This window comes from Polyodon spathula, chromosome 23 (assembly GCF_017654505.1).
Source record: "Polyodon spathula isolate WHYD16114869_AA chromosome 23, ASM1765450v1, whole genome shotgun sequence".
Taxonomy (NCBI): domain Eukaryota; kingdom Metazoa; phylum Chordata; class Actinopteri; order Acipenseriformes; family Polyodontidae; genus Polyodon; species Polyodon spathula.
The window spans coordinates 10728438-10800526 of record NC_054556.1 but is presented as its reverse complement, the minus strand read 5'-3'; the positions used below and the strand labels follow the sequence as shown (position 1 = coordinate 10800526).

The 72089-nt window shown below is 35.8% G+C and overlaps 1 protein-coding gene and 1 long non-coding RNA gene across 4 annotated transcripts; one reads left to right on the top strand and one right to left on the bottom strand.

Annotated features, from left to right (window-relative positions):
* Window positions 1-16634: 16634 nt before the first annotated feature.
* Window positions 16635-20559, bottom strand: LOC121297884. The gene is made up of 3 exons (XR_005947236.1): window positions 19957-20559; window positions 18395-18493; window positions 16635-17446 (listed from the first exon to the last, which is right to left on the bottom strand). It is a non-coding gene; the product is annotated as an uncharacterized LOC121297884 (long non-coding RNA).
* A 22269-nt stretch (window positions 20560-42828) lies between these two features.
* On the top strand, window positions 42829-68439 carry LOC121298002 (sodium- and chloride-dependent taurine transporter-like). Of its 3 annotated transcripts, none has more exons than XM_041224680.1 (14): window positions 42843-43055; window positions 54459-54688; window positions 55279-55413; window positions 56577-56820; window positions 57217-57349; window positions 57729-57863; window positions 59196-59299; window positions 59425-59549; window positions 61206-61318; window positions 63140-63277; window positions 64587-64689; window positions 65626-65726; window positions 66868-67038; window positions 67852-68439. In XM_041224680.1, exons 2-14 carry the CDS (start codon window positions 54460-54462, stop codon window positions 67999-68001), a joined length of 1881 nt encoding a protein of 626 aa, XP_041080614.1. In that variant the 5' UTR covers window positions 42843-43055; window position 54459; the 3' UTR covers window positions 68002-68439. The 3 variants fall into 3 exon arrangements, with proteins under 3 accessions (XP_041080616.1, XP_041080614.1, XP_041080615.1); XM_041224681.1 differs by lacking the exon at window positions 42843-43055 and adding an exon at window positions 46322-46487; XM_041224682.1 differs by lacking the exons at window positions 57217-57349; window positions 57729-57863; window positions 59196-59299; ... (5 more) ...; window positions 66868-67038; window positions 67852-68439 and having other exon boundaries at window positions 42829-43055; window positions 56577-56824.
* Window positions 68440-72089: the final 3650 nt, after the last annotated feature.

The following is a 72089-nucleotide window of genomic DNA, read 5'->3' as shown; positions in this document are numbered from 1 at the left end:
TAACTGCATAGTTTGAATAGTTACTTCTCGTCTTCACATATCCAAACTGGAGTTCTGCAGGCTGCAGTTACTCAATACTGAAGGAATGAGAAAGTCAAGTGAGACCACCCTAAATCAATATTGCTTACTTACTACTGTACCAACACAGAGATTGTGAAAGGGCTCAAGCTCGCTATTCTAAGAAGCATCGTACCAGTATCTGTCATCAAACGTTTTTTTTTGGTTTTGTTTTGTTTTGGTTTTTTCCGTCTTGCAATAACACAGTTACTGTTATGCTCCTAATACTTCAGTAAAAAACCAGCCACACATACAGGAAAGACAAAACTGAAAACAAAATGTGTAAAGAACACTACCTAGTGTTTTTGTTTACCCAACATGATTCACGCGAGAGAACATGAGACAAACTGAAACCCGCTCCTCATACCGACTCTTTCATGCCCTTAGAGTGGCTAACGACACTGCAGTTGTTTTGATGTGTGTCAAGCTTAAAATAGTTGTCCACTAAAAATCTGTATGGTATTAATGCTGACTTTATCCTTTCAAATGTATATGGAGGTTAATTGTAAAGTGATAACTATAGCGCTGGTTAAGTGTGCAAGGACAAATAACAACTATCACATGGATGCATTTGTTAATATTAGAGATATTATATTAGGCTGTTTTTTATTAAACTGAACTAGCCCTAAAGTTATAGCAACTTATTTTTGTTGTCACAAGATATGACAAGGTTGGTATCTGTCAACAGTAGAATCTCTGAATGAATTAGAAGAAAAACATTGTGTGTTTTGAGTTAAAAAAAAAAATGTAAATGAAGTGTATATCAACACAATTTTGCCACATTTGACATTTTGAAATCGAAAAAAGACAAAGCGCCAAATATTCAATCATTTTGCAAATGTATGCAACTTTTATGCGACTCTGCTTGCATTGCGAATATCTTGCATATATTTGCAAGTCTGTGAAATTCAAAACAGTTTGACATTTCACTCACAGGCACAACTTTTTGTCAAGGCAGAGTTGCTGGGAACAATCCCTGCAGCTGCCCTTGTGAAAGAGTGAAAAGCATTACAGTAAGAACTTGACATATTGCTTTTGTGGAGTGTGGTTCAGTACCAATTTTGTGTCACAAACAAGCTGCAGAGAACAGCCCTACCAGTCATCAATCTGTAGATCCAGGAGACTGCGTCTTATCCCTCCCCCCCATCCCCCCCATTGTCAAATCAAATCAATGTGGTCAGCAGTACCGTAATGGCTTTACCAGTTCTTATCAGTGTATCAGAGTTTCAGTCTTATTAAAGAGTCTAGGATGACATCAGATCCCAATTTGAACTCAAACATTACCATATAAGGGTACACTGACATAGCTGTCAGGACTCCTGGTATGCAGGAGCGTAGGTCTGATGAAACAATGTAAATGCGATGATCGCAGTTCACAAAGCAGGCTTGAGGGAGGTCATGATTTTCACATAGCTGGCGAACAGAATTTTGGAAAGCCGCTCTGACTCCTCTCATCTGAAAGCAGATATCATGAAGGCATGTGAAGCCTTCCGATCTGTGCATAAAAGTAAGGCAGCAGGACGCAATGCATTCAAAATAAAGCCCCAGAGAAAAAGAAAGACAACTAGGTACATTATATTAGTACCTTTGTCTACAATGCTTCGAATAACAAATGCTGTCAGGGCTGCTTAATGCTCCTGTACAACATAGCTTGTGTGATTCTTAACATTCAATTCATCTCACAAATCAGAATAATGACAAATACAACCTCAATGTTACATTTCTTACATAAACAATCATTTACCATATTTACTTTACTAAATGAATAACCAGGGCATGTTAATAATACATATCAAAATTGCACGTCGAAAGTAATATAATGGGAAAATGAAAAGCACTGATCAGCAAAGCACAAAGGACTGCTTTGTGTGCATCAGTAATGCTTCTTTTATTACATAACCAGAATTTCTACAGTTTTCTATCAGAAAGAAAGAAACTTTATATGTTTGTTATTTGTATTCAGTTTAGGTAACTGTGAAAACAGGTCTAATGCACTCAATTTGCACTCCTTGATTGTTTAACAACGTAATAAACACAGTAATAATAATAATGCATTACAGGTGAGACTGACTGAATAACTTGTGCCTGCAAGTGCTCATAGTACTGCTGTGGCTGACTGTAAATGCATTTGAGCTCTGTCTTCTACAGCTATCATTTAATGCTGAAGAAATTAAAATGTGTCCACAGTTATGTGATTTGATTTAAACATATGCATCCTCCAAAATCTGAATCTCAGCAAGACCCTGATGCTATTTGCATCTGTCACGAATCAAACTACAAATTCAGATTCATGCCCAACCCCCAAAGCCAAAAAGATGCCATTGTTCCTTCTACAATTTGCTTCTACCTGTAACTAATTCACATACTATCAGTAAATACAGTTGCCTCTTTCACGCTGTTACAAAGCTTTACTAAACAGCGAAACAGTTTCTGGATACCAAATGGTATTTAATTAATAAAAAGTCATATTTTATATTTTCTGTTACGCATATGTATTTGCATTATGTAATGAAATGGACTGCTTCAATAAAACCAGCAATAAACACATAAATAGTCATTTTCATTTTATCTGTATGAATTTAGTTTTTGCTTCGTCTTTAAATGAAACTATGTGTTATTTGAATTTTAAAGTGAGCGAAAACAAGGCCAGCGAAGCAAGCAAGACACTGTGGCATCGATCCACATCCATTGGAAAGACTGTCTGACAAGCAAGAGCTTGTTAAGGTGCAGTCCACTGAGGTGTCAAACTAGTATCTTTTTTAGCTGGAAAACAGGGCCATTCCTTGGCTTGTCTGAACAGCAATGGATGTCATCAGTCCAGCCCTTGATCGTTCGTAAACAGTTTTCTCAAATTTCATAGAACAAGATTCAAGTAACCCAAGAGTGTACTGCTGAATGTACTTTTCATCTCTTTAATTCAGTGGAGGACTGCAGATATGTGGGCGTAGGTGAATTTTATATTCTAGTCCAGAGACACCATTTTTATTGAAGCATTTTAATAAATTAAGTTCAATATGCTGTGGCAGCTCTTCTTGAAATGTTAACCCCAACTCTCTAAATCATTTTCAGATATCTCAATATTTTGAGATATCTGAAAATGATTTAGAGATATCTTAATATATGTCTGGAAATATTTTAAGATATCTCTAAATCATTTTCAGATATCTCAAAATATTTCTGATATCATATTATATTAGGAACTGCCGCACAAACATGGGAGGGTGAACATTTTTATTTAAAAAAAAATTGCATCTTAATAATTTTGTATTGTATTTCATCTTGTATTACTGTTAGATGGGTTGATGCTCAGTGGTTAACCTCAAGTAGGTACACTCAATCAAGTTTATGATCCTTGTTTTTTAACTTAAATTGGAGGGCGATCCCTAAATCTCTGTTCAAAAATGGCTCAAAAACAAATGTTTTTATTTTTCTACACAGAGTGTTGAATAGAAGATAAACAGCTGCTTCACATAATAAGATTGGTCTGATGAAAATTGGATAACAATTAATATTAAGTGTCTCTAGTTACTGTACACATATTAGTTACTTAGTAAATACAGATAATTACAATGTTATTATGCATAGATACAACGTACTTAATTTGTAAATCTTTTTGCATGATATATGCAAGTACACAATTGTATCAGAAAAGGGTTAGGGTCATGTCATGCAAAAAGAATGACACATTAAGTACGTTGTAATTCTGCATAATAACATTGTAATTAAGTGCAAGTATACATGCATTTACTAAGTAACTAAATACACAGTAATTAGGGGCACTTAATGTAAAGTGTTACAGAAAATTGATGACTTGTCAACAGCATTTTTACTTAACCATGCTACCTAAAAAAATATGCGATCATCATGTGTTGAAAGGGGAATGGAACGCTACACAACTAGACACCTATGGCACTATCAAATCATATTGCCTGTTGTTTAAGTCCATATTGCTTCAATAGATAAATAACCTTCTATCAAGGTTGATAAAAGATGCTGCATGCCTGTCCAGCTTTTAGCTAGCTACCCTGCAAAGGGTGCAAGTTGTTACATTTGTTTCTTTTGAAATGACCCAGCCTTGTGTTTCCTGTACTTTGTTTGTATGCTTATGTGTATTGATGAGACTTATTATCCGAAACAGTAGGCAACAGCTGCAGGATATACATGTGCTTCTCCAGGGTAATTTTCATGACGCTTGCATCTTGTGCTTAGGTTCTGTAGTGTGCTATTAAAAACAAACCATGTTCCCTGGCAAGTATACAAAGGAACTTTTGGAACCTTGCCGACTGCCAGATGTAGCTAACTAGTCTGAAGTAATTGAATGTGTGCATGGTGTGTGTTTTTCTATTCAAGACCAGCTAACGAAGAACATCACAATTGTAAATGTGTGTGTGTGTGTCTGTGTCTGCAGGGTGGGCCTTCGTCCTCCAGGGTTGGTAGCTGTTGAGTCTCTGGGTGTAAAGGAATTTAAAATGAAGTTTGATATAAAAATTACAATTGTTAAATTGATAAACAGATCAAATGTATGTATCTTATGAGTTGCTATGGATCTTGTTTAAAGTATGAAAAACTGAGACAAAGGTCATTTTTCTGAATTTCCAAAATTGTAGGGATAGAATTGTAGGGGTATAAAAGTAATTGAGCAGTCAATGTGGAATCTAAATGATTTCAATTAATCTCTATTTTAAGACGAATATGTACAAGCAGCTGGTGTGTAATGAATATAACAATACTTTATCATGATTTCACTGTTTGTAGCATGTTTAACCACACTTTACTGTGCATTTACCGTGAATGTTATAAAGACCATTCCTGGGTAGAGTTTGGAATAGTAAATCTAAATATTAGTGCACCATCCATCAACCTGCCACAGCTGGGATTGAGTTTTCAGGATTAAAGACAGTAGCCGCGACTCGATTCTTGCACAGTAAATTACAGGGCTGCAAAAAATGGAAATAATAGTGTTTTTGTTTGTGTGATTTGTTTCTAAATATATACTACTGAATATTTCCCATGCAACTTGTTTAGGTTAATTTGTGATACCTAGCAACACTGTTTAACATAGCATATTATTATTATTATTATTATTATTATTATTATTATTATTATTATTATTATTATTATTATTATTATTGTTGTTGGTATTGTTGTTTTCTCTTTTGAATATAATGTGATGGATTGAGTTAATCCAAAATATTTTTTTTGGTTTGTTTGAATAAACCTAGATTTTCAAATCATATACCTCTTAAATCAAGTTATTTTATTGTAAGGGATATCACAGTATACAAGTTGTATTAACTATGCATAAAAAAAGTAAAAAACAATATGGTCCCACTGAAATAAAGCAACATGGTCCCACCTGAGCATAATATCATGAATAAACAGTTGTATTTATAAATAATTTATTTATAATATACAAAAGGATTAATTAATTTTGGCTTAATCAAAATGAATGTAAAGCTATGCACAGTTTCAGCACAAAACTATAAATAGTCCTGCAAAAAATTCTATTTGATCGACAGGAAAATACTTGCAACCATCACCAAAATTCAAGCAGACATAAGACTTAGGAGGTAACCTCCACATTCATGTCAGCCTTCAATCAGTGGGAACTAACGATAATATTCAAGCCAGGTACATTTGAAACCTACTTCTCTTTGCAGCCTGTGTGCAAAGCTTTGAGTTTACTGCCTCCTCCCCAACCGATCCACTTCATGCCTACATCAATTAAAATGTGCAGCACCAAGTGCACCACAAGCACCAAGTGCACCACAAGGCGAGACCAACCGTCAAAACCAAGCAAGTCCAAACTGTTTTATTCTCTAATAGAAATGTGTTTTTAAATTACAACAGTTGTCCTGACTGAATCTACTTTGAATCACAATGCTTTGCTGAATGATTACTAATTAACCCATTTTGATTCCTAAATAATTCCAGGAATGAATCCACAAAATGGTGCAATATAATAAATGTATGCTTTGTATTGAAAACTATGCCTGGCCATGGGTTAGGCAATGTTATATTACATAGCTCTGACATTATGGTTTATTTGCACCCTTGTTTCAAATGTACATTTCTTATGAATCGGTCTTTACAGGTATGAAAAAAAACAACAACATTTCTGCTCAATATGTATTCCTTTGAAAACACATAACATATCTTCTCTATTAGCACTAAAAAATTATGTGCAACTGAACAAGGAGCAGTCAATAGATTCCTTTATTTTAGTGGCATCCATGAAGTAAGAACACACACATTACAATAAGAACAGCATTCAGTGATCACAGATCAATAAGAAAGAGTGGAAGAAATCATTAGAAACCACCAGCCTGAAGCATCATGATCTGTAACACAAGAAAATATGAGGCAGGGTTGCTATGGATACAAGGCTTCCTCTCACTCTCAAGATGGGCGGCAACTGGAGTGAGCTTTCTTTTCGAAAGAGAAAAATAAATATGATTTCACATACAGTGCATTTTTTTTTACATGATGAGATATTGTCAGCTTAAAATTATATTCTAGTAAATGTATATTATACTGACAAATTAATTTCCTCCTATATGTATCATTGCTATGGCCACATGTTAAAACAATATGTCAGTGAATGGGTTAGGTATGTATTTATTACAGACAACACCAGTAAGGGAACTTAAGAAAATCAAAGTATATTGCTGAACCCAAAAAGTATATAATAACTTGATGTAGCATGTGGGCGTGGTCGAGGTCATGGGGGGTTGTCAGTAGGGCTCTGCTGTATTCATCTTTCAAAAAGTAATCTCTTGCCACTTTTTTATTTGGTTTTATTCTGTGTTACTGCATCCATCTATCCATCTATACATGTATTTTGCTTTCAAAGCATTAATGTCCCTCAGCTAAATCTTTTGCTTCACACTTTGTCTCGCTTTCCTGGTAACCAATATCTGATTCTCCTATGACTGATGTGTTTTCAGTGTTGACTGACTCCTTCAAAAAAAATGTCGGAAATATCTGTAAGGAGTGATCAACACTATTAGCTCAAAATTTTTTTTAAAAAAATAAGCAAAATTCCATATTGTGTGCTTGTTAGGAAAGAGTGAGAACTACAAATGATTGAAATACAGAATGGTTGAAATACAAATTACCAGAATGATTTTGATAGCTTTGTCTAAGAATCTAGTTGTGTTTCTGCAGACAGATGTAAACAGAGCAACTCTAATGGGGTCAAATTCAACTGCACTAACATGGAAAGCTATCACAGGTTTGGCTGCTGATACGTTTTGGTCCTGGTTGCTTTCAAAACAGGCAAGACTGGCTCGATGTAACCCCATAAAATGACATGATTAAATCATGCAAACTGTCATTGAAATATGAGGCCTATAATTAAGTACAGTGCTAAATGTCTATGTCCTTACAAAGTTCTTGGCACGAATGTTATGCTACTTAACGTATGACATGACTCCAAATTCAATTGTAATATGAAAGGCAAGGCAACACTGTACATGCTTAGTATGCTAATAATGTAACCGGGCATCTGATGTCTAAGGAGAGCTAATATTAAAATAGTTTTATACAGTATACTGAAGGAGATCCTTTAGCATGTTGGATAATGAAATGTTAAGCACAATAAACAAACTGATGTTTCGCAGGTCTTCAAACTCAAGTGGGACCTGTTGATTAAATGCAGATACTGTAGTTAATCCTGGCGGCTTATACTTACACTTTTAAAGTCATTAATAGTAGCATTTAGCTTTTCAATGGAGATTACTGTTACCTATTAGAATACAGCGTCAATGATGAACTGATGTTTGATCTTATACAGTATTGTTGTTTGAGATGATATTTCAATTATGCCTGCACTCAGCCCTAAAAACATACAAAGTAATGATAGCAACAGCTTTAAAAAGTGCTCATTGAACCATACAGTGGTTATTGTCATAGTCCCCCACCAATTAAATACTGGAGCTATCCAAACATTTCAACTTCTTTATAAAACTAAATAACAAAACTGATATTAAAACTAAACACACAACTAATATTCAAACTGCAATTACCACAACACTGTCTAACCTCTTCGTTTTACCTGAGTCAAAGTGAAAAATGGTGAAAACCCTGGTTATTATTATATCTTTAGGAAAAAATGTATTTCTTATTAGTCACTATAGGAATAATATATACATGCAAATGGTTATTTTCTGTGGGGGTTGATCAATCTATACTCTGTCAGGACAAGACTTTCCTTTTTTTTTAATCAGCAATAGGGAATCACCCTGGATTTCATCATCTACCAATCCATAGATAGCCAGGGATTATCTCTAAACATAAGTGGTATTTGATGCAATCCACCTGGATTCCAGTCAACGAAGATTGAGAAGAGCAAAGCCAATCAGTGGTCCTGACAGTCAGGTGTCAGAGGTGGAAGGGTCCTGAAGAGGTCACTTCCACAAACAGATGTCAGCTTAGGCAACTTACTGGCAGGAAGGGGCTTTAAATTCTAACTGAACACTCCCTAGAGATAAACCTAAACAAGCTCTTGAAGGTGTCATCGTTACTTTGTTCCCATTGCCTGTTATGTTTATGTTTATTTTTATGGGATGTTGTTGAGTTATTTTCATTTTGCCTTTCCTGGAATGAAAAGCTACTCATTTTAGAAATGTTTCACCAGAATCTGTTTGGATAATATTTGTAAGTGTTTGTTAACCTGAGTTAACGTTAGCATAACAGGGCAGGAGACATGATATGATGGATGAACCTTGCTCCCATTATTCTATCTCTGTCTTATTCCTTTTTTTTTTTTTTTATAGACAGTCCCAATTTATTCATGGAATGATCATTTTCAGAAGCTGTGTATTGCTCAGCTCAGTGGTCCTCACTTGTGACTGAATTAGTTATTTATTTTGCGTACATCGGCATCATAATAATTTGAAAAGCCTTGTTTAATAGCAGCTGTTGTTGCTGGTACAAAACTAGAAAAGGACAGCATACAGTATGCACTGATCTGAATTACGTTGACCCTTCAATGCTGTTATTACCAGCCAGACCTCTGATTAAGAGTCAAGTAGATGGACGATTTGGCTTGTGCCTTCTTCAGTGTAATGATTAACAAGTAAATGTTAGGTCAGAGTTCTAGGGATGACCAATTCTGGTATAGTGGTGTGACTTTAATCCCCAGTAGGGACAATCCATCATAACCAATTCTTGTTCATTACATAAGTACAATCATGCTGATGGGATACTCTGTGCAGTAGGGTTCAAAACTAAAAATATTTACACTACACACAATGACAAGCAAGGCACAATTAATCCATGTTAGTTAGTCTTTCAAAGAAAAAATGCAGGTATCAGCTGATGGGGGGAGCAATGATGTAAAGTATTTGACTGTGGTTCCTTATTAACAATGTAGCATGTTCATTAAGTATTGTTATGACTTAGTAGAATACAATTAAGTACTATACAAAATCCCACACTTTAATTTCTATAAGATTAGAAAAGACACATGCAGACCAATCTTTACAAAATTAACTATTGTACATAGGCATACATGTTTGAGAGAGGGAAATTCATATATTTGCTTGATGTTTATATGCCAGGTCTTCACTGAAGTGGCCTATATAAGTCCCCTCATTGTGCATGCAGAACATGTAGCCCCATGACGAACACACCTCTAGCTGTTTTTATTGAGGGTATAATTATTTCTACTGCATGATTGCCATGACAACCATATCTGATTCTCTTGTTTAATCTTTGTGTATCGTGTTTCATTTCAAAACAAGATCTTACATTTCATACAGGCACCTGAAGTATCAATGCAAATCAGAACTCTTCTGTTCAATGAAACAGTACATTTCTATTGGCACAATAGTTTGTAATGTATGGTGCTATAGTTTATGCCCACATTGTGAATGACACTTCAAACATAGTGCCATAGACACGTAACAAATCTGGTATGTTTTATTTGGTATTAAAAGAAAGAAACAGTCAATTATGCTGTTGTGGGTTTAAACAGATTAATTTAACCCACTTGAAAACGATCAACATGGAGGTCATACTCCCTAAGTAGGATGGGGTAACATTACACTGTATGTTAAAAGTTCCATTTAAAAAGTGCCTGTTAAAGCATAATCTTAACTAGTAAGTAGTGGGGTTCCAAAAAATATATTGTTATACAATCCCATGTGTTGCTACAACTGTTTAAATGACGGACCTGTAATTTTTCTTTTCATTGTTAACATCCTGACAACTTTTTACACTTATAACTTTAAACTCTGTTTCAAAGCTATTTTCAAAATGGCCACTTAGTGCACTGGATTTTAGATCTGTTCTCTAAATCATTGCCGGAAGAGCGATTTCAAAACAAAACAAAACAAAAAGTGAAGTACTCTGGCTTTTCTGCCCAGTACATCATGGATCATTATTGCTGTGTTACCTGTTTGATAATGTAGCCAATAATCCTTACACTTATCAGTGCACTAGAACAGACATTTTGAAAAGAGCTTTGAAACAGACTTTAAATTTTAAGTGTAAAAAGTTACAAAGAGTCTTCAAGTACAAACATTTCTAAACTACCTTCCAACCGATTTGTATAGGTTGTAATGTAAATGGTGAAAGCTATTTTGCAACGATCTTGTGAAATATACATTCAATGAACAGATACAAAAAGTAGCAGGTAAAGACGGTGAATTATATGCTCAGCAAGATTCTGGAATTTAAACAAAGTATGATAGAGGGCACTATAGGCAACACTAACTGTAAAACTATATATATATATATATATATATAAGATACACATAATGTTACAATATGTCACTAGTGATTTTTTCTTAAAAGAAAAAATATATATATATATATATATATATATATATATATATATATATATATATATATATATATATATATATAGACACACACACACACACACACAATTTTAACAAGTTTATATTTGTTCACATCCAAAAATCGAATATTGAAAGCATTGCTTTCACTGCTTAAAATGGATACCACTGTCTTTGGTACTAAACTGTTTATCTTACCTCCTGTTATGACACGTACTGCTGCTCCATTAGTAGTGGGTGACGTACAACCCACAACTGCTGCTACAATGGCTCTTTTAGAGCAGCATTTGTGCTGTTAACTATGGGCCTAGGTACACGTCCGTCCCAGTCATGGGAAATGCATTACTGCACCACTGCCTAATGCAGGCTAACCTTGGATGATTACTCACTGGTGGGAATGTAAGTAGTTCCAATTTTATTTTTAAAACATCCACTGGAAAACATCCTAGTTATTTCCAGAATCTCACTGAGACCAGGCAGAGCAGATAAGGATTAACACGATCACTTACTCACCTTGAAGACTAATCTTGACCCTAAAAGGTTTGCTTACAAATTGCATGTCTGGGTGAGATTACATACAGTTAATTGTTTGCTGAGAAAATCTGTTGTACAATGTGCTTCTGCTGACTTCCAGGACACAGTGTAGATCTTAGTGAGATGTAACTCTTGGTTATTAAATACGAATCTTGGAAGGCAGGAGTAACTGATTTCCTGCATGTCCACAACCTTGCTTGTCATTAGAATGGACATGCAGATATATTTCATTCTTGGACAACAAAATTCAGTTACTAGGTTTGCAGTCCTCACTAAGCATGCATTTCAGTCAGCTGAAGATTGACCAGTTTAGCAGTTCCTAAATGTTAAGTTATGCATCTTCGACACAGTATCTTTTCAACAATCATTTACCTGTGTTACTGGGGTACATTCTTAAGAGTTATCCAAGTCACACCCAAATCCCTTCTAGCCTGTGATCTCATTAACTCTGTAGGAAAAGCCAGTGTTTATTGTGCAATTTGGTTCCATTGGATTCTATGGGAGCTGTATTTCCATGTTCGGATATTCGCTCATAATTTAAATATACCTATTCATTAGTAGGAAAATGAGTATGCAAAGTGTACCTAACTATAGAGTAGATATAGGATTTAGATCTTACATCAAATATGTACCTTTTTGTAGAAGCAGTTGTCTTACCCAAGACTCAGAAATACTTTTATTTATTGAGGTTTTTTTTACAATTGCCTTATTATTGTTGATCCAGTCTCCTTGAGTCTGCTTCCATTTCACTTCCTGTGTTACACCATATAGGACCCCAACATGAACTGGAGACAGGCATAACATAGAGCCTCGAATTTGAAAGCATGGTTTAATACATTGATGTATTATATGTAATACTGCAATGTACCGCTATATCTGCAATCCCTCTAACCAGAAACAGCAGAGTTTAGAATCGGCATTAGGATCATTTACATGACATCTATGCTGCAGCTGTTGTAAATTGGAATCTGATGGCACTATATTTACACCACTTGCTGTAAATACATCATCCTATATATCTAGCCCTCAAGGACAAGATACAAGAAGGTAAGGCATTTTAGTAAACCACCATTTGGCCATAAATGTAAAAAAAAAAAAAAGAATGATAGTTCTTTGAATGAATTTCATCAGAATGAGAAGCTATGGAATTGCTGCTATGGGATCTTTGTGCTGAATCTCCAGAGCTAGAAGGAACTGATTGAAAAATGTCTTATGACCTAATTTGGTTCTTTCAGTGTAGGCACAGGCTTACTGTTGTAATTTCTATGCTCAGAAGCTTTTAGAACACAGATGCAGAAAGCCAGTGGAAAAGTAGAGTACTTTATTATTGGTACTAGAAGCTTCTACCTAACTAGTATGTAAAAGTACATTATGATGTTTACTTTAATAATATCAAAAGGCAATATTAAGCGTTATAAGGTCCAAAGTCGGATGAGACTGGCTCTTCAGGATAAAAGTCATAAGTGTACAACACTGTGACCTCAGTAATAACTACCCATTAAAATGTCTTTGTCAGATCTTTACAGATCTCAGAACTGTCTGGGATTTATTACATCGTCAGGGGGAATTGGTTACACCCTGGTGTACCTGTTGAACTTATAGTATGTAGCAGGGTTCTGAAAAACATAGCGTTACATGACCCTGCGTGTTCCGACAACTGTTTAAATAACATACCTGTCAATTTTCTTTTCATTGTTAACATCCTGACAACTTTTTACACGTATAACTTTAAAGTCTGTTTCAAAGCTGTTTTCAAAATGTGTGCTCTAGTGCACTGGGGTTTGAGATCTGTTCTCTAAGTCACTCCAATTTAAAAAAAAAAACAAAAAAAACAAAACATAACAAGTTCTCTGGCTTTTCTGTTCTATACCATATCATGGATAGTTATTGCTGTGTTAACCGTTTGATGATGTGGGCAATAATCCTCACACTATCAATGCACTAGAGCAGACATTTTGAAAAGAGCTTTGAAACAGACTAAAGTTGTAAGTGTAAGACATTGTCAGGATGTTAACAATGAAAAGAAAAAAAAAAATACAGGTAAGTTATTTAAACAGTTGTACCAACACATGGGGACGTGTAACGTTATATTTCTCAGAACCCTGTTATTTACTCTAAGAGTTTAGACCTGACTCATGATACCGAGAAATCTATTGAGGCAACAGGGGATCTTTATATGTTTTAGTTTTCAAAAGTCACCAGGATCTGACTGCTGAAACAGTCAATGATACAAAGCATAAACTACAAACAGAATTACATTAGTTAAGATAATTGACATTTCATACCCATACCAAGTTATCATGTGTACGACAGTATTTCTTTTTATGGGTGTGACAGGGTGGGCACTACAAACAGATGATCACACACAGCGCAACGGAAGGCAACGTCTTAACCTCTATGCAAAAGAGACTTGTTTGCAGTTGTGGTTACAGAGCTTTTTCCACATTGCATTGACAGGGTTCAGAATCCGTAACACCCGTGCATCACACACTGCCTGATCGGTTGCACTCTATCTATGAGATCTGGGCACCAATGTAAGCAGGCAGAGAGACCTGACCCAATTAATTGTAATGCCTCAGATAACATGCATTAACTGTATTAAAAGCTTAACAAGAGAGGACAATTACATTTACATTTTAATCAGTGTCTCTATTTGGTAAGAATTTGTCTGGCTTTTAGTTGCGATGTAATAATATATCAGAGTCTTCCAACTTACCCATTGGGACTGACAGGAAGGTGCAGCTTTTATACATTACAGTATACATATCAATGGTGCTGTTTGCTTAATGTAGCCAGTCTTGTGAGAGACAACTGGTTACATGAAAGAGTGTGCTTGATGAAGCCTCCACAGCACTAGTCCTTAAGGGGTTAAGCACCATGGGAGCAGATCAGATTTCCTGTTTGCTCTAGGTCATGTTCAGTATGTATAGTAGAGTACCATAAACAAGACTCTTTAAAGTCTCAAGGTTTCAGTTTCCAGGGGAAGGCAAGGCAAGTGGTGTGTGGCCCCTGACGCTAAATCCTAGCATTCGTGCCAAATGAAGAGGTTTCAGTAAACGTGTGAACATAGACTATAATGCTCTGCTAAGATACTGTAGTTTGAGATGTTATATATTTAAGCAACAGAATCTTGATTTGGTAGACAATCTCAAGTTACGGTCATAACAATGTCCCCCACCCTATTTCTAATCCATCATATATTGGTAGGAAATATCATATTAAGTCAATTAGAGTGTTCTATCAAATGATACAATTGTACTTAAATGCTATACAATTAAACATTTAGCAGGAAATCATTGGAGTTAATGTCTCTTGGTATGCATGTAAAACATACACATGCATACTGTGGATATAGGTCATAGTCATCTACTTTGTCCTGTTACTGATAGCTCTAATTGTGTGTGATGTTTCTTCAATCAGCATAACCAATGCTTATCATGTTAAGAGATAATGGGGAGAAATATGTACATTTTAAAAGTGCTCCTTACCTTACTGCATACTGACAAATTAAAGCATTTGTTTTTCTTTTGAGCTTTACTCATTTGCATCACTTTTCCGACGAAACTTGATAGCTGTGAAGTAATAAGCTGTTGGCCAGAAACATTATTTCAATTGCAAATAAGTTAAAGCACTTCGCCATGAAATTAAAGGAATGTGCAAATTGTAATATGACTGGAGAGCTGGTTTTGAATATGTGTCTAATTTAAATGCAAACATTCAGGGACACAGAAGCAACCTTTTGCAGATGTTTTTTAAATGTAGTGCATGTTTTATGTTTCCACGTCTGTATACAAATGGATGCAGACGTAAAATGCATTTAAGCTTAACGCTTCTGGTCTTTTAAGTTAGAGATGCTGCAACATCACAGAATACACTGTTCGTGAATAAAATGCTAAAGTAAAAGACAGAGAAAGCCACATCGTATTTAATTCACCAGGCGAGTACTAGATCAAAGTTTGAGAAACCTTTTCAATAAATGACCAGTACAGAAACCATTACACCAATAACTTCATTAGATATATGTCCACTGGACGATCCTTATCACTCCTGATGGTTACAATTGAATTGAAGCTGATACATCACACCGATGGGAGTTATCAATCCAAACTTGTAGAACGCATCAGCATTTAAAGGCAGTGTTGGAGCAGAGAGACTTGTAAAGTATTATGTCATTAATACATAAGCATTGTTTCCATTGGACTCACCTTGCCTATACAAAGGTTAGGAATCATACTACATTTTATTTCCTAAATAGCTTATTATATTGAGCTATAGACATAGGCCCAATCCACTGACAACAACATTTCTCATTTACATGGAGGTGTTAACTAGCTGTTTACACCTGCAGTGGACTCTTACAACACAGACCAAGTTACACAAGTAAAAAAGCTAGTCCTAATTATTGATGTTATAGGATAGCAGATTGCAGGCTATTAGGTACAATATTTAATTAATAATGATGGGTGTGCCAGAGATGACAGGACGGATTAGATAAAAATTATACCTAATAGCCTGGAATCAGCTAGGCTACTTATACCATGTACATTGTATCTATGTACATTTAATTTATTTAGTAAAAATCTATTATGATTTACAGTAATCTAGCAATCGTCGTGGGTTCTCATTAATGAACGCTAGTTGGAGAATCAAAGTTAAAGGAAGAAACCTCAAATGAAATAGAAGCAAGTGCTAAGGCAACCCAGTCATACAAGTTTATATCAATTTTTCTTTTTAGTGTAAACAGAAAACAAATAACTTTAAAAGAATTCTCATGGCAAATTACTCAGTGTTTCAAGAAGTGATTTTCCATCTCTGTTATTCAATACGATTTTTAGCTAATAAGCTTTCAAGCAACACTTGTATTTTCTTTGTATTAATTTCCAATATTACTTTGTAGCTTTCCATTACCTTTTCTTAGATAGCAGTTGGTTTAAGAATAGTCTTCTGGCAATCCCTATTATTCCCCCTAAAACTTTCTTTAAAACAATATACACTTTAATGACATCATTTATTTGGTTTAATAAATCACACAGGTTTAAGAGAGACTTACTTCATTCCTCAAGATCAAAACATGGATTAAACCTTCCAGTCTCGAACTTTACCTTCTCGCCTCTCAAGGCTTCTATCTCTATGATATCATAATTGCTTCAGAGGAAGTGTGAATAAATATAGAACATTATCAAGTTCTTTCAGCTATTTAAAAAAAACAGAAGTTACAATACTGAGAACTTCATAATTGATAATATAATTCGATCTTGGTTTAAAATGAAAGCTTTCTTAAAATAATCTTTTACAATTACAATTACCAAATATACACAACTTTGGAATAATCCCTGGATCAAGGTCCAAGATAGTTCCTTTTCCTGGCCTTTTTGGAGATCTACTAGTATAAATCAGGTAAATGATTTTGACATTTTCTCAATTTAAAGATAAATTCTGCCTAACTGATTTTGAATCATTTAGATTGCTGCAGATTAAAAACTTTATGACACATAATTTTTCAACAGAAATCATTATTGACAGTAGTGATGTTGAACTCATACTATTTAATCCAAATCTAAGCACACATCTTACAGGCACACTTTATAATACTCTGTTCAACTCATCTTGTTACAGCTCCTCTTTAAACAAAATGCATGACAGATGGAATTTGGATCTTGGTCTAGATAATGTAGCTCTAAACTGGAAAGCATGCTGGGTACAAACGTTAGACATCTCTAATGAAAATCTACAAATATAAACTAGACTTTTTTACACCCGGAACGTTTTAAACAAATTTAACAATAGCATCCCGGATAAAAATATAAAATACAAACAGACTCATTGATACATTCCTGGGATTGTTGGAAGATTAGGGGACTGCGGAGTGAGTTGGAGAGTTGGCAGTCCTCCACTTTACAGACTACTGTACATTTGAGCCCCTCCTTCTGCCTGCTCCACGATTCAATTTATGACTTTAACCTGAGGTATCCTTTTTGGCTGGAGAGTGATGTTATCTTCAATTGTTCAAAATATGCTAATCCTTCAAAACTGGAAGTCAAGCTCAGCTCCTAAAATCCAGCAATGGAAAAAGTTAGTGCTTTATTATTTAAACATTGAAAAAAGCTTGGCAGTAGATAAAAAAAGTATTTATATAAGACTAATATAAAAAAAAAAGAAATGAAAAGGTTCTTACAAGGATTATTTCTCTTTTGATAGTTGCTGACACAGATGTGACACATTCGGAATCATAAGGTTTGCTTCATCAGATCTCCAGGAGGTGCGTGTGAGGTGACTTAATGCTTTTTAGCACTTTACAGAAAGACTACCTTGTCTTGTATGGCTTATACTGAAAACAGGTTTATGGTTGTATTATATATATATATATATATAGATATATTATATATATATATATATATATATATATATATATATATAGCGCACGTGCACGTGCGTCGGTCACTATCGGTAATTTTTTACATTCTTTTACTGTAAGACAGATTAACGTAAAAGATTCTGATTTCTAATTTGCATGACATCTTAGTTGTGTAAAACATTACTGACAGTATAAAGACAACACCTGGTTTGTTTTCTTTTTGTTTGTATTTTCTTGTAAACTAAGCACTAAGAGAATTTCATTGGCACAGGGTAATGGATTAGCTGAGAGGATTTCAGGGTTTAAAAAAGTGTTATACTGTATTATCAGTATTACCCAGGTTACTGTGGAAATGGATGTATGTTGCATGTACCTTAGACTTTATACTTTTGAAACTTGATAAAATACCTTATTTGAAACACGCTATTGAGAGTATAATCATCTGGGAATATATGGAGGCACCTGTCTCTTGGGCTACATGTAAAACATACACATGCATACTGTGGATATAGGTCATAGTCATCTACTTTGTCCTGTTACTGATAGCTCTGATTGTGTGTGATGTTTCTTCAATGAGCATAACCAATACTTATCATGTTAAGAGATAATGGGGAGAAATATGTGCATTTTAAATGTTCCTTACCTTACTGCATACTGACAGATGAAAGCATTTGTTTTTCTTTTGAGCTTTACTCATTTGCATCGCTTTTCTGGCGAAACTTGATAGCTGTGAAGTAATAAGCTGTTGGCCAGAAACATTATTTCAATTGCAAATAAGTTAAAGCACTTCGCCATGAAATTAAAGGAATGTGCAAATTGTAATATGACTGGAGAGCTGGTTTTGAATATGTGTCTAATTTAAATGCAAACATTCAGGGACACAGAAGGAACCTTTTGCAGATGTTTTTTAAATGTAGTGCATGTTTTATGTTTCCACGTCTGTATACAAATGGATGCAGACGTAAAATGCATTTAAGCTTAACGCTTCTGGTCTTTTAAGTTAGAGATGCTGCAACATCACAGAATACACTGTTCGTGAATAAAATGCTAAAGTAAAAGACAGAGAAAGCCACATCGTATTTAATTCACCAGGCGAGTACTAGATCAAAGTTTGAGAAACCTTTTCAATAAATGACCAGTACAGAAACCATTACACCAATAACTTGATTAGATATATGTCCACTGGACGATCCTTGTCACTCCTGATGGTTACAATTGAATTGAAGCTGATACATCACACCGATGGGAGTTATCAATCCAAACTTGTAGAACGCATCAGCATTTAAAGGCAGTGTTGGAGCAGAGAGACTTATAAAGTATTATGTCATTAATACATAAGCATTGTTTCCATTGGACTCACCTTGCCTATACAAAGGTTAGGAATCATACTACATTTTATTTCCTAAATAGCTTATTATATTGAGCTATAGACATCGGCCCAATCCACTGACAACAACATTTCTCATTTACATGGAGGTGTTAACTAGCTGTTTACACCTGCAGTGGACGCTTACAACACAGACCAAGTTACACAAGTAAAAAAGCTAGTCCTAATTATTGATGTTATAGGACAGCAGATTGCAGGCTATTAGGTACAATATTTAATTAATAATGATGGGTGTGCCAGAGATGACAGGACGGATTAGATAAATATTATACCTAATAGCCTGGAATCAGCTAGGCTACTTATACCATGTACATTGTATCTATGTACATTTAATTTATTTAGTAAAAATCTATTATGATTTACAGTAATCTAGCAATCGTCGTGGGTTCTCATTAATGAACGCTAGTTGGAGAATCAAAGTTAAAGGAAGAAACCTCAAATGAAATAGAAGCAAGTGCTAAGGCAACCCAGTCATACAAGTTTATATCAATTTTTCTTTTTAGTGTAAACAGAAAACAAATAACTTTAAAAGAATTCTCATGGCAAATTACTCAGTGTTTCAAGAAGTGATTTTCCATCTCTGTTATTCAATACAATTTTTAGCTAATAAGCTTTCAAGCAACACTTGTATTTTCTTTGTATTAATTTCCAATATTACTTTGTAGCTTTCCACTACCTTTTCTTAGATAGCATTTGGTTTAAGAATAGTCTTCTGGCAACCCCTATTATTCCCCCTAAAACTTTCTTTAAAACAATATACACTTTAATGACATCATTTATTTGGTTTAATAAATTACACAGGCTTAAGAGAGACTTACTTCACTCCTCAAGATCAAAACATGGATTAAACCTTCCAGTCTCGAACTTTACCTTCTCTCCTCTCAAGGCTTCTACCTCTATCGTATCATAAATGCGGAGTGAGTTGGAGAGTTGGCTGTCCTCCACTTTACAGACTACTGTATATTTGACCCCCTCCTTCTGCATGCTCCACGGTTCAATTTATGACTTTAACCTGAGGTATCCTTTTTGGCTGGAGAGTGATGTTATCTTCAATTGTTCAAAATATGCTAATCCTTCAAAACTGGAAGTCAAGCTCAGTTCCTAAAATCCAGCAATGGAAAAAGTTAGTGCTTTATTATTTAAACATTGAAAAAAGCTTGGCAGAAGATTTAAAAAAAAAAGCTCAATTTGAAAACATCTGGGGCAATGTGTTGGAGACTCCCCGGCTCTCCGATTCTTAAAAGTGGACAAATAAAAGTTTTATCTTCTTTGGTTGTTTGTTTGCTGTGTTCCTCATTTTAAAAATGTAGAATAACGAGTTATTGTACAACAATTCCTATGATACGTAATGGTTTTGCTTTACATGCATAGATCCAAATACCTTGTCATGTGAACCCCTCCCATTTGGTTTTATGTTATTGTCTGTTAAAGCACAAGGTAAAACAATAAAAACAGTTTTACAAAAAAAAAAAAAGAATTGTCTTTTTTTTTTTTTTTTTTTTTTAAATCGATATTGGCTGCTGATGTTATTATGAGGGATTTTGTCTTCCAGGAAGGTGACGGATTAATATAGCCACAGATCATCCGGCAAGCAGGTAAAACATGGGAAGCTCAGTGGAAATAAGGCTGATCCTGCTCATTGACTCGTTGCATTTAGAGGTGAAGTACTGTTTCACAGTGCTTCATTTGTAAACAGAAAGGTACCGGGTCTTATAACTAAGAAGGATTTGCGTTTCTAGACCTAATGTCCCAACCTTGATTTACAGTAGCTTCCTGTGGCAGGGCGTAAGCTTGCACATGGAAAATATATAGTTTATTGTATGTTTTGGGGTTAATTTTTAATAGTGAGCTACTGTATGTTGTCATTTTTCCAAAAAAACTTGTGCTCATAGTGGGCCGCATAATGATGTAGCTGAACAGGTGGGCCTCAGGTAAAGAAAAAGTTTGGGAACCACAGATTTGTGAGACAGTGTGTGTGTGTGTGTGTGTGTGTGTATATATATATATATATATATATATATATATATATATATATATATATATATATATATATATATATATATATATATATATATATATATATATATATATATACACACACATACACACTCAAAAGCATTTCTCAAATTAAGAGGTTTTTTTTTTCCGTTAAGTCTTTCCAAGTCTTGGCAAGGGCAGTCTTTCAGTGACCGAGCACAGGAATTCATCATAATTTCCTCCACTTGACTCATTAAATCTACAGCTGTTTCTTGCTGTATTTATGTTATTCTATCAGTTGAGCTGTACATCTCTTAAATCCAGAGATACAGCGTAAACAGCACATGGTCAGGAGAGATATTTCAAGTGATTACTTGGGAACAGTCATGTCACTCCAAAACTGTCTCTATGTATGAGCGCATATATTACAGGAAATATCATATTTACTATGTCAACATAGAGTTGGTTTGAGAAATGACCTCTAGGAGGGTGCAACTGTAAACTGTACCCCCTCTGCAACAATTCACCCGGTACTAAAAGCTCCAGGAGCCTCCACACTTTGAATATCATGTGTTGTGCAGAAAACATTATTTCTATAGAAATGGTGCACTTGATAGTAACTTTAAGGTCAAGGTGCAGTTAATGGTTTTGTGAATGATTGTGATTAAAGATTAAGTTTATGTGCATATTATCCTGGAAAATTGGGTGCCAACATATAAAAGGACAACATACAAGGACAAAGGACAAGATTGGCTGGAATCGTTAGTAAACATGGAAAGCAATTATCTAAGAAGACAGAATAAAATAAAATGGGTATGTTGTACTGTAAATATGGACTTGCACAAGGTAACTTTCCTACACTGTGACATAAGTCTGCAGTTAGATTTCTTGTACCCATATACAGCAGGTATGCATTGAAAAAACATCAGGCCTCATATAATATGATTATTTCAATTACCCTATTTCTGAGTGGGTTGGTGACACGTTATCTTTGGGGCAGAGTACTCTGAATGTAACAATACTATTACGAGAGAGAGTTTATATTATTGTGTATTTATGCAGTTGTTTGCATAGCCTTTCTTTCTTAGTGCTGTAATTTAAAAAATAAAGAAAGAAAAACACAGCAAAATGAATATCCCGTAATCTTTACTTGGACTACATGCATTCACCTAGCCTTGCTGCGTCAGGTGAACGTATATCTACTGTAATTACCAGACAACCTTAGATGCAGCATCACTTATAATACAATGTATAACCATGTAACGCATTCCAGGGATCATAACCTTACATATTAATTCAAATTTAAAAAATGTGAGCGTCATTTTCTCAGTCCTCCCATTATCCCAGTCCTCCCAGTTTGTCTGCCTCCCCTAAAAATTCCACTAATAACTACATCTCCCAGAATATAATGTCTTCAGTTACTAGGAAACTGTACACAAGAATAAAAAAATAATAATAATTAAACAAACAAGCAATCTCTGGCTATCCCTCAAGTCTTTGCAGCCAATCACAGTAAGAATAAGAACATTTTGAAGCTACACAGGCTGAAGCGTAAACAACCCAGTCCAGCCACAACTGTAACTGAAACCATCAGAGGCAAAAGCTAAAAAAAAAATTAAAAAAAAGGTGCCTATAATAACTAACTTTTAACTTATTAGTGCATTTCATTATTTTATTTTATCTGTACGGCTTCATATTGAAGTTGTAACATGTTCACTGTTAAAATGTGTTAAAATATAAGCAATGTAATTAATTTGCAGAGTCAGTGTGATACCTCAAAAAAAAAATATAAAAAAAATACGCTGAGCAGAAAAAGAACCTCGTAGAACCCAGGTGTGGTTGTACAGTAGTAACATTGCAGTTAAAATGGAAGGCTCCATTACCATTTAAAGATTGTACAGTATTTATCGAGATTAGTCATATCGTCAAGGTAGTGTTGCATTTTACCTCCTGAAAATACATTTTACTTTCTGTGTTCAAATTGGAGGTTAAGTTACTCCCAGACCCAAAATCTTATCTGGAGCGCTGGTCATGATAATTAGGGGTTTAAGCACTAAGCACATTGAGGATTTGTTTTGACATAAAACACTTGGTAACACTTTATATTGTGTCTCTAATTACTGTGTATTTACCTGGTAGATACTTAGTAAGTACATATGCACTTACACATAATTACAATGTTATTATGCATAGTTACATTGTACTTAAATATTTTTGCACAATATATGTAAGTACACACTTGTATCAGAAAAGGGTTAGAGGAGTTAGGATTAGGATTGAATCATGCAAAAATATTGACAAAATAAGTTCATCGTAACTATGCATAATAACATTGCAATTATGCATTAACTAACTACTATGTAAATACACAGTAATTAGAGACACTAAATGTAAAGTGTTACCGAACATTTAATAACATAACTGTCTTAGAATTATTTAACGCTACATGATCCCTGGTGTTTAAGAAATGTATCCGTGAAATGTATCCCTGAAAAAAATACAAAACTATAAAAATGACTACTTTCTCCTCCACATCTGTGTTTTTTTTTTTTTTTTTATCTTCCCACCAGGGTGTTCTGGCAGTGGGACTCGGCAAACCGTCACTGACCTGTGTTCACACAAGGCCACGATCCAGGCACATTCTTTTCTTCTAATTATAAAATGAATCTGACATAGCTTTCAATGGCTGGCTATCAACTTGGAGTGCAGTTCATTTTAACCTAATCTCTTTTCTTGGCAACAGACTTTGTCAGATGGTTAAACGTCACATGACAACAGCTGAGTCCTTGCAATATTGGATTAGACCATACATGCTCATAGACACGCTGGCCACTAAATAAATAAATAAATAAATGGTGCAAAAACAACGTAAAGGTCTTTCCTCGTTCCTCAAACTTTAAAGATGGATTGATACCAGCAGATATGTTTTCGTTTAATCATTTTACTTTCTAATGCTTATGACTGAATTAGGCTGTGTGACCTTAAATTGCAAAAACAACTGGAAAGATACCAGAGGAGAAAGAGTTCCTCAACTGCAAAGTTTACAATCCAAATAGAAATATATTGTAAGCGTATTAAAGTGAATTCATTAAAGAATGCTGTTTTTTTTTTAATTCGTAACACACTTCTTATGTACAGTAGATGTCTTTGTAGTAGATTATTTAACAAGAAGCTTTTCTAAATAAGCTTTTTTTTTCAGTTTGTCGGTTTGAATCTTTTTGCTTTGAAATTGGATTCTTTAAAACGCTGATGGAAGCTTCATGGTATCCTGTTTGAATCCAGAAATGTATGTAATCTTGAATAAAAGCTATTTTAAATTGTAATATAATTTTCCCTAGTAAGGCACTACAGTTTAAAAAAAAACATATACAATAACTTATGTGGTATGTAGACTATATAGAGCTATACAAAAATGTTGATTTGCTATACCCATTATTTAAACTGCAACCTAAAATTTTCAGTGGTATTCAAAGTTTTTAGGCCCTGTAACCCTTTCCAAATAATCTAGTCTAACGCATAATTCCATCTGAGATAATATACCTACAGTATGAGAACAAGAAAATATATGGTCTTTTCTAATTACTAGATTAGGTACTGTAAATGGAAAACTGCTCTTAAAAGCAAACAAAATAAAATACAATTATCAGATAACCACGGTGCAAATGCACCAACTAAAAATGCTATGCAGAAAAATCGAGACTCCAATAAGTATACTGAAACGAGTCCAAATAGAGCCAAAAAACAGGTTATGCTTCTGAAAAATAAAACTAAGGTTCCAGTTCAATTCTCAACATTTGTTCCAACAAATGCAGAAGTGTAGAGAAATAACAGATTTTTTTTTTAATTACAGTTACAAATATAGGCATTTTTTTTTTTTTTTTTAAATTGAACTCGAATTTTATTGTTGAACAGTTGAGCTGGGACAATGTAAGATGCTGTGTGTGTCTTGTGCGGTATTGAATCCAGCCAGAATAAGCACATTGTTTTGATATATTTCCAAAGGCGAATTTGTTAAAAGTAGAAAGGGGATATTTATATCAGGCAGTCAAAAATGACTTTTAGCAAAATACTTGCATGTTAAAGTGTTCAGTGCACTAGTCTGTTCATGTTGATCAGCTGCAAGACAGTTAAAACTTGTTGATGGGCACTCACTGTATGATATGAACACACTCAATAGGTCTAGAGTAGGGAATCCAGTTCCAGACATTTTTCCCAATCCCAAGATTTAAGGATTATTTTATTTTTTATTTTTTTTAATCCCACAATTGCATTTTTGTAATACTGTAGTAATAATATTGTGATTTTGCTTTTATTGTGAAGATGTAGGTTTATGCACTCACACCACAAAGGAGTTCTTCAACGAATTAATTAATAATGAAAAAACACATACAAGCATTGCAAGTAAAGATAAGTCTTGTCGCTCCAGATCCAACGCAGAACAAGTGAGTGATTTCACAGGCAGACCAGCTGCCTAATTAGCCTAATGCCTAATGTCCTAAAACATCACAGCAGGTGGCCTTGTTCCGCCCTGTGAATGAACATTTAAACTACAGAAAGTAAACATACCTTGTAAATACTACATATTTTCAAAAGAGGCAAGCATACAGTGACAATCTTTAGTTTTTTGTTTTTTTAGCCCATCGACTGCAGTAACCAAGGCACTGCTATTTAAATATGTAAATTAGCCATGTGTGTGCTTGGCGCTCATTGCACTCCAGCCAGCTGGGGTTTTATAGTTAGCCTCTCCCCAACAGAAAGGAAACCTACAGCAGTAGAGCTGTGGTTTTATTTGAAAGGAGATTCAACATTGTTTATTCGATGCTAAGTCGCAAAGTACTACAACCTAGTAAAGAAAATGCATTGTCCGCCATTACACGATTTTTCTCAGGTAACCCCTGACGTTTGAAAATCACTGCTCTAGAGTACAGTACATACAAACAAGGTGAAACTTTTAAGAAGTTAATTAGACAAATGTTACGGCTTGTGTGTTCGTCATTGTTATTGTCATACAGAAAACTGTTTAACTTGGTAAGCAGAAATTAGAAATATATCTTCTTTTAATCCACTGCACTTCCGAAACCATAGCCAGGTTGCAACAAAGCAACATTTGCAAAGGATGGCTTGGTAAAGTCTCTTACTGTACCATTTATGAATCTTTAAACGTTTGAGTTCCAAAGACTTTTTTTGCATCTGTAATTGAATTGGTTCTGTGCTAATTCTTTAATGCCAAGTCTTTCAGAACCTGTGATTAGCATTCTTTGTTAAACACATTACACTATGTAACACAATTTTTGTTCCTGGGTAGTAAGTGTTATTTCCTAATTGCTTATGCCTCAAAAGTATAGAAAATGGCTATTATTCCCCACAAACTTTGCTTTTGTGACCAGGACAGTGATATTTCAAAATATCACTATTTCCAATGGGAAAATGAATGTATTTACAGTATAATTGTAAATCTCAAAAAACTACTCACTTCTACTCACTTCTAAATCTTTTGTAGTCATCTTTGTATTACATTAGTATAAATACATGTTAATTTGGATTCATATGTTGTTTTTTTCTGACTCTATGTGAATGAAAAGACACACATTTGCCCATTTTCTCATTGGAAAAAGTGATATTTTGAAAAATCACTGCCCTGGTCACAAAAGCAAAGTTTGTGGGGAATAATAGCCATTTTCTATACTTTTGAGGCATAAGCAATTAGGAAATAACACTTAATACCAGGAACAAAATTGTTTTATTATTTTTTGTTACACAGTTTTACTAATCCATGGCTTGTGATAAACTACTAGCTGAAAGAAAGATATGCTTGAACTGAATTCAATGAAGCCAATCTTCCCTAACATAGTTTGTAAAGATAACACAGCAATCAAACTCAGGTTTGGACCTATTCCATTAAATTAAACTTGTAAACATGTTTTTTCTTTTTCAGGACAAAGTTGGCAATGCAATTGAAAACAAAAACTATTTCAGGGGAGATATGGTTTTAAATAGCTGTGCTATAAATACAGTATATAGGGATTTGTGACAGGATGTGACTCAGGTGTTTAATAAACAAATAAATAAAACAATCCACCTCTATACCAGCAATGGTAAGGGTGAAGAGAACACAAGGGGTTACAGTCCCCAAACAATAAATGTCCCACAATAACAACCCTCCATGCACAAAACTGTGCTCTCCAACCCAAGCATCGTGGTGTGAGTCCGTGATGTGCAGTGAGGGTAGTGCTCAGGGGCTTGTTCTGGCTCCATGGCGGAAGCTCCTGTCTCCTAATCTTCCTCTACAACAAAATAAAATGAAACAAAAACAGCGCTCCAGCTTCTTACTACAGTTCAGCATAATGGGCCATATTCCCGTAACTGCATTCCCCTGTGTGCTACCAAACTCCTCCCTGTGGTCAGTCTGGCGCCACGGTCTATCCAATCGCTGCATGCCCCGCAGCTGACCACAATGGAGCTACGCTCTCTCTGCAAGATGGCCGATTTCCGGTTGTCACCTATCGTCGAGTCAGCCCGTCTTGGGGAAAACATACTACCCCCCCTTATGCCTGGCACAAAGAGACTGGCGAAATACGGTAAGCAAGGCATTTTGCTGGCAGTATCACTGCCATTGCTTTCATATGGTGTTAGACAGCGCATGACAATACCGCTAGTCCCGCGGTGTCGCTGAACAGTACCGCTCAAATCGAATTCAGAGAGATTTTTTAATTTTTTTTCTGGCTGCCGTGTGTAGCACCATCGGTGGATTAACCAATCACGGCCAAGTTCTGACAACACCTGCTTGCCAGGAAAAAATCATGAATGAAGCTGTTGTCTACGGAGGTTTCCAGCACCTGGAAGTGTTTGATCCCTCCCATATTTCATAAAAGGACAGGCAAGTCAGTATTTTATACATCACAACTGATAAGCATCCTTCTTGTAGCCAATTTGATACTGTTATAACATTTAGCGTTTTTGTTTTTATTATTTCTGTAGTTCAATAATATTTTTGCTAAATAACTGGCTGTAAAAGGATGGATTTTCTAATACTTTAGTAGTAAGACTACTTGCTGTCAGCAACATATTGTATGTTTCTTTGCTAAGCTCAGATCGCTCATTTCATACACCTGCATATAGATGACAGAAAAACAAACCAGTGCTTTTATTTAGTAGATTATATGGGCAGCATTACAGCTATGGCCAAAAGTCTTGCATCACACCCTATATAATAAATAATGTTACTTTGACTTTGAAATTACATATCGCGTTGTAGTTTTTCAAAAATTGAAAAATGTGACATTTTGAAATCTAACATGAAATACTGTACTACTATTGTAGTTTCTGGTAGACTTTTGAAATACAATTTTGTAGTTTCTTAGATTGGATGATAAATAAAATATGTTCATGTAGTTGTTTATTATTATGTCTGCATCCTAATATTCTGCTAGGTGTTTCTTTCAAAACTACACATTTGAGACCCATGTAGCTACTGGAAGCACAAAACAAGTATGAAACCAGACTGCTGTTTCCCAATTTTAGTTTTGCATGTTTCTTCTTTTAATTTTTGTTTTAGCTTTTGTTAGGCTTCAGATGACAACATCAATAACTCTTGCCAGAAGGTTATTATTTAGTTCCCCCTGTAAATCCTACATGGTTTCCTCTTTCTGTAACCCAGTGGTTTCCATGGTGACCAAGAGAATATGTGACTTGACGTAGGAAGTAGCTTCATCATCTGTGGTCTTGGCAACAGAGGGGAAGAAAAAAATATTCCCTCAACGAAAGCAGACACATCTTCTCTAGTTTGTTTTCCTTTTAGTCACAAGGGATAAAGGTCATATTAATCAACCTCAAAGGTAAACAAGGTAGGTGCTGACAGGAGATGCTATAAATTCAAATAGCTACTTCAGTTTATTTGCTCTCTAAAATGATTTATATTCAGGTATGTATTTAACAGTGAATCCCAAATCACTATTAGAAGTTATTTTTATTTTATGTTTTATGAAAGGTGTGGAAGATTATTTAAAAAAGGGTTTTGAAAGAAACACAAGTTTTTGTAAACATGTATTTGATTTGAAATCTGTTTAGTTGCGTTTCCTTGGTCAGTTCACCTGGAGGGTGAACAAATCAGCTATTTTTCATATTGATGGACATGTTTTCAGCCAGTAACAAGCTTTAGTCCAATAGACACCACGGAGGTGAAATGACCTAAGTAGTGCAGCTGTAACAAATTTCCTAATAATAAGGCATGGAAACTGAGAAATTTCCTAGTGTAGAAACACTGATCATGTTTTGAATAAATCATTTGTGTTTCTTTCAAAACTGCACATTGGAGACTTAAGTGTCTGATGGAAAAGCAAAACAGATAAGATTTATGGAATAATTCTGTTATCTACAATCACTTTAAGGCCTACTGTGTATTTTCCACATGGGCAAACTGCAGGCAAATTACCCACTCTGTAGTAAATGTGTCCTTGGTATTGGATATATGTAACTAAGTTTGGCTTAAGGGGAGTGAGCGGTCCTCTGTCTATATGGCGACGGTGTGTTACTGTGCTTGCCAGTACAGAGCTGGCATACAATTCTGCAAATGTTTCAGCTGTGGTTTGTGACTTTGTTTTTATAAGGCACATTAAGCATTAGTGCACAAAGGAGTATTCTTTGTGGGTAACTCAAAAATAATCAATTTGGCCCTCTGTGCTTTCCATCATTCATTGATTTTTTGCCTTACCCAGTTAGAGCTATTGTGTACCCTCTTTATAACATTCTTATTATTATTATGTTGTAGTGGGGTTTAAAATATATATCTTAATAATAGAAATGCTAGTAAATCAAAGGGCCTGCTCAACTCCAAAGAACACTTTCATAACATTTACTTTGGGTGCCTTTTTTAAAGAGAAATATTACATTACAAGAAGACCAACACTCACTTCACATGATTATTTATTTCTTCATTAATTACTGTTATTTAAATCCTAGTAGCACTCCAGTATACATCATTTACAACGATGATAGAGAACCAGTAACTTTCCATTTATACCGGAAGCAGCTGAGGAAACTCGTGTCTGTCAGCAGTCATTAGAAGGCTCAGCTCCCTTTCAAAGCACTAACGAATACCCTATTGTGGTCTTTTTCTCTGCACAGGAAATGATTCTTGCAAATGCATGATAAGTGCGTTGCAGCAAGATAAGGACAGCAGTGGTTCAGAGCACTGGTACACATATGAGTAGAGCAGTATGTGGTGCATTTATGCCATAAAAATGTGGGGCAACACTGCCAAATAATTCCTTATCAAATAACACACCGAGCGTGTCATTAAAATGAAGGAAAAAAAGGTATTTTTTCGTATGGCATTTAAAAGGCAATGGGCTACAGTTGTAATTTTAGTTTTGTAAGCCATACCACGGCATGCGGGGTGACTGTGTGGAGTTCGTTTGTTCCTCCAGTATCTGCTGTGCCTGATGGTTTGCACCTCGCCACATTCGCAGCTTGGTGAGTCCTTGATCTTCCATTGATGGAAGAAATATCCACTCCTCCCATGCGCTGCTCGGACGCGGTTGTGAGCAGTCCACTGTCGTCCGAACAACCAGCCTCCTTCTTCGTATTTTCCAAGATCTTCTGATACTCCCTAAGTGTTGCAGTGTTCCATGGGATGCTCGATGGCGGGATGTTCGTGAGCACTGGCACCCATGGCAGCGGTGTCAATTTTAGGGAACCGCGTGCCACACGCAGCGCAATGTTGATTTGAGTATCAACGAGCCCGATGTGAGAGTTATTGCATGAAACAGGAGCTCAGTACTCCATAGAATGGACCAGGCCAAACTATAGTTTATTTAACTGCCTCTGTACTTTTGTGGCTGGTTTTCACAGCCCTGATTATCACCAGTCTTGGACTACCCAATGTTAATTCAGGTAGGGTAGTCCACGATTAGTGGTAGTCAGCGTCTCCCACATGATAGGCTGTTTTGAATATAATAATTGTTTGTTGTAAGTAATAGACCACAGTTTCAGATGACTCATTTCTAATTTTGGAAATCGTATGTACTGTAAAAGCGTTTTAAACACTCTTAAAGGGATCTCGTGCATGGAAAGTTTTGTTCAATAAACAAAACTTGCAACAATGTAGCTTTTTATACATTTTCTTAACTATGTTATCATTCTGGGTTATGTGGCTGAAATATTGAGTTAGTAATATTGTTCTTTAAATGAGCATTAAACTGGCTTTGAGCTACTTTGAGCATGTCTGGAGATGTTGGGACTGAAAAGCCTTTCACATTTTTAGATCATGTGTGTAACCCCACTCTGGTGACTCTGAGCTGGCAGAGTACAAAAAAGCAATACCTAGGACTTCATTATTTGTTGGAGTACCTGTTGTTGTTGGTGGTTTACATTTAGTGAGCTTGCAAGATGATCCTGGCTCCCAGCGGTTGATTGTCTTCATCAGAGCACCACAATATGTCAAAACACATAAGCTTTATTTAGTTTTTATTTTTACCTTGTTCTAAATAGAATATTAATAATTAAGAGACACTTTGGGATAGTTTTTCTTGAAGTGAGAGTTGCTGTCTTTATTCTTCTGTGGTGGAAACATCATACAAAGTACAAAATATTTATATTCCAGGTTTCATTAGTTTCCAGTCTCAGCTGATAATTAATTCCTGTTAAACAAGACACAATTTTAGCCAAAATATAACTGACTGACATTTGCAGTTTTAACATATAAGATTAACGCTATACTATGCTGATGCGCGAATGTCCTTTTTTTCTTTCAACTTCTTCATAAAACCAGGGGCCAACTAATGGTAAGTCTCCTGTGTTTTTGTTCTTAACAGTAACCACGAACCAAACACCAAAAAAAAAAAAAAAAAAAAAAAAGCTCTGGGCAAAGTCAAGCAGAGTAGACAAAAGAAAAGATAGACCCTTCTGGGCGGAGGTTATCCTTACAATGCCATTAGTCAAAGGTGGGACGCGCAGGCGGTTCTCATCCCTAATTGGTGCTCTATGTTGATTGACACACCACACTGTAAAGTTCAATCCGCTTTGGGCGTGAAATTGTACTACAGAGGCTTGTATTTATGCTAATGCGGTCAGTAGTAATGTCCAAAGCACCCAGTTTTGAAAGGGGCCTACATGTGACAATGTGTCCTTTCAACTCTGCCACCCCCACCTGCTCTCTATATACTCATTAACTCATTATTTGAATGAATGAGGACGCAAAGGCAGATTTAGAGAAACATGAAAATATTTAAACACCATCAAATGGTAAGGCAAATGTTAAAAAGCTATCAGAATTACTTTTGAAACTACTTACTCTTTAAACAGACCCAAAAATGTAAATGAATTCCGGATTTATTAAAGTCAGTTCATTATTGTAATTGGTAACATTTCTGTGTCCTTTTGTAACCATCATCTAAATCAAAATTTAACAGTATTGTAGCTATCTTTCAACCTAACTCAACTCTTACATGCTCACCCCTTTTAATATCCTCTTGTCAATCTTTCTGTTCCATTTGCATTTATCTAATTAAAATCGTCTCATTTTGTTTGCAGTACACAGAGCTGGCCCCCCACGTCGTTCCCCCTGATCCCTACGTTCCAGCGGGATTGTATTAATTGAAACCGTCTGCCTTCCAAATTACATGTTAAGAATAGCCCTCTAGCCCTGACAGGTATAATTACATGTACAATGATGGCACAATACAGCGCAAGGTCTTTATTTCTTGCGTAAGGCTGTACATTTTCCCATGTTCATGAAATGTTAACATTATTGGTAGGTAGTTGGTTGCAGAAGTCAACTGCCTTCTTAGAGCCTCATAATATATCATAGCTATTTTAATTTCCTGCTGCTGCAACATCCAATTGCTTGTGCTGTATTGGAATTTGCAAAAAAAAAAAAAAAAAAAAAAAGTCAGCAGAACCCCTTTCTGTTCATAGCATTATCCACACTGACTATAAGACTTGGTGTTAATTTTTCTGGTTAACTCTTTTCTTATTTATTGTTTGACCTAGTAACATTTCATTTGTATGGAGAAACTACAGTATATGCATGAAGTGTAACATTTATGTAAATGTGGCCTTTTTCCTCCTCCTACCCCCCCTCACCCCCCCGTTATCTAAGCCGCTGAATGTTAGAATACTTACCTGGATAAATAACAACTCGAGGTTTACATCTTAGCAGGTTGATAGCTTTGTAGTGTGTGTCCCCGATAACATTGTACCATTGTAATATAAACAGTTCTATAACTGCGTGAATGGATGGCGGTACAGACACCAAAGAATGTTACGCTAAGGACTCCTGCTGTTGTTTTTTTAGCAACTTTATAATATTAGTTAAAATGGTTCAGACTTCTTCAGAAAAAAAGATATATAAAATTAGCCTTGGTATTTAAAAGTAGGTTTCTGGGTTCAAATACTCTACAGCAAAGATTTGAACCTTATCAGATATTTGATATGTGCTTTTTGCTAAACGTTTACCAGAGTAAAAGCATAGTGAAAGCATGGTAAAGCATTGTAAAGCCCAGAGTGGTATGGTACAGCATATTCTAGTATGTGACAAACTATGGTAAATGCATTATATGACCCTGGGAAGAGCAAGTGAGCAAAAGCAAACTTTTATTAGGGTCTATAGGAAGTATTTTCTCTCAAAAGTATGCTAAATCCTATCATTGTTGTATTGTATTGTTAGAAACAGATACATAAGAATAGCTTATAAGATTGCATATGCTATATATAAGAACCACTGCTATAACCAAGCGGTCCTTTCCTCACTGGTTATACTACATTTATTTATCTGTACCAGTACCTTTTGGAGGGTTACACAGAAGAGGCATCTTTACTAGTTTCCTAAAACCACTACAAACTGGCTTAACTGGACCTTGTCAGAAGGCCATGAGGTCAAGGGAGGTAGGGGCAATGTGATATAATCTCATTTTAACCACCAAGAGAGTGAGGCTCCTAGAGACAAAGCTGCTTTTTTTTTTTATTTCTGTAGGGCTTTGTTCTTAAGTAACTGTCAAACCCAGAGCACACAATACACATGTGAAAAAATGCAAACTTTCCATTTTCTTCTTTCCTGAAGGCTTAGTTAAATAAATAATAACCAGGCCACACTTTTAAGAACTCTTCACATAGCACTCCATTAAGCCATAAACTGTGCAATATCCATTAAATGGAAAATATCAACATGTTAATTCAAAACAACTGTACAATGTAAAAACTACATGACCACAGGTCCCTTATAATTTTCTGTTGGCTGATTCGGTGGGGACAACAGAATTAGCTTTTAGGTATATGATGGGGATTATATACTGTGGTTACAGATTCCTAACCTCAAACACAATATATTATTTTAAACAGCAATTTTAAATGTCAGTCAATAGGGCAGCTGGTTGGTTAATGACAGAAAAGTAAGCAACATTTGAACATTCCCTTTGCATACAAACATAGATTTTGAGAGGGTTTAAAACTGATTATTGAGTAATGCAGAATCCATGAAGGCGTCATAGTTCAATGAACGGAGTGCCATTAAACTGGTATATCTGTAACGCGTTCCAAAAAAAAAAGTCAGGGTCGTCATATTTGTTTCTGACATTCAAAAGCATCTGTTCATACCTCATGATCGGTATTTTTTTTAATTACAAATGGAAGGTGATGCAGATTTACTGTCCTGTTTTAAGTGGTGCAAACCAAAGTTTTAAAATGAATTTCCATGTCTTAGCACTAGCAGTGTTATCACTCACTTCCCCTCTCCTTCTGCTGAAGCTTGGCTCTTTGCTTGTATTTTATAATTCTGTTTGGATTATGTAGGTATTGCAAAGACCACAATGTAGATAAAATGTTACTGCTGCTTCCTGTTACCAGGTAGTTCACACTTACTCCAATGGTGTAGCAGCAATCTGACCATGTGATCTACAGCAAGGATGCAACAGCTTATAGATTGAATTGCAATAGTATGGCGATCCATAACACAATATAAGGGAGAATAATACTGTTAATAAATTTAAAAAATGGCTCAAATGCCTTTAAATATGTGTAATAATAAACTTCACTGAGATATACCTGTTTGTGGCTTGTCTTATTGATATATAAGTCTTTAATACAATGGAACATATAAATCTTTTATTTTTTGTTTCAATTAAAGTAAAATTGTCATGTTCACCAAGGATCGTTGAAGGCTTCTGGCGTTTATCTTTTTTTTTTTTTTCAAGTGATTTGCCAAGCTGTTGCATTAACCTTTATGCTAATGACACTAGTGTGTATTAAGTAAACCATGATGCTGACTGTATTAAATATGCTTGAGGAATTCAGATTTCTGTGAATTGCCCAAAACCAAAGGCAAATGCTTACAGGAGTTCGAAAAATAAGATCTGTTGCTCCAATGTAAAAAAAATTTTAAATGTTTTCTCTGAATATGCTTTTACCTGGTTTTGAGCTTGTCTGTTCAATCCTAAATGCTGGGACAACAGTCCTCCTCATTCTATTCAGAATCATGTTACAATGCAAGCGTTCAAGTCAGCCCTGCCTAATCTCTTTCTATGAATATATAGAGTAGATGTGGCTAACAGAGTTGAAAGTCTTATTGTCGCATGATCTGAATGGAATGAGATGTTCAGTCCTAGCAATTAGGATACTCCCAGACAATGTCAAAATAGGCTCAAAGCCATGTAAAAGCAAATGATACAAATTGAATGTGGGAGAAATTACCCAGAACCATTCAAAATTATTAAAAACACCATTAAATAGTAATGGGCATATTAAAAAAAAAAAAAATCAAATGAAACTACTTGCTTTTAAAGACTTCAGTCTGGTATGTCATAATGAAAGCGAGTTTAAAAGTCACTTGGTTTTACTAGTTCATGGATATTCCATGGAAAAGTATGTGAAGTAGATCAATGGAATGTGGCATCTAGCAACAGTAGTCTATAGGGATGTGAGAGTATAGTTAACACCTTGAAGTTACATACCAGCTGTTAATAGGTAGCATTTCATAAACATGCTTTTTAGTGTTTACACAGGAACCAAATTTACAGCGTTTTGAATGCAGTGAGTTAACATCGAAAACGCCTGAGAAACAGGAACATGGAAAACAAGAACTAAACACATGTTAAAACCGAAGACTTATAAATCATTGCTTGTTCCAATATTGGCTTTCCCTCAGCATCTGAAACACAAAATCCTACAGAAAAAGTAATTATTTAATTAACCAAGGCTTCTACACAGGAATTCAGCTAAAGCATCCAGCTAGTTCAGGGTTTAAATCCGGATAAGTGAGGCTTTGGAGATGAAGCTATTCTGTAAACTAAACAATGTAAGACTACAGGACATATACCATAAGTAAGGCCCATAAGTATACCATAAGTAAATCACAATTTCACAGTCTGCACAGAAATCATGAAATTAGCCCAATACCACAATTTTGTTCAATGTTGTTAAGAAATAAAAATGATTTCATAATTATTTGCATTTCGTAAATGTAAAAAAATCACATTAACTAAACTGTACAGCTCTGTGTGCCTGCACGTACTATTCACCATGCACATAGTGCTGTGCAGAGATTATGTCATGTTATGTTATGGCAGGAAACTGAAATTCTACACACTGTAAACAAGAAAATGGATGTCTCTAAAAGGCTAAAAATGTGTTTGCAACAGATCGCATATCAAGCAAGAGTTTTACACAGCAATGGAGGTAAGCTCTTCTGTATGTCATGCAACGTTACTGTAAATCACTGCCGAAAATGGTCTCTTGACAGGCATTTAGATTCAAGTATTCACCGAAAGAGAAAGGCAGAAATCCACATCATTTCTAAAGTAGTTCTGTGCACATTCCGCAAAATACGATACTTTACCAGTGACATTGCCGTGAATTTAAAAAAAATAAATAAATATCCACAATTTTCACAGGGCCTTAACCATAAGATAACATGAGTACACAGTAAACAAATATAGTTTATTTGTTATTAAAGTCAATAGGAAATGCTGTACATAAGCATGAAGGTTATATTCTAAACTGTCCATTGTACTATAACATTCATGTTATGTCTATGGTATTTATTGGTGTGTCCAGTGCATTACCTTCCTCCCATGTGTAGTAATTATACACGGATGACAAGTCACCTCTTTCTGTTGATGTTATTTTCTATTTTTAGGCAACATCTATTTTGCTTGATCCCCAAAAGCATGAATAAACTACACTTAGCTATCCTCTAAATTAGTTTTATCACCTTTTTTATTCTACATGGTGTGTACTGATAACATATGAAAAGAAGGGCAGCTCCGGGAATATTGCCTCCTGGTATGTGGTTTTAAAGATAACCACCAAACACTGAGAAAAAAAGTAAACAGAATGTGAATTAGTAGGCAACATTTTTCCACCTAGTCAAATGTATTATATGCCATTTTGTTAAAGTGGAATATTCCTTCTTCGAACACTTCACGATAGTTGGAAGTAAATAAAGTACTTTCTTAACTTGGAGAGAAAACCTCAATCTGGACTTTATAACTTTAAGGTTAAGAAGACTTTATAAAATGAGTTAAAGTGGAGTAATTGTGGAAAATAGGATTATATTTGGCAAACAGGACCACCAGACAATGTCACGACAGGGGACCCCTATCAACATCTGGCTTGATATGACAACTTTGATGTTCTGTTTCTCTGTTTGTTTTTGCTGTATTATGATTACAATGCTGCAATACTGGTACTTGAAATGAAGGTATAACAGTGAAAAAGCTAAAGCAAATGCTAATATGCTCCAGAACAAAAACTAAAATTATACTGTAATCGCTACCATTTTGTACTTTAAAGGAAGCAAATGGTGGGATGTTTTTTACCATTAGTCTGACAGTTTCACACAGTTATCAGCAATGAGAGTGCCAGGTTGCAATGCCTGTGTTCATAAAGTATTAGTATTTTTAATATTGCACGTCTGTCCATTGTACAGTGTCTCTTCAACATTTACCACTGTAAGTTTGCACAGTAATTTTACAGCTTTCTCATGGTTACACTACACGTTTGACATAGTTCTATACAACCCTTGCTGTTTATGGTGTTTGCAGTCATTTTGAGTGGCTCTGGGTTCTGTTGCTGAAATATCTTTAGTTTTGTTTTACCAGTTTTCTCTAAATCTGCCTTTACCTGGCTTTGTGCTTGTCTCTTCAGTGCAAAGTGGTTAGAAGTTTCATTAGTCTGAAAGTCATACACAGTTTTCAGAAGTAAGAGTGCCAGACTGCAATGCATACGATTATAAATAATGAGCATACAGGGCGATACATGCTGATGTTTTGTGGAAATTAACCACGGTGGTGAGTTCAAGCTCTGAATTTAAAAGTGAATGGTATAAACCAGAACAGGATGGTTCTGTAATAGGGATAAATAGTGTCACAGTGGCAGCAGCAATGGTTTATGCTATTGGTAGAAGGGTTAGGGATCCATAACTAAAGTAACATTTTTCTATTTTGATATATCAATGCTATCACAACTATCACCCACTACTTGTACTCCTCCACTGAGAGCACTGTGGATATTATTAATACTTTGTAAAAAGAAAAGCCATAATCCTAACAGACACTTGTATCATCCAAATTCTCGGCACATCCCAAAATGCAAACCAGGAAGTATTTATGGAATTATTACAATCATGTTGAGTAGTTATGGGTTCTGCTGCCTCAGTATTGAGTTATTATCATTTTTTCTCAACAAGCAACTAAAATAGTAAAGGGAATGTAAAACAAAAACAAATAGAATTATATTTGAAGCTACTTCCTGTACATTGGTACTTATTGCATGATTATAGATTGTACAATGTTACGTGTCTCAGAAGTGGATTATAAGTTGTTGGGTGGCTAGTGCACTACTCACATGATAGACTGAATAGTAAGGGTGAAGTACAGCCTTCCCTTTGGAATCTGAACCCCAGGTAAAGAAAATTAACAATTATAACACAGGGATTTATTAACAAACATGAAAACGGAGTTTGTTCATTTTTGTTATTAACTGTGTAACAGGTTTCTTTCCTGCTGGAGCCACAAGCAAATCATGGGGCTGCACGCTTTCAGGAACTGAAAGTACACAGTTTCCTTTTAGCCGAGTTTGCTTTTACCATGTGGGCTGAGAATACAATGTCTGGATACAAATTAAAAGCAGATTTGTGTGCATATACTGTTTCTGAACAGAAGAATTCTTCCAAGGTTTTTTTATGTTTTAATGTTTAGTTAACTTTGAACAAACATACTAGATGTATTAGTTTTGGCATTGCAAGCAGACAGTCCTTACAACAACAGCTTGCAGCTTTCAACGGCAAACCTTTTTTCCCTCTATACTGTGTTGTAAGGAATTACTGTAAATATACACTGCCTAGCCACTTTATAAAAGCGTGTTTCTAATATGTGGGTAGGGCCTACATTTTCTTTGATCACAGCCTTGACACAATGCGTCAGACTCTGCCAGGTTGTAATGAACTGAGGGACTTTAATCCATGTATTCATTAATATTTCACGCATTGGCACAGAGAGACAAGTAAAGGATTGTGATAACAAATGCGTTTATCAAGCCCATCTCAAACATGCTCAACTGAATTGAGATCCGGGGACTGTGGTACAATGCTCCTCAAACCATCCATGAACAATAATGGCACGGTGGATACGTTGGCTTTGCCTTGAAAGTAGTCATCCCATCAGGTGCAGCACTTTTGGTTTAAACTGATGGGTGATCTGCAATATATCTGTATTTTAATTGAACATTGAGTATTTCATTTGTACATTCATTCAGCTAAATGATTATCAGATACTACAGAGTGTCAATACCAATCAACAAGGATTTTCCTAGCAATCTCAAATCGAGGTAGAGACATTCAGAGTGGAAAAGTATAAATGTACGTTGTGATATTATGTGATATTAGCCTGTTTATGATTCGGCTGTGTTTTTTCCAGTACTGGAAACAAGACTAATCAGGCATTACTGCATAGTATTGATTACTTAAATACTGTATAATGTTACAGGTGCATTTCTGATACATTGTCTGCGTAAAGACTTCATTGAAATCATTTTCGTTGTGACATTTTATAAACAGAAATGGGTCAGTAATTTCCTGGCATTTACTGCATCGTATTGGTCACCGTCTGCACTGAAGCCTGGTTTGCACTTGCCACCTGGACCTTGCTGAAAGTGTAGCAGAGTGATATCAGCTCAGATCGAACTGGGGCGCCAATGGTATTGTAGCACACACAGCACTTTTAAATATCTGGGCTGAAGAAAACATGACTGCTATGTGAATGGGTTCCAGCTGCATAAAATGACCAATTATTGTCAAGATCTGTTTTTAATATCACTGTTTGTGAAAACTGTATTGGTTTTGGATGTCGGGTTCACTGCCAGTTTTCAACATTGCTCAAAAGACACAGTGTCGCTGAGGCTGAGAAATATAATGCTGTGAGGAGTCTTTTTTTTTTTTTTTTTTTTTGTATTGTTCCTTAAATTAACTTATGATTTCAGCCAGTATGACAACAACATTAATGGCTACCATAACATAATAGTTTTTTATCACTGTGATGAAATTTTACAAAGAAAGTAACCCAATGGATCTGGAAAGAATTTTGCACAGTGGTCCTGAAATGGCACCGCGCTGGTACTACACATTTGTGAATCGGTTTATACCATTGTATCAATGGAGAACATATATAAATCTTATGAATACTACAGTAACATTGTAGGTGCTATCATTGGCCCATAGCATAAAGCAATTGCTTTGCCACTGTGGTCACACTACATTACAATTGTAAGGGAAAAATGTGTTTCCTATGAGTAGGAACGTACATTCCCTAAAATGATTTCTCATTCAAGGTTCTTGGGGTTGCAGTGCTCCACTCCCTAACAAGATGATATCATACTTTTGGGAAGATAGCTCTGTTCCCTGACATAATCCTCAAATATGATCCAACTGGTCTGTTACTGTGTTGTTCTAATACAGCTGATTACTCATTACTTTCAGCAACGTCCACATTCCACCTGTTATGAAGTTCATTGGAAAATGTTCCAGTGTTTGTCTCACTCCACCACACTTGAAATACAGTCAGCTTCCAATGTGTAAGGATGTGTTAGCACTACGTTTAAAGGAACCATGCTATTTTTTATATTTTATTTTTATTAAGTGTGGCTAATTATTATTTCTAATTAACACTTCCTTTGTTTTGTTGGCACTAGATGGTACAGAGGCTTGCCTAATACAGTATAAAGAAACTTGGGCTGATCTAGCAAACGTAATTTGAAGCTACTTCCCAGTATTTAACTAGTTCAGGACAGTATTGACCACCAAATATAATACGTATGAAACATACACTATGTCAATATATGGCGTAGTGCATTGAATACATTTAAAATATAATTATGAATATATTATCTTACATATGAGAAGCAGCTACATTGACCAATATGTTCAATTAAATATTTCACTGTATGCAGTAGCTATAAATAAAACACAATTCTATGCCAATATATTAGTTTAATTGCTCTGATCACTAGGAATAATACACTGGTGACTGCTGTACTATTAAAAAAGAAGGTATAATTTTTTGACTCATGCAGTGATTTTAATCACTGTCCAACCATAAGGACACCTATGGCTATACTTGTTTTTCTTGTTTGCTCTACCAACCATAAAGCATGGTGCATGTGACGTGAATTATGAAATTGCATTATAGCTGTCCCTTTTCCTAGGTATACAGGGTTATTTGTTCATACTGCACCCATATTCATCAGAAACATTGCTTTGAGTAGAAGAGAAATGATTTTGCACACCACTCCCTTTTTCCAAAGCACAGTAACACTTTGTTTAAATGTTTGCTTAATTGTGGTATGCACTCCACATTGGCATTTGGTATTACCTTTTATTAAGGGGTACACTCCTGTAAACATTCTGAAGTTAAACATTCTGGGGTTACATGCACACAAGAAACTTGTTTGTGGATTACAATCATGCCTATAAAAGTGGTGCATTCAGAACACTATCTGTGTCAGGTACATTTTTGATACCAGTACACATATATTGCACACTATGAAACATCCTTAAGAAGTGGCATACAACCATGTGCTTACCATTCGGGTGCTTCGGTTTAGCTTTGTTTATTCACTTTGTGCCCACAGGGCCAGCACTAATACAAAGAGGCTCAAACCATGCCTCTAATCAACCGATGTGATTTCATAGCAAACCAGGGGATTATTTTTCGAGATGTTGCTTGTGCATTAAACTGCATTATTGTCAGTTTAATATGCAGAATATCACCATACTGTCGCCTTTTATATTTATATCTTGATAAGCGAATTGATTTGAGCTACATGTCACGTTATCAGCCCTAATTAGTGGAACATACACAAAACGATATTAAGTCTTAAAAGTCGTCCAGGTTTACCGAATAGAACCCAGCTTTTTACAATGTCAAATAATTGAAACGATTAAAACAAACCTAACCGAAGAGAAAGTACGGCCGTCGGCACCTATTTGTATTGCACTATTGCAGTTAGGGTTTTAAACAGTGCATATGCGTAAAATCCGTTTTACAGTGGGTATTTACCATGCATAGTTAGTCGTTGTTTTCTTTTCAGACAATGGCATAAACGGAGTATGTGTGTGTATATAAACAAGATATGCGCGGTTATACGGTTCTCTCTCCTGGCGCAGCTATGTCTCTGCAAGACATTGTATAGTGAAAGCGAGAACGTTGCGTCGAAGGTTATTTTCAGGCTACTGCCTCTTTAAGAAGAAGATCTGTTGCGCATGTAGGCTGTTGGGCTGGTGTTTTTCCACTCATGCTACTGTCTATAATGGTCACCCATTTTAAGAGACAAAGGTCAGAAAGAAAAAGCTTATAAATTACATGTAGTCTTGCAATTCTTTTATTCAACACTGAGACGTCGCACAAGAGACAAGGGGCTGCACACTGAAAGGAATAAAAAGGAAATAACAATACAGGTAAGAAATGCACATTACCTTTGTGTAACAGATGCAGGGGAGACAATGCAAAGGACTGTTTCATTTCCACATGTGTTTAATTGGCTGGAAGTCATTATCGTTATTATTATTGTCATTATGTTCCACGATTCAGTGTTCAGTGTTTTCTGATCATCGTTATTTTGCGCCACATACTGCCGTTATGTGTCTGTGGATGATTTCCGCCTCAGATTCTGAGGATGCTGTATTGTTTTAAATTTGAATGAAGAACCTTATTAGCTTGTACTAGTAAAAACTACTCGTTTTTTTTTCTTTCTCTTGTAGCTAATAAGGCGGGTAATCTACTGCACAGCGGATATTTCTTTAATATTTTTACCTCAAGTTGACATAATGTAACCATATAACCTATTTATATTGTGTGGACTACTAAACTTTTTTTTTTTTTTAATGTTGCATTTCGTAAGGAAGCTTCCAAGGCGGTGTTGGTATATGGGCGAGAGTCTTTCATTGAAACAGCAATGTTTTTGTTCACAAAGCTATTAAAACCATGTATTCGTTTATTTTTACAGCGGTGTGCACCAGACCCCCAGAGAGGCAGTGTGTGTAAATTAACCTGTCAATGTTTTTTTTTTGTTTGTTTTTTTTTCCGGGTTTAGATAGCAGCTGTGTGATGTGAATTATATTTGTCTTGGCTTCTCCACGGTGTTTTTTTCCCTACAGTATGTATTTAAATACAGTTTTTGTATGCCTTTTTAATACATTTTATTTTGGAGATCTTAGACGAGAGTGTAAAACTGACTGCTTTGTTTAAGAAACGCTGTTCCTACCAACGCCCGTCATTGTTCTGCTTTTTCTGAAGGCAACCGGGGGTATATAGCATATGAATGATGGTCAGACGTGTGTTGATAATATTGTTTTTTTTTTTTTTTTTTTTTTTTTTTTTATCATTTTCAATGTTCTGTTATCTGGTGCGTGGGCTATTGTTTTTATTTATGTGTTTTTTTTTTTTTTTTTTTCTACTTATCTATTTTTTTGGCGTATTGCATTTTTATGAATCTGCTTCCTTGTCTGGAGCACAACTTTGCGAACAAGTACACTGTCTTAACTGTGCGCAATATGTTTGGGATGTTAACAGTCGCAATGTAACCTTAGGTTTTGCTAAGACTTGAAGTAGCATCACAGCTGACAAGGATCAGGTATAAACAAAACAACACACAAAGGTTTCGTGTCAATTGTTGTTCACCGAGCATGTTTAAACAAACAAACAAAAAACAAAAAAAAAACACAGTTGAAATGCAAGCTTTGTCTACAGTAGTCGGATTCTTGTGCGGGTGATTATTGTTTTTAACCTCGGTATGAACAGTGCGATAAACGGGCATGTGCCCCCTTTTTAATATTTGTGTTTTATATGAAATTAGATAGAACGTTGTTACTGCTGGACCTTCTTTCTGGTTAATTTACACTAATGTATATTGACATGGGCTGTATTGGTGCCAGCGTCCGTGCAAGCAGAGAGCACAATAAACAACTACTGATAGAGACCCAAGGGTTTAAAAACACATGCCCTACCCGATTTGATTTGGAAGGAAGAAGTGTTTATTGTACTCCAGTGCCTGTTAATCCACTGTTGTTGCACTGCAGTTAATGAACAAAACTATATGATCGACCAGACTGTTGCACTGAGTACTGCACAGATACCCCCCGAGATATATTTGGTATCCCCCTCACCCAGAACACAGGCTATTTATACAAGTAATTGAGCAACTGCAGTAGTTTAACTAAATAATATTTACAGTGCAGAAGGTAGAAATAGAGACGCTTGTGTGCTGTATGAGATAAATTAAGACTTTGCAGCGAGACGCTGTGCTGGTTCCTGTTACCATTAGTGTGTTAGGTTGAGCTTGATCGTGAGTTCGTGCTTGGTGGTCTAGTTGTCAAACTACAGATCTTAGTTATAGATTCATGTTTGGCTGTTTTTTTTTGCTTCATACTACACTGATCGCAAATCTTGGTATACCTATTTTTAAGCGGTGAAGTAGGATATGTGAAACTAGCATTTTTATGTAGTAAGGTACATCTGTCACCCACCGCCCCTCCCCCGCAAATGGTGCATTTTATTGATTCCTGTGCTCAGTGATTGGAGTATAATTTTAATTTTGAAAAAAAAAACAGCCCAGCATTTGAAGTTGCATTGGGATATCCTGAGGGATTTATGCTCCATTGCAGTTTTTAGTACTCCCCCTGCTGGTGTATTAAAAAAAAATGCAAAGAAAAACTGGTCTGAATAGTAGACATTGAGAATGTAAACATTCAACCCACTAATGACTCTTAACGAACAAAGGAACAACACTGCCACAGTTAGCTAATTCTGTTTAGACGAAATGCTTCAGTTTTGATAATTAAGTCAATATATATATATACGATATATATATATATATAATATTAATATATATATATATATATATATATAGATATTTCTGAACGTCAAAACATTCAATTATGAAAAGGTCAGACTTATAAGAAACATAAAAAGCAGCCTCACTTTTATTTATTTATTTATTGTGGAAATGCAGAAGTAAGTATCACGAGGTAAAGTGGTTTGAATCCCATTTAGACTGCAGTCTGGGTGGAGGCAGAGAGGATATTTGTATTGTTTATTTATTTAACCTTCTACTCTGGAGGTCTCAACTTCAGTGGCCCCAGGGAAGAAACAACAAGCTGACAAAAATGAGAAAACATCTTCATTTCCCGCAGCTTTGGTCTAAAACATATATAACTGTAGGGGATCCAGGATAAGTACATGTAGACTTCCTCTTAAGTGTTGATACACTTCATCACTTCTCTTTTTTTATATATGCTCAAAGAGCTTTTGTCTTTCTACTTTCAAACATATTTAACATGTAAAGAAGCATAAGCAGCTATAGCAAAAAAGAAAAAAATATATATTCTTAAAATTAATTTTAATAAGCGTACTCTGATTTAGACAAACCAAACCACAGAAAATGTTAGCTGTTTTAAAGATTACTGTTTAGTATGCCATGAAATTAATTAAAGAAAAAAAAAACATACAGTCTGTGATGTCATGTAATTACATAAATTCCATTGCTTTTTTTGGGAAGTGGTGAAGGAGAGAAGTAGGTTTGGCAAAATAGCCATTCTTCTGTCTCAAAAGAGTCCTTGTGTCACCACGATGACGCTGTGCTGTCCAACCCCCCAGTTTGTTAGAGGGTTAAAGCTTGCAGCTGAGCACAGCTTTTCAAGTTGCATCTGAATCCTAGGGATACTGACAGCTTTTTTTTCTTTTGGACCTTTTACCAGCCACAGTAGCAGCTTGCTTCCCTATTGCTAATAGGGCAAGCATTTAGCTGCTGTAAGAAAGGAAAAGCTGGAGCCAGCTGACATAGCAGAGGTGTGCTCTGCACCTTCTGCTGAGACTGGAGCAGGCATTGACAGGTAATACTTGCAAAGGAGCTGTTTGCGACGAATTATTACAAAACCAAGTGCAGGCATTGACAAGTAAATGGCATTTCTCAAGGTTTGCACGTGTCAACTTATACAGCATAGGAGCTTGTTTTTAATGTTTCTTATGAGTAAATGAGTTTATACAGAAGTGGTTCAAACTAGCTTGTTTGAGACAATTGAAGGATGTCTGGCATGTGGCCTGACTGGTCTATATTCCTAAGTTAGATAGAGGTTACAGAGTCTTGCATAGCAACAAGACTAAAAAAGGTATAACATTTGGATACAATTGATTTGTCAAGTTAGAAAGCCACTTCTAAACCAATATCCTTATTTGTCAGATACAGGTTTGGTATTTTGAAATACAAACACAAATAAAGTAGTAAATATTGACCCCTAAAGTACAACTGATCTAGCTTAGCTCAGTGCACAATAAATCATGATGCAGTACCCATTTATTCCAAGGATATCTTGCACAGATGAGACAAAACACTGGTCACAGTTGTGTAGCATTAACACTTTATACATTGACACACGCTGTTTTGTGAATAGCAACCCACTTTAACAGCATTGTCCATGGCTACTGTATCATTGATATATGGATACATTTACATGGATACATCTAGGACCAGATTCTCAAAGGTTTTCACTGCAAATCATTATACCAGGTTTTAGATTTACCATTAGAAAACCCTTTGACCACTTACAAGCCCCTAAATAAATGTTCATTTTTTAAATTTTTTTATTTGTGGTTTTGTTAACTTTATTCAGATGAATTTTTCCTTTCTGGAAAATCGTGTTAATGACAGTTTGCTGAAAATGCATTGAGAATCTAGCCCATAGCGTACTATAGATGGATGCATAGAAACATATTATCCCAGTTAAAAACCTGCTTTGTTAAAGGATGCATGTTACCGAAGCATGTGTTTGGCTGTTAAGTTCCTGCTACATCTTTTGTTATTATGCATGCACAAAGCTCAAGTACGATTTACAATGTTTTATGTCAATACTTTTGCTTTTGCACGACTCAATCATGTTTTTAGCCCTTCTCATAAAATATGTACATACACCAATTAAAATTTAATAGGACTTTTTTTTTTTAATCGAAAAACTTGAAAAGCAGTTGTGTAATATTACACTCCTCTTTTTTAGTTTCATTGATTCTGGTTTCAATTAATTTAGTTTCCTGATTGGTGGGACTACCCAAACGGGAGTCTGTGGTTGTGGCTCTGAACACACAGCCAGGTGTGCAATCCCGAAAGAGATCCTTTGTACATCATGTATGATGTTTGAACAACTGTAATGCAATTTCATTCTTCAAGCAGCTTCAATGAATATGATATTAGTGAAATCTGTTTTAATCTTCCCGGTTTATGGATGGATGTATGTTATCTTGAAAGGTTGTACTACCTGCTTAATCACTAAACAATAGAACTACACTGTTTCTTAATATGCTATGGTAATGATACATATGGATATACTACAGGTTCAAATCCCAGCTCAGCCACTAACTCACTGTGTGACCCTGAGCAAGTCACTTAACCTCCTTGTGCTCTGTCTTTCAGGTGAGACGTTGTTGTAAGCGACTCTGCAGCTGATGCATACTTCACACACCCTAGTCTCGTGTCTTGTAAAGCGCTTTGTGATGGTGGTCCCGCTCATCTTCCACATGCTGTATAATTACATCTAAAATATTACATGCAAGAGAAATTATAGAAAGACAACATGTTTCCCTGAAAAGTGTGATAGATCTTAAAATAGCTTGATGATTTTTGTCAACTGATCCCTGTAATCAACCTCCATATCGTGAAAGTCTAGGACACAGTTCTGTTTCAACTCTGAGCTATCACACACATTTTTTTTCAAGCTAAGTGTATGCCACAAATACAAAACACAGCTTGCAGCTTCCTTAACCACTTTTAAATGCGTTTTGTGTATTTGAGTTCAGAGTACGTGCTCCCTTTTCGAAGTTTACAAATGAAATGAATTGTAACCAAATTGGATACAGTCAGCTAGCTGCAGTAAAGTTTTTTTTAAAATGTAATTAAACCCTTATCTATCCATAAATAATCAAGAAGTTAGTGAGATTGATTTTCCTTTGATTAAGCAAGCTAATCGCATCTAGGTTTGGGAAAAATCACCTGATTTTAAATATGGGTATGTATCAGTCATGAAGCTTTCACTAAATGATATAGTGTGTGGCTGTGCACCACGTAGTCCATTGAATAGTTAATGAATGATGACTAAATGCAGTTTGTGGCAGTTTGTGGTTGGCATGAATACAGGTGTCCCAGTCTCATTTTTTAATTTTCCCTTTTAGGGTCAGTTATTAAACAAAGTACCTTATCAGGACTATTCCATGTGTAGTGATGCATATCATGTCATGATGTTGCTGAACAGGTTTTGTAAGTTAAGTTACCTACCATAGAGAGATGGTGTAGGTCATTGCTGGATCAGGTAGTTCTTGGTAAAACCATGCTTTACCATGGAGAGACATGTTCTAGGTCATTGCTGAATCAGGTAGTTCTGGTAAAACCATGCTTTTAGCTCAAACCTAATTGAATGTTTCATGGTCCGATCACCCATGGGGTTAATATTGAAGAAGGTATTTGTTAATTCATCAAATAATGTCTTTCATACTTGAATCTACTGTTAGTTCTGTCTTTGCAGGATTTGATTTATTTTGTTTCCCTACCAACACTCTTTGGTAAGTGAGATAAATCTCCTTAATGTTCAATCCAGTTTTAATGTGAATATAAAAACATAAAATATAAACCAGATTTAGAGGCATTAAAACCATGTATAGCTTGGGGCTGTTGGACCAATTTCAGTTTTAAAATGACTTGTAATGGATAGCAGAATTTTTAGCAGGTCCTGGCATTTCACACAGCTTAATGTTATCCACCCAGTTACTGAAGTCTGTTATATAATGAATTGCAGGGTGTTATTATGTTTAAGCAGGATTTCTTGTTGGTTAGCGAGGGATTACCACTGGAAACCATTCAGTAAATAATGAATTTGAATACAAGAACGCAGTGGTATCAGATTCATACACAGTGCTTTCCTGCATGCAGAACAGACTAGTTCCTGTCCATGCACAGGTCAACTGTGACGTTCTTTATTTGTCCTGTTTTTATTTTTCTCTAGGTTTTTTTTTTTTTCCCCCTAGTTAAAAAATAGAGCTTTTTTTTCTCCCAAACACCAACACTAAAACCGCCATTTAAATTTATTAGAGGGCATTTTTCAAACCAAAATAATGGGTTTCTGTCACTGTATCATGTGACAATATATAAGGCTTATTATTTTCAAATGTTAGGATTTGCATTTGCAGTGTTGTAGTGGAAATGTAAGAAGATTAGCATAGCCAACTGTTCAGGATTACCTTCCGCAGACTTTGTCTTCACTTGGTTCCAGATTTAAAGCTCATGTATACAGAGTTAATTATTCAGTAGCTTCTCCTTGTTGGTAAATGGAAATTTACAGTAGTGTCTAGTGAACTGTGCCCAATCTCCAGATTGTAATTAATTGTGGTTGTGGTTGGTTGTTTTTGTCAGCTTTCATTTCTTTAACTCGCGTGTACCTACTGTGAGGGAAGTGTTGCAGTCAGTGGTGTAAATCTGTATTTTTAATTGTGCATTTCATTGCGTCTTTAAAACAGTGCAGTGCATTTGGAAGTTGATGGGACAGAGGAAAATAAAAAGGACAAAAAATATATCTTGTCACATTAAAATGCAATATTCATATATTTTAATTGTCTAATTTGGCACTCTTTGGTGGAATATAGGCATTCCCAGGAGAAAGAAAAGCACATACTGATACTGTGTGCACGATTGCTGTAGAACCTCATCACCAGAACCCTTTACAAATTAAAAAAACTGGTTGAAACAAAAACATGGACCGATGTATTGGTCAGGAGAGCAAACTTGAGTCCGTATGACAAGTTTCTTGCTGCAAACAAATCTGCAGTTGCATATTTGCAAACTAATTGTTTCCGATATTTCTTGGCGATTCTGTTGCGTGCCAAGGCTACAAACATGAGCCCTTATTTTAGTCCCAGTTAGTTAATAGCAGCAGCATTTAGAAGTTAATGCCCCTTGTGTTGCTATTTTACGGTATGTTTAAAGTAGTTCAGGCATTACAAGTCACTTGACTGATGACTGATCAATGTTTTAAGGTCTACTAGATACAGAAAGCTTTAGCCCACTGCCCAGATAGCCGGTGTTTTAAGAAAAGCCACCACATTTAACAGTAAGCAGTTTACTCCATTAACAAAAAGAGGATAACTTACTTTTGCAGTCGTGGATATGTAAAGTATGTGTGTTTTACATGTATCCAAAAAAAAACGACTGCATTATTCAAGCTGACATAAGAATTAAAGAAGCAAGCAAGCTAACACATCGCCCCCCAGAGAGCAAAAAAAAAGATAGCAGTTGTGTTGCATGTTCCAAGTGAATATTAGTATCAAACATTGAAAATTCCAGGAATGGATGTATATGGCAGCCCTTGAAAAAGCATAACACAATATGCACACCAGTGGGGCTGACAGAACACCTGCTAGTTCAAAAGGCCTTTTAGAAGAAACTGCATTTGGTAAGAGGTGATGAGTGATTTACCTGCCCATATGAAACATTCCTATTAACAGCTTGAATGTATTTCCACTTTTGGGAAATTGACATGATTTGTCACTGTGTGTGTGGTGGTTTTTTTTTTTTTTTTTTTTTAAGGCTTTCTGCGAACGAGTTATGCAGTATAAGTCTCTGCTTCAAAATTGAAAAATAAATGCTTGTTCTGTTTTGGGATTTGCATCATCTGGTTTCGGCCATCCGTCATCTAATGGCAAACTTAAAAATCAAGTGCAGGTCAAGCTATATTTTTGCTGAATTGGAATGACACAAGTCTGTGAAATACAGTGTTAAAGTCTGAAATGGAGTGTTGCTGAAAGGAAGTGAGCCAGAGGAAAACAGAAAGACAACTTGTATTTTCAAGGGGAAGTATGAGAAGCAGCATCTGTAACAGCTGGATTAGGGAGTACTGAAAGGAAATTAGACTTTGCTTCTTTTTTGTTCTTTTTAATGAACTGTATTAACTTTCGTTTGGCTTGGAAGATTATGGCTAGCCTTGGACAGTTTAGTCAGGGGTACAGTATAACTAGGCTTCCTACTTTTAGTTTTTAATCAGTAAAGCTTGTTAAACGTCGAATTCCCAAAATATTTCGACTGAAATACATTTATATAGGATAAACATCTGTAAAACCACTCGCTTTTTTATTTTCTTACCAAAAAATAATAATTTTAAGAAGCGATCTCTAGTCTGTGCAGTTTGCATACTTGCTGTCTGTCCCGTCTCCTTTCCGCTCTGAATGGTTAGGGGTCGCTGTCAGTCAGCTCAGTGGTTCCTTAATAGGCTAGTGTAGTTTCACTGTCAGTCATTTCATCCTGTTCTGACAGATCTCGTTGGCTGAAGCAGTGCTAAATGACTACTTTGAAATTAGCAGGTTAAGGTGTAGGTAATTGGGGCTGATTTGAAAATGGGACGCAAGAGGACAACACTTCATGAATACTGTGCACAATACCCTGGTTGACGGCTGAAGTCTCTGCCTTTGCTTCCAGTGAGTCCAGCAGTGCTGAAGCAGGAGAGGGGCAGAGCTCAGAATAAGTGCAAGTTAATTCTGTTCAACTATCTAATGTTTTATTCTATGCATATTATTTTTACTTGTAAATGCATGCTATAAAAGTCTGTATAATATGCTTTACAGTATATGCTGTGTTTTCTATGGTTTATTTGAAACCATTTGTTAAGTTGTGTAGGAACTTTAGCTTTACAAGGTATATCTTTGCTGTGACCAAATGTTATTTCAATTAGAATGTTGGTAACCATGGTTTTGTTGCATGTTGAATATGATAAAGGAGTTTCTCTAAATGAGACGTTTCTTAATGGCATAAAAAGTCTGAGGGTTATTTTTATTTTTTTTAAAACATAAATGTCGATTTAACCCATGCTTTGCTTGAATTGAATTGAAAAATAAAGATCGAAAAAAAAAAAAACCCATGTAAATTTTCAAAAATAAACTTTGATATTATCGTCAATTTGGCAAAAAAGAAAAAAAGAAAAAATACAAATCAAATAGTAGCAAGCCTAAGTATAACTATGAAAGATTGTGGCTAAGGAAATTTAGAAGTTTTTAAGCAAGAGCTCAAGTAGAGATTTGCTCTGCTTTTTTCTCACCAAGTATGATGAATTGAATTGTAAACCTGAAGCAATGCTTAAGGAATATGACCTACAATGGGCAGTAGTAGTGAGATTAGGTTTTGTTTTTTTCATTTGAGCGGTCTTGTATTTGGCTTTGGAATTTGTTTATTGCTGTGTGGCATATGTCAAAGTACCCCAAGAGACATGGGGGAAATTATGAGCCAAAAACCTTCTGAGTAATGCAGCTTCAAAAACGTGTTTGTCACTGGACGTTGGTTGTCACATGGAAAGGCCTTCCACATGACTTTCCAAGTTCCCTTCAAGGCCGGATAATTTGTTTCTGAACTGGGTGCAACATGGAGGTTGTGACTTTTGTCCCCTTTTCTGCACTTTTTCGTGGATTCAGTACAAATTTTAATAATGTCCATTCTTTGACTTGGTGGTCTGTACCATTTATTGTTTTTGAAATGCTAAGCAGCTGTCTTCTGGCTTTTTGTCTTGGCAATCAGAACTCAAATAATGCCTTTCAAAATAAAAGTATTTAATTCTGAAACGATGTACCAGACGGCTCTCGTTAAGGCAGGGTTTGTTGGGCTCTGGCACGGTTTATTCACAGGGAATCTGAAACTGTAGTTGGTAATAAACCTTTTTTTGGAATAGTGTCTTCCCAGACTCTTGACAAAATGTGCAGTGCAAACATAACTTTAATTAAAACAGAACACATCTAAGTGTGTTTCCAACATTTCTGCCATACTGCTTGCTAGCGCTCCCCTCGTTCCTCTGTTTACAAACATTATAGAAATTGCAAACAGATATTTTATAAATTGCACTTTGGAACAAAAGGTGCGAGTCCCATAGTGTCACATTCTTTAGATTTTAATCTGATATGTGGTTATTTAAGAACACAGCTAACTTTTAATGGTATTGGTAAAATACTGTATTACTATGGCCTGCCACTCTGTAGTCTATTAAACCAGGCATTTAGTCTGATTCATACAACTGTCTGATGGAAAGCAGTCTACAGCACCTGTAAAAACACAATGCTAGATGGAGTATGGGAGACGTTTCTGATTGGTGGCGTCTTGCCTTCAACATGGGAAGCTTCTGCTGCGGCTCACGGTGATGCAACTGGAATTTGAATATTGGATCAGTCCTGTGAATTTGAGGACACTGTACTGTACATTTGGCATAGGTTTTTGACTGGAAGTATTGTCCTGGATCTCCAGGGAGACCATAAACTGGTATTTGATGGTGTGCGATAGCAATAGTTTTGCATATGTTCTATGTATAATTCTATAGTCATTTCCATACAAGTCTTTATTTTTTTCATTTTAAATTTTGTTTTTAAAGCAGTCATTGAAGTGGTGATGTTTTGATATCCAAACTGTACAGGAAGAAGCAGTTTCTTTTAAATTGATGTCAATTAACCTACTATACCAAACAATATATTAAGAAAGTGGTGCGAACAGCCTTTCATAAATGATGGATTAATAACTTTTTGAAAGACTGAGACAACTTCATACTCCTACAAGAATGTTGGGACATTCCTAATTGTAGCGGGGGGAGGCTTGTCATCTATATATACAGCTGAGCCGGCTTCCTGCTGGCATTAGTGGGAGGACTCTGAGTTACATTGGTTTGCTACTATGCCTTTTGCATTTGGAGGTGGAAGACTGGAGTCAGTCGTTATGATCTGGCTACTCGTTCAACAGTGGCTTAATGCCTTTTCTTCAGGACCTGAAGGCTGTTGTGTTTGTTTCTCTTTTTCCGACACAGCATGTCTCAGAAGGAGAAGCTCCAATGTCTGAAGGATTTCCACAAGGACACCCTGAAACCGTCTCCTGGGAAGAGCCCCGGGACCAGGCCTGAGGATGAGGCGGAAGGAAAACATCCGCAGAGAGAGAAGTGGGCGAGCAAACTCGACTTTGTCCTGTCCGTAGCTGGCGGCTTTGTCGGTTTGGGGAATGTCTGGCGCTTTCCATACCTCTGCTATAAAAATGGCGGAGGTGAGTATCCTTTCATTTTGTTTTGTAATTTTAAATAAGCCCTTTATTTATTTATTTATTTTTTACTGCAGAACTGAAATTCACACAACTAACCAAATTAAACTCAGAGCACTGTGCCCCTTTGAGCTTCAGTCTGGAAATTGGATGTTGACACAAGATCACACAGTCACAGTCACTGGCTGTTTTCTTGGCCCTTTGCCCTGGCAGAGACAACAGCAGTCTTCTTTTAAAAGCATATATTGCTTGTTGGTCTTCAAATAACTACTGTGTTTTATTTCTTGTAGGCCCTCAATTTTATTTTTGCAATTAGAATCAGGAAATGTAGTTAATAACGTAGATGATATGTTTGACAAGTTTTTATCTGTTGTGTCTTTTTAACCGTGACGAGTAAGCATTGTATTTACACATAAATGTAAATTGAATAGATCACCATGCTTTTATAACTGTGGAATATTTACTACATAAGAAATCTATAATCAGAAATTATGCTGTTATCAAACAGAGATCAGTGACTTCCAGTACTAACATTAATATTCACTGTGGAGATTCTGCCATTCTGTTTTAACACTGCAGTCTTTTCAAATCTCCAGGTGCATTTCTCATCCCGTACTTCATTTTCCTGTTTGGTGGAGGTTTGCCTGTGTTTTTCCTGGAGGTTGCCTTAGGCCAGTACACCTCTCAGGGTGGAATTACCTGCTGGGAAAAGCTTTGCCCCATCTTTACAGGTATGTTTTCTATAAATAAGTTGTAAAAACAAAAAAAAAACAGACATCAGGGGCAGGCCTGGGGATTGAAAGCAGACCTAGAAGCTTTTTTTTTTTTTTTAAGGTTAGACTTCCTAGAAGAGAAATGGATGTGAAAGACAGCTTGATATACAGTACAGCCTTATCTGGTGAATAATTCGCTTTTTGTGGTATTATCAGTAAGCAGTGTTAGATGTCAGTGTCAAGCTAAACCATGAGTGTACCCAGTAAAAACAGCACACACACAAGGTAGTAATTGTTACCTGTAAAAGGAGGTGGTGAAAGTTGATTTCTTTAGGTTTCTGTGGCATTTGACCTCATGGCAAGCTGCATGTTTAACCCTCAGCACCATTTGACTTTGTAGCTATGGCAAGACTCTGAGTCCTGAATACCCAACTTCATCACAGTGCAGTCTCTTAAACCATCTTAAAACCCTTTCTAAATGTAGAATCCTGTTTAGGTTTGTGGTGATTTTTTTTTTCTTTTAATTGGCTTAGAATATCAACACACACAACAATGTGTTGAATATATCAAAGGATGCTGTTTATATTTATATGGCCAAGGTCCACTTGATGCTCCGGATTATTGAAGAAAAAAAAAAATTCTGCCAGAGTTGAAAACCCCCAGTAAGAGCTGTCTGCAGATTTGGTCCAGTTGTTAATTAGCTTGTCTGCTAATCCACTGCAGCTGAAGTGGCTGTCAGTCCGTCACAGAATAAGTGTGAAAATATGAGCGTAAACAGATGGTTATTTGCACCTTCGCTCATTTTCAGGTGCCTCAGTTCAGGCTACACACCATCCCTTTTGAGGGAACTTCTGCTTTATACAGGATCATCAAATGACCTGTATTGGCAAGGCCGTCTGTCTTAATGGTCAATCAGAGGGTCACTTGGAGCCAGTCTATTGCTGTAAAGCAACATCACTATATTTTATATTTTATTATCCTGTTTATTTACAGGATGATTAATGAGAGTACTAGATGACAGGGAGAATAAATTACATTTAACTTTAAAGCTTTTCTGCTGTTTTGATACTTGTGTGTGTGTTCCAAGTAAACTTACATTTTCTTTATTCAAATAAAGAAAGGCAGAGTTTTGTGTGCCACTAATATATAATTATTATTATTATTATTATTATTTTTTTAAGGTATTGGTTATGCTTCTATTGTGATCGTCTCGTTGCTGAATGTGTATTACATCGTTATCTTGGCCTGGGGTTTGTATTACCTGCTCCAGTGCTTTCAACCTGAACTGCCTTGGGCCAAGTGCAGTCATTCCTGGAATACAGATAACTGCATCGAAGACACCCTCCGCAAAAACAAGAGCCATTTGATTGCAGCCAACTTCACCAACTTCAACAACTTCACCTCACCAGTTACTGAATTCTGGGAGTAAGCAGCCCTTTCTTTTTCTTCTGCTTTTATTTGGTTTACAAACAGTACAGTATAGAAGGCAACACCTGGACAATTTAAATAGGAAGCAAAACAGACCAGATTAGACTGGATATAGCAGGAGCTGGTGGGTTTTTTTGCAACAATAATACTTACTAGCCTTCCAGTCGCTGGAGAAAGCAATACTTAAATGACACAGTTTAATTGATTTCATTCATTTTAGACAGAATGTAATTTAAGGGCAAAACGACCCACATTTTAAAATGTATAAAACAATTGGTTCAATGAAACCTCTTGGTCTTAATGCGGTATGACTGTACGTTTTTGCTTATGTCTGTCCATGATGTTGTGGCTACTCCAGACTGTTACACATGGTCCCTTGTTTTTTCTCATCAGACGGAATGTGCTGAGCATCTCCAGTGGCATTGATGACATAGGCATTGTCAAGTGGGACCTTGCCCTGTGTCTCCTGGCTGTCTGGGTCATCTGTTTCTTTTGCATTTGGAAGGGAGTCAAATCTACAGGGAAGGTGAGAGTTTTTTTCCCTTTTCTTTTAAAGATGGTACTGTAAATTAAGAGAAATTAGACTTTCACCAGTGGCTACAAAAAAGGAGAAGAGGGTGAAACATGTGATACTTCAGTGTGCATTCCACTACCAGATTATTAACACACCCCCAGGAAGATTGCCAATGTAATAAACGTGGCTGGTTTCATGTACCTCAAACAGCACACATCTTGGAATACCTTGTGAAGGCAACATTAGGATTGGCCAAGGTTTGTGCTTAATTCGGGTTGTTACAAGTCTGTCTGGTACTTTAGTACGGTGAGCTGCAATTTTGTAAACGTACGACTGAAACTTGCAAACCTTCAGCGCAAAGTGATTTCCATTTCTTCTGTGTTTTGACCAGGTTGTTTACATTACTGCAACATTCCCTTTTGTCATGCTGATTGTGCTGTTGATCCGTGGGGTGACTCTGCCAGGAGCTTCTGAGGGAATCAAGTTCTATCTCTATCCAGACCTCTCCCGCCTGGCAGACCCTGAGGTAGGTGCCCTGCTTTATAGATCTATTCAGTTACCGGTGGGGTGCTAAATATTATAGGCAAAGCAAACTGCTCACGTAGAAAAAGCACCGTCTCTACAGTAGCAACAGTTACAGTTTAATGATTAAACACTTGGAGCCCTATCTAGATAGATTGAAGAATACAGTAACTGCTTTCACTGTTTCAGAATCCTTAACGGCAATGTATCACACAGCACTGCCCATTACACAGACATTTTAATCTGAATCCCCTAGTTCTTGAAAGCTAACGTGTTCCTCTCAACGACTTTAGTGCCTGGGAGTGTGTGTGCGTGTATATATGTGTGTGTATGTATGTATGTATGTATGTGTGTATGTGTGTGTGTATATATATATATATATATATATATATATATAATATATATATATATATATATATATATACACATATATACATACATAAGTCCCTTTCTCAGAATAAAGTTTTGTATTGTCTCACCTTCGTTCCATGACTCAGATATGACATGCGTCATCTTTTGTAGTGAGGAATCCTGGTTCTGAAGACAGAAGCATATTAAGCTAACCATTAACCTAGACAAATATCATTAAATGATCAACAGATTATACAGCAAGTGACTCATGAGACAACCATCTAATGGGCGTGAACTTACTTAGATAATTAAAAGATTGGATTTAGAAGGCTTTTTTAAATGAAGGCTGTTTTATACTGTGATACTAACTGCTCCTGTAGTTTGGGTGAGGTAACTTGAAGCATTGCTGCTAAATTCCCATCAGCTTACCCAGCCAGTCAGCACTCGCTGGTCAGATCAACATTGGGCTCTTTCACAATGTGGAGAATTGGAAACCTTTGCTGGGATAAAACACTATGAAGATGCTAGAGTAATTGCCCCCTTTGCAAATGTAGTGGCAGAACCTGCACAAACAGTATTAGAGTCATCAAAAAATGTCAACTTGTGATGACACAGCAGAAGTTATTGGGAGTATCAAATCTGGTGATAGAAGACCCTGATCGTGTGCACGTAACATTTTTTTCTTGATCTTTAATTTTGTACTGTCAGCCCGGGCGTGTAATTTAAGTTTTAACCAGGCAATATTACCAATAGCGTGGATTCTACAGAATGTTTGTAACAAGTTTATTTTTTATAAGTCAGTTTTTGGAGCAGTCGGCAGTATGGCTTCAGAGATTTCTGTGCTCTGTAGAGTCTGTCATCTTGCACAGTAGAGCCTTTGTTAATGCCTGTCTGTAGTTGCATTGATTCAAAAGCCAAGTCCTTTTTTTTTCCATCTGCAATTCTGTCCATAGGATTTCACTACTAAACTGCTAGTTTTTCTTAGGTGTGGATAGATGCTGGGACTCAAATTTTCTTCTCGTATGCAATCTGCCTGGGTGCGATGACATCACTTGGAAGCTACAACAAATACAGATACAACTGCTATAGGCAAGTTTGCGACCCGTGGGGATGGGAGGGAGTGTAGTGCTGTAAATAAGTTGGGTTAAAAGAAAAAGTGGGGACCTAGGTTCCATTTGTGTTAATTAACAAACTCCATGACATGTGTAACTTAGGGACTGTTTGCTGCTGGGAGGCCTGAACAGTGGTACCAGTTTTGTGTCTGGCTTCGCAATATTTTCCGTCCTGGGCTTCATGGCACAAGAGCAAGGGGTGGACATTGCCGATGTGGCAGAGTCAGGTACGATGGTAACAGTAGCAGTGATGGTGGGCACTGCTACTTAGGAGATGGTCAAACAATTCAATTTCTAGAAAAAAAAGAAAAAAGAAAAGCCTAACCCAAAATGCAAAACTTAAAACGACACTGAAATGCATCATTGTGAACGCTAATTCACGGACAAGGATATAAACTAAAATGAAGCAATTCTTAAAACCCCTGAGGAAAAGACATTGAATGTACTGTATAATTCTTAAACTGGTTTGTTTTTCTAAAACTGTTTCCAGATATTGGCTTGACAAGCGTACACCGGTAACGTTTTAATGGACTTTGATTAGAACACTGAAGTTTATTTATATATATATATATATATATATATATATATATATATATATATATATATATATATATATATATATATATATATATAATAATTTATTGCAAAAAATATTCAGGCGACAATATATATAAAATGCAAAAAATAAGTCAGCTGTTTTTTTTTTTTTTCCCCTTTTCCCCTCATTTGCTTTATTTTGTAAGTGTGCTGCATAGACAGCTTATCGCCCAGTTACTGGACTGAAGCAAAAATAAATAAATAAATAAATAAATAAATAGTTCAACCAGCCAGGACATCTAGCAATGCACCAAGTAAAAACAATAAAAGAAAGAAAAGCGTTTGTAAACTAGTGCTGTATAATTGCAGTTCATGTGCTTTTAATTGCTTGGAACCATGTAAATGTTTGTTAGCAACCACTGGGTATTGTTTGGGATTTCTCAAAAGAGATTAAGAACAGCTGGCTGATTCCTGAGATGGATACCATTCTTGTTTCCTTGTCTCTTTTTTTTTTTTTTTTTTTTTAAACCAGTTAAACATCTTCGCATGTTCGCATTCCTTGAAACTTTCTCTTCATGTTGCAACTTGCAAAAAAAAATAAGTTTTAGTGTGTTTATCAAGTAGTGTGTTTTTTTTTTTTTTAAAGAAATTGAACATCGGTATTTTGTATTTTGAAAAATAGCAATGCTTTAGTTTTTCAGCAATAGAAAAAAGCGATAGCAGCATAATTTGAAAGTATTGGTGGAATTATGATCCACAAATAAAGGGACATTAGTTCACTAGTACTTGTTTATTTCTTTTTTTTTTTTGCTTTTGTTGAAATGGGTGGTTGAATGCTCTTACTTTAACTCTGCAGCAAACAATTGCAACATCCTCTAACTGGAGAAGGTAAACGGGCACTTCTACAAACCTTGCAACACTGTAAAGGAACAGGAAGAATTAGTGTAGTGCCGATGCCTCCATTGTAACAGCGTAGTTCATTTCTACATGTTTTTAGTACAGAATGCATGTGTCATAGTTGCAAACAACTAATGTTCATCTGTTTTGTTTTATTGTTTTAATATAGTTTTAATTGCTTAAATCTAACTGTAGTTACATCACTGGAAAGAAGTTACAAGAAACATCAGCTAGACCAGATGTGTTTGACAGGACGGTTGCTGCTAAAGTTTTAATGAAATAAAATCCCAAATTTAACATTTTAATCTGGTTTGTGCCAATTGCCATTCAAATGTGTGTATTTTTATTTTCTTTACATGGTGCTGGCACATACCAGGTTAAAATAAGAGACAGCTACTTATTACCTTTCCCCTCCCCCCCTCCCTTTTCTGTTTTTTTTCCCCCTCTAGGTCCAGGCTTGGCCTTTATTGCCTACCCTAAAGCAGTGTCGATGATGCCACTGCCCACGTTTTGGGCTATTCTGTTCTTCATTATGCTTCTACTGTTGGGCCTCGACAGTCAGGTGAGTCTGATGGTCCTCGGAGTGTGTCTAACACAAGAAAGAAACAGTAGCTCGATATGATTGTTGCTTGTGTCCCCTGCATTTCCCATCATATTAATACTCATTTTAAGAATTTTCAGCTAAATATTTACCTACATTAGCTTAGGTAGCTCATGACCTGATTCAATGTAAAGCACACCCAGTGTACAGCCTGCATGACTGAGCGTTCGTCTAACTCTCCTCTTGTACACAACCCTAGCAATAGTATACTTGATAGAATACTTACAATACAGAGCCTGTATAACACAGGTAAATATTGTTATACGCCTAATGGGCATGGGAAGTATCGGTGGGCTTGTTCTGTTGGTAACCTTAAAATATATGTTTAAACATGAACAAAACTTGCTGCAGCGGCAAGACATCTTGGTTAAAAGGAAACAACACTGACAGTTTCATCATTTAGTGGGTTTTATGTATGTCCCATTTCTCAAACTAGGTGTCATTCTACACTGTGCTAAGTCATCCCTGTTGTGTTTTTTTTTTTGGTCCTAATAAGGGCTTGGACTGAACTGTTGTAGATCATTCTTCAAGTTAAGCCAATGGGTTGATCTCAAGTTAACATACAGCGCATTTTGGCACTTGCAGTGTGTATCAGTACAAGGGATACAAGTATCTTTTTGGGGATTAAAAAAAAAAAAAGTTTTACACCCAGTAGAATATGATATTTGGCATACAAAACTCCCTGGTAAGTGTTCAGTCCAATGGGAGGATGAGTTTTTGCGTACTGTAGCCTTGGAGTGAAGCTGAGTGCAGCCACTTAATGTAATCCCATAGAAGGTGGTTGATTCGTTTAGCTACAACAGCTTCCTTGCTGCTAAAATAAAATATTGATCTTTTAACAACACTGCAACACTAAGGAGATCAGTTTATCAGTAGAAAGTTACTTGTTTAGACTCGTCTCCGATCCAAAGGTCGTTAACTTTATGGAATCCTATTAAATTCCCATTTTAAAAGCCTCGTGTCCCATACAAAAAGCTCACAATGGAAAGTGGTACTTTTATAATGCAAACAAAAAAAGCAGTTTTCTTAAGGATCTATCCTTGGATGTTGACATCTCCTACTATGGCCCTTTGCCTTACTCAGCCCATTTAATGACCTCCCTTCCTTCGCCTGACCCCAAAGATGCCAAGGAACTTTTCTCGATTTTGTTAGGGTAAGGCAGCACAGCTGAGGCCCAGCGATTTGCCTGGAACTTGTGAATAGGCAACCAATTTTCTCATGGGCAATCAACATTTCTAAACCAGAAATGGATTATGCATTCCCTGTTCTGAGGTTTTGAAAAGGATCCTGGAACATAATCAGTAAAAGAACAGCTAGTTTTTTTGTCCAAGCTTGTAATCAGTTAATCGTTACGGGAAAAAAAAAAAACTAGATCAGGAACGCATTGCTGATATTTAATAAATGGACTAGCTCTGAGTGCGTTATTCTGTTTAGCATGTAATGAAACACCCTGCACCCTTGGCCATTATCTTTGCTCAGTCTGCTTGAATCTCAAGCCATTAGTCCCCTAGACTATGGTCTCTTCCACCCCTATTTTGGTGGTGTTTAGTCTTTCCTGTGTAAGGTTTATATCTGAAATAAAATCCTGTTTTTTTTAAAAATCATACTGTCAAAGAATTGATCCAAAGGTTACATTTTAACTGTGGCTCCAGTGTACTCTGTAGACCAGTGGTACTCAACTCTGGCCCTTGAGATTAATTCCAGTCCTGGTCTTTATTCCAGGAGTGGTGTCCAAGTCTAATGTTTCAGTTTTTGTTTTTTTTTCCTCTCTTGTATTCACAGTTTGTCGAAGTAGAAGGCCAGATCACTTCATTAGTTGATCTGTACCCATCCTTCCTAAGGAAGGGTTACCGGCGGGAAATCTTTATCGCTATAGTGTGTTTCCTCAGTTATATTCTGGGGCTCGCTATGGTTACTAATGTAAGTACACAGTTTCACTTACAAATACAGTATTTTATAATGTGGTGTTTTATATATATATATATATATATATATATATATATATATATATATATATATATATATATATATATAGTGTGTATCAAGTCAAAAAAGACATTTCTCAAACAAACATAAATAGAGGTTCCGCGGTATTAAGTCAATAGGATAGTAAATACTTTTACATTCATGTTTGTTAACCTTTTTCTATTGGTGCGGCAGTTTTCGTTTTAATGACAAACATATACCCACAAAAGTACACAATTTCAGATTACATATCAAATATACACATGGTATATATGCATATATTATATATTCAAACATATTCAGTGGCATAGTAAATACTTTAGGTTTGTTAGCTGTAACCTGCCTACCCTTTGTTTTAACACCAACCCACTGTCTATATTTGTATGCACAATCAAGAGAAATTGTACCTCCAGTTTCTTCCTTCAATATGATGTTAAGACCTTTTTGAAAAGACATTTTGTCCCATTGTTTTGGTCTTCCTGATTTGGATTTTCTACAAAATTGATAATTTTACATTTTTCCGACACTACAAAAACTAAATTTAAGACATGGAAGAAGTCCAGTTTTATTTCAAAAGAAGGCTCCAAACATGGAAGGGCACACTGCCTCATGTCAGTTACAAAAAAGAAAACCACAGACTGAAGAAATTTCCTTGTGAATCTCCCACCATTTTTTGTTGTTGTTTTTTTTACATTAGTAATTTGTTTGACAACTCCAGCAAGAGACCGGGCATGTTGTCAAATGCATGCTGTTGCTACCCTTAAAGCAACAGCACAGTGGGTCTCCAGTGTGCTGTACATTAGGGTGTTGGTTTGTTTGTTTGTTTGTTTTTTTTTTTTTTAGTTAGTTGCACACTGGGAATGCCATTTGTTTTTCTTGGTCTGGTCTTTCCATTACATCAGCGCTCCCTATGCTTGTGTTTCAGTTCTAATAAAACCAGTTTGTTTTGTTTTTTAATAAAGACAACACTACATAAACAAAACCATCCCTGGCCAAATTGGAACTTTGTCATGAAGCTTGCAGTTGTCCGTTATGTGTGTGTTTGGGGGGTGGAGGGTGGGGTGAACTCTTTTTGCTGGATCACGTCTGAGTTGATAAGACACAGACTGGGAATGTCAACAAACAGGAATATGAAAGGTGCAACTTCAGCATTTCTAGTGACGTCCATTTCCAACGTACTGTATTGTGTAAAACTTGCAGCTTCAAGATATGTGTTCTGTTTAAAGAGATCTTAGTGTGTTTGTCTTTTTCACTTTGTTTTTAGGGTGGCATGTACGTGTTTCAACTCTTTGACTACTATGCAGCCAGTGGTGTGTGCCTTTTGTGGGTTGCATTCTTTGAATGCATTGCTGTAGCCTGGGTTTATGGTAAGTGTCAAAAGTTTCTACAGTTTTAAAGAACAATAATACATTATTCCTTTGGATAGTCTGCAGTTTAGAAATGTTGAGTTGATGTCACATTTAATGTTAAAAACTATATATATATATATATATATATATATATATATATATATATATATATATATATATATATATATATATATATATAGCTTAAATTTAAAATTTTACCAAATTGTGTTTTTGTTTTTTTGTTATGTGACTGAATCGCAACGTGTTATAATGATATTTGTTGTTATGTAAGGTAAGCCTTGCTGTACGGTCTTGAACTCACCAGTCACATTGTTAATTATGGGTACCAAAACTTGTATTAGATAATCACGCTGGTAGTGAGGGATTCTTGGGTAAGGGGTGTTCTAAATCACTCGTGAACAATGGAACTGTTTAGGCAAACATTCTGGTATTGGAAAATAAACAGTATGTTGTTTTGGTGTTTTTTTTTTTTTTTTTTTTTTTAAACTGTGCGGGATGTGTTGCCATAACAAACCAATTTGATTGATTACTCTAAATATTATTTTCTAAATGCAATGTAAGTAATATAGAAGTACAGGTTGTGTTAATTATAGTTCGTCCATAGTTTTTGTTGCAAAATAACTTTATTTGCTACTACAGCTCATATAAGGGCACGAAGCTGGCTATGACAGGAGCTGTAGATACAATTTAGAAATGGGAAAAGCCACTTGGGGAAATCTAATTCTTCAACCTGAATCCTGGCATGACTTTTAGTTAACCCCATCCACCTTTACCTGGGACCCAGAGGGAAAGCATTGGAACATTAGTCTCTTGGTGTAGAAACCACTGTGTATTTTACACACATAGAATTCATGAGATAATATATAGTGTCTCTCCTTGTATTGTTTCCTAATCCAATTGTTTGTGTGTTCATTTTCTATTTCTTTTAAACAGGCGTTGATAATTTCTATGATGCGATTGAAGACATGATTGGTTACCGACCAAATCCCTGGATGAAATGGAGCTGGTCTGTGATCACCCCTGTCCTTTGTATGGTGAGATTTATTATTATTATTATTATTATTATTATATTATTATTATTATTATTATTATTATTATTATTATTATTATTATCCCTACTTGGACATTACATTTTAAAAAAATGGCTCATTATAGAAAGTTATAATTATCTCTGTTTCAGCTCAATTTAGGGTATTTATTCAAACAAAGTGCTTTTGTGTAAAACATGAGTTTAACATTTGAGTATTGCAGACAGAAACCACTTGGTTCCCACATATTAACTGGTTCAGCCTTTTTTCACTGCTGATCCAGGCATCTCATTCAGAGACAGAGACTTGCCCTTCTGTCTCAGCATTTTGCTGAACATGATCTCAGTTGTCATTGGTGGTGCCAAGTTGAGTGGGTGTCGCCACTATAGAATTACAGACATTGCTGAAATACATGTGCGTTTTTATCTATTGCCTCATTTCCTTATGTGACAGAGGAGGAGTCATATGTCAAACTGTAGGACAAACACCAGTCCATTCAATACAGGAGATGGCTCAACATGAGCACATTTCTTTTGACACTGACACTGATCATTTAAGTCCAGTTCCTTGGTCAGTCACTGCTATGTATATAGATTGGTCTGTAGAGGTTCAATCTAGTGATGCCTGACCATCAACATGAAGGGATGTTTTAAAATTGGTTTGTTTAATCAAATCTTTTCAAAATCCTTTTGAGAGTATGGGTGATCAGATATTTGTTTCTAATTAACACACCTGGTTACCCTTTTAAAGTATTAAATTGTTTAAGCCCTGACACTTATCATTCAAGCTACAGCACAAAACGTGTGCATTAAAGGCTGTCTTATTTTGTCATGCGATACAGTCTGTGTTTGCTGAGCTAGAACGTATCGGTGATGCATTTCATTGGAAGTGGTGGGTCGTGAGCTGTTGCCAGTTTCCAATGTCATTCCAACATTTCAATTTTAAACATGAAATCAATTCCTGCTAAATAAAGGAGTTGACATGATCTGAGATAATTGATATAATGCCAAGTTAGTAGGAGCAGTGAACAGCATCTTTAAATCAAAATGGTGATTTTTGTGTTGTTTGGACACGGGGAAAACAGACTTGTGTGTTTTTTTTTGTTAGTTTTTTTGCCATAATTTTCCTGCCTTTTTAATCCAAACAGGGTTGCTTTATCTTCTCCTTGGCCAAATACACGCCATTGAGGTACAACAAAGTCTATGAGTACCCAGAGTGGTCAATTGGGCTGGGTTGGTTCCTGGCTCTTTCGTCTATGATCTGTATCCCGATGGTCGTTGTCATCAAGATCATTCGGTCTGATGGACCTCTCCTTGAGGTAAGCTTTGTTTTCAGTTTTGTCTTTATTTCTCTAAAGTGGTATAACACTAATCCCTCTGCTCAGGAGGTGTATGTAAATGACTTAGGGAGGCCCAAACTGCATTATTTCTTCTTCTGTAAAGCACAAGGTTGACTTCAAACCTGTGTGCAAAAGATGATTTTAAATTGTGGGTGCAGAATAAATTAATTTGAACCAAAGATGCGGTGTCTAAGGGTTCATGGGCTCAATTTGTGTTCTGTAGTGCACGGTTTCAAAGTTGCTTGCAAGAAACATTTTGGTTTTACAGTTGTTTAAATTAAGTACTTTGTAAAGCAAGTACTTTCAGCAATAAATTGTCCCTTTTTAAAAATTGGTTTACATCGGGTACATTTGCATTAGTACCAGTGATTTTAAGATGCACAATATAAAGATGGGGACGTGGACAGTTTATATAACATAGTGGGGTATAAATCCTTGATTTAATGGAATTTTCTTTTAGTTTTGCTGCAGGTCTTCCAATTGTTTTATAGATAAACAGTGGCTACACCACGAATTAAGTACTGTAGTGATACACATTTCACATGCATGAAATAAGCACAGCACTTCATAACATTCATAGTATTATGTTTATATATAAAAAGTACAGTGTTTGAAAAAAGGACTTGATGAATTCTTAATATCAACACAGTGTAGTGTGTGCGTTCCGTCTGGTCATTCCATTGGAGTGAATGCAAGATAGATTCCAAATTTTAATAATTCAAAAACGTGTTTACTGCTCAACAGCTGTGACATCTTAAAGTGTCCACGTTTTTGTTCCTTTCCCATTCCCAGCGTATTAAAGCTGTTGCTGCTCCAGCCAGAGGAGCGAGCTCACGCCCTGCTGACTACCATGCCAAGAGCAAGGAGAGCGAGATCCTGGATCCCAACGGGAACAACAGCGTGATAAAGCCCACCCACACCATTGTAGAAACCATGATGTGAGCGCTCTCTGTGAGAGGAATAAAGATCTGCTTTTCATGTTATATTTGCTAACTGTAGGACCAGGTTTACATTGCTATGTATCTGCACAATGATTTCCTTTCTTTTCTACAGGGGAAATTACATATTGTTTCTGTTTTACTATTTTTTAATTTTTTTTTTTTTTATGGCTGTAGTTGAAAGCATTGATCTCATAACATGAAGCAGAATTTTTAAAATAGGTCATTTTAAAAGGCTTTTTTTTTTTTTTTTTTTTTTTTTTTTACTCCTTTTCTGTAGATTGTGGAATCAAAATGGCTAGGGTAGGGGGATGGCCATTTCCAGTATATGAACTAATGTGTATTGTGTTTGACAGTGACATTACAATCTGTCAGTGTGTTTAAGAACGTAAACCTCTTGAATCATCATGTTTTTATGCTAAAGTGGTAGTATCCTATAATGCAAGATGTCCTATATGACAAGATGATATATATATATTATAGATATATATATATATATATGTATATATATAATATATATATATATATTATATATTATATAATTATATATATATATATATATATATATATATATATATATATATATATATATATATATATATATATATATATATATATATATATTTTAAAATTTAAAAAATAATTTCTCTCTGCAACATTGCCAAATTAACACCAACTTCTGTTCACAAACCCCCCTAAAAACAAACCATTATTTTAATCCGCTATCTTCTTACACAGACAAAATATTATTTTATTTTTTTATATAGAGAAAATGTGCTGTTTTTGTGTGTTCTAAGAAATTCTAATCAAGGATGCACTAATCAGCATACCCCCCATATTCTGTTTTCATTTTAACAAATATAATAGTGTGTTTTTACACTAAAGCAAAGGTTGTAACTTTTACCATAATCCGATATTTCCAAACTGATTTTCAAATAGTTTTATTTTAATTTGTTTTATTTACAAACTTGTATATATTTTTGTTTTTTTTAGAAATCACATTTGTCTTTGTAAAGAAGCTCATCAGTCAAGACAAAGTAATTGGGTACTATAATGTTAATGGCTTAAATGTTACTTTTATTGTGCAATACTTTGATAGAAAGACCGCTTTTGTAATGATCAATGGCTTTGTCAATGTTAAGGTAATATTGTACACTTTTTAAATTATTTTTACAAGAGTAAGTGTTGTTGAAGACTGAGAACTACTTTACTATAGCTGCATTGTCAAAGAAACTTGCAAATTCACATAAACCAGATAATAAAACCAGATAATTCACATAAACCGATAATCTCAAAGAAAAAACAACTTGAACATTTCCATAGTAAAAAAAAAGCTCAAAGTATGGGTTACGCTCATGCAGATTAAACAAAGATGGTTTTGTTAACTGCTGTTGTGCAGTTTATTTGCTCAGTTTCGTAACAGATTTACGAGAGAATTGGGCAACTCGGACTACAAGTGTAGGTCTGAGGACTGGCAATGGCCTAGAAATCCAAATACTCCAGTCTCCAAGCCCTGTGTCCTTTATTACTTGACAACAAGCCAGTGGGTATTTCGGGTATATGCATATCCAACACAATAAATTGTGCGTGATCTGAAATTAGATGTGAAACTGTAAAAAGAAAAATCCACCAAGTTGGATGTTGACACTACTTTTTGTTGGCCATTCCACCACCAACACTACTGTCAAGTAAAATAGCACTTGCTTTCGAAATAGCAACCTGCATTATTAAATGTCAGTTACTTTGCTACTGTTTGAAACTGCTGTAATTTTTCAAATGAACTGTTGTTTGTAATTAGATCTACTCCACCTTAATGTGCTGATTTTAAACTGAAGCCTGTTTGCTCAGAATGGATTGTTTTTCCAGTTTCACATTTACCATGGTCACATGGTGTGATTACTTTGAGTGTGTTTCAGTATGTAACCCAGGGTGTCTTTCAAGTGCTGTGCTCAGACACGATTGATAGAGCACGTGTCAAGTTCTTGGAAACAAATGCTCTCGGAGCAATGGGTTAAGATAGCAATTGATGACATTAAACAAGATTAAAGGAACACAGCCCTCATCATTTCAATGAATTTTCCATTACTTCCCAGATTAGCAATCAGTGTATAAACCAATTAAAAAATGTTAAGCTACTGAAACGATCAGACACTTGTGGCCAATGTCAATATTTGTAATTTTGATTGTAAAATCAAGCTATACTGTTTGAACCATAATGGTTATTCTTTTGGTTAGTATCTATTTATTAAATTAAGTGAAAATGGAGATTGCTGTGTCTTTCAGATGGAGGAAACTGCACCCAAGCACTTAAACTGAAATTCCACAGAAAGCTCTCTTCAAAACAGAGACCATACTGACTGTAATTGCACAGTCTTGCTCTGAGAAGCCAGGGCCATTGGAAACTTTTTTTTTTTTTTAAATCCAATTATGACACCCTTTGCAGGTGGTTTTTTATTTTTTTGAGGGTCAGTATAGCACATATTTTAAGGAAAACCAACAGATTTCTGTACAGTTTAATATCTTTTTACAGAACTCCTTTATATAACGTGATCAATTTTCTTGCAGCTTGGTTTCGGTTTGGTTCAGGTTTCAGTCAGGTTTTGGTCCAAGAGGATAATTTAAATAAAAAATAAAAAAAAATCAAATGTTATCATGCATAATTTATCACCTAATTGAATGCCAGACGTCATTACTTTTGGCTTAAACTGATCAATAACAAACAAGACTTGCAGTTTTGTCAGTGAAAGGTCATTGTAATGTAATTGTAGTGTTGAGTCATAATTTAGGCTGGAGTAATGCTGACCTGACAAGATGTTCCTGCTCTACCCATTTCCTGTACTGTAATACCAAACTTAAATCTGTGACAATATTTCATGTAACTGTTTTACACTTCATAGCTTGTGCATTTTATTTAATAGTTTTTGCATTTTTAGAGAAAACAAACATATTTTGGTAATATATTTCTTTGCTTTGATAGAAGACATTTGTAATTTGACAACTTTGTGAGGGGAGGAGGGGATAATAAAAATAAATAAATACTGAAAACTATTTTGTAGCTTGTTTTCGTGCTTTTTGCTTGTGCGCATACTAAATTTGTATACTAAAACTATCTAATTCATGAAACCGTAATGCACCAAATCTAAAATCCCCTTTTCTACCTAGAACCATACCGTTCAAGATCTGTCTTTCCACAACCACTTTCATTTTCAATCTGGGTTTCCAAAATCCCTTGTGTGAATTCAGTGTGTTTAGAGATTCTTGTAAGCATTGTTTGCTTTTCAAGCATCACTTCAGGGGCCTAAATGTTGAACAGTGAGTGTGTGTTCTCCTGAAGAAGTTGGCACATGATGTTAACAACCACCACCACTAAACCTGGACCATATTTTGTAGTTCACTACAAGTTTAAGATTGTTTGGAGACACTGTGGGAGTTCAAACAACACTGACCACTTAACAGGCAGAGTACCCACAATTTCATCCTATTTGTTTGCAATACACAATCACAACGACCTTGTGTAAATGTGAAAATCAATGAAACAGACACAAATGGTTTTAACTGTGTTGAGCCTCTTGGAGACCAGACTTGATAGTGGAGACCTTCTACTCACAGACCAGTCAAGGGACAATAACACACAGATACAATACAAACAGTGTGGGGATGAGTATGAAACACTGAAACTACTTCTTAATTCTCAAAGACTTGTCATGGTACAGGAACACAGACACCAGATAGGCTAGAGTGAGCACTAATACTGAAACTATCTTGCATTCGCACAGGCTCGTCAACATACAAAAATACACAATCGGAACAATCTGGAAGACATAGCGAAGGGGATGGAACTAAGTGCTTCAAATTCTCGCATACCAATGAGAGCGTAAATGATAGCATTGGGGTCTGCAGTAACTAGTATCACAGCGCGAGTCATGTAAACAGAAACAAAAACACTGCATTGATAAAATGTCCGGCCTTAATTGGTACAGCACTGGCCTCTGATTCACAGGGTAGACAGTTCAAGTCCCACATGTGGCACAGGTGTTAATCCCTGATTTTCAAAACTACCTGCGAGAATTGGCTTTCAATCTGTTTCAAGTC

Bases quoted from the DNA above. Each gene is read 5' to 3' on its own strand.
- LOC121298002 (XM_041224680.1), top strand. From the start codon at position 54,460: ATGTCTCAGAAGGAGAAGCTCCAATGTCTGAAGGATTTCCACAAGGAC. The intron at 57,864-59,195 runs GTAGGTGCCCTG...AGTTTTTCTTAG, and splicing joins CCCGCCTGGCAGACCCTGAG to GTGTGGATAGATGCTGGGAC. The intron at 59,300-59,424 runs GCAAGTTTGCGA...TGTGTAACTTAG, and splicing joins TACAGATACAACTGCTATAG to GGACTGTTTGCTGCTGGGAG.